We start from the raw sequence: 72,089 nt of genomic DNA, 5'->3' as shown, positions 1-72,089 counted from the left end.
GAAGAAGCTAAGTATGGGAGGATCCCGCCGCGACTGGAAGCAGCCGCAGAGAGCGACAATCAAGAGGAGCAACTCTGGGCCGTTCAGCAGGTCATCAAGGCGCTGGCCCGGCAAGGAACCAGCGAGCCGGCCACGGCGAGCGGCGACCCAGGCCGCGCGGCCGGTGCCCAGAGGACAACATAGGCCCCGTCCGGAACGCGCGCGCGCGAGCGCGCGTTCTACTGCAGGCCTCGAATAAACGTTTTACCAATCCAATTCAGTGACTGAACGTTTTAGACGCGACAACTAATTCCCTAGTTGGCTTCATTGCGACCAGATGGCGCTGTTCCTCAACTGAAAAATCCCGCATTTTCTTGAATGAAGCCAACTGACTGTGGTACCTTTTTACAAAACCTAAACATTGATACTGCCCGCCGGGGTGGTGCAGTGGTAAGACGCCCGACTACTGTGCCGGAGTTCCCGGGTTCGAACCCGACCACGGCAGCTGCGTTTCGATGTCAGCGCACGTTAAAGGTCCCCAGGTGATCGAAATTCTTTCTCTCCACTTTCACTCCCACCTTCCTCCCTTCCCTTACGGCGCAGTTCAGGTGTCCACAGAGCAAGTGTAACAGACACTGCGCCTTTCCCTTCCTGTGAACCAATTATTATTTGTATTATTATTATTATTATGTCAGTAAGTAGGAAAGCTTGGCTTACAGTGCGAAAGAATTTGAGAGCATGAAAATATTTAAAAGCAAGTGAAACATCGGGTAGGAAATATTACGATAGCCGACCAATACAGCTGAGTTGACAATATAGAACAGCAGTCAATAAGGATATATATATATATATATATATATATATATATATATACATATATATATATATATAGAAAAGTGTGTACTTCCTTGAAAGAAACATTTATTGGACTCGATGTTTCGGCCAGGCCAGCTTTTGGTCGAAACGTCGAGTCCAATTAATGTTTCCTTAAATGAAGCGTACTCTTCGCTCTATAGTTTTTTTAAGCGGCCGAGTACGTTAAATGTTCTCGCATGCTATGTATATATATATATGGTTGGTTGGTTTGTGGGGTTTAACGTCCCAAAGCAACTCAGGCTATATATATATATATATATATATATATATATATATATATATATATATATATATATATATATATATATAGACAGAGAGAGAGAGAGAGAGAGAGATATATGGTTTGCTTGTGACTAATGGGCCAGAGTTGAATTCCAACAGGATATCACACAACTTTCCCGATTATCTATTTTATTCCAACAGTTCCTGAAGGCACTATTGACCAGGGCTCAGGAAATTATCAGCACAGACATAGGATCGAAAGGGATATCCACAAGATAAAGAGCGCAAATGTTGTGCCCATTAATCTGAACTATAAATTAATGGCACTGCTTGAGCACATCGAAGTGATAGACTTGACATTTAAACTCAAAATAGGCAAACGCTTTAGGTCAGAGTAGGTGCTACGTTATGAAGCGCGCTAGTAAATGTTCCGTTTGCTGCTAGTCTGTTCCAAGCTCTCGCTAAGGTCAGCCTGTCATATATATTTACATGCTTTGGCTGCTTGACTTGTCAGAGATGAATGCGAATTTGGAAAGGCATTGAACTTGCATACAAGGAATCGGATTGCAGATTCTATATTTAAGGAAGAGAAAGCTGCAATTATCAAAGACGTTTGACCTTAAAAACTTCCTCCAAATAATAATTCAAATGCTCCGAAACTCTCGTTTTGCTGCTCCAAAGCTGCTTCATAGCTTCTCCAAAATGGCTATATTACTGCTCCTAAAGCTGCTTCAAAATGCTTGAGCCTGCTTCCACCCCTGTAACGTTAAAAAGCGTCTACCTTATGTTACGATTCGCCACCGCCATATGCGACAACCGACGGCCGCAACGTAGCATCAGGCAAAGCAGCGAGCGTTCCGGCCATTTCACGGCCGTCCGGCCGGCCGCCCAACGCTTCCCACCGCGGGCTTGTATCGGCACGTCGAAGTCACACGTGCCTGCGTGTGTGCGTGCGTGTGTGCGAACCCTGGCCAAGCCCGCGCTCGAAGGAGAGTGCGTCGCCCTCGCCCGTCTGTAGGAGGTGGAGGAGATTCTGTCGCGCCACCGACGAATGACTCGTCATCTCGTCTTGTTCGCACTTGCTGGCTCTCCCTTTCCCTCTGAACTGCCAAGCCTATAAAAAGCAGCGGCAGGCTGAGACAGGTAGATCACCGCCGCTTGCGGCGGGGGCTAGCTTGGCACAGAATTTTAACGCTGTAGCGTTAAGGAGCTCGTGTCGTCGGCGGCGTTGGCCGTGAGTGATAAATTCCGGCATGCACTTCATAAATAAATATGCACTTCATAAATAAAAAGCAACTTCCTAGATGGGCTGGGTGGGAATCGAACCAGGGTCTCCGGAGTGTGAGACGGAGACGCTACCACTCAGCCACGAGTTTTTTTTTTTCTTTATTTCCGAGGTATACATGAACTACAAATTGTCACACTTAATAAAACACTTCAGCTGCCCTTGAGCCCACGCGTGTGAGGTTAAAATTTCTTCAATTTTACTAGGTCATCCAGAACTTCTGCCCACTGTGGTGGGTCGCGGAGCGCGCAGATACATTCCCGTAGATAAACAGCACTTTCAACAAAATTTTCACGTACACTGCGAATGTTAATATCTTGATGCCTTACTTGCATCCGTGTTTTCCACAAGCTGTGGAGGCCCAGAAGCATTATTAAATCATAGGGTACGTCTTCGTTCTCCACCGGTAAAAATCGGATGCCATAAGGGTTTAGTGGTAGCTCTTTTTTAATTGTTCTTTGTAGCACGTCCCAATGAAATACTGCATCCCAGCAGTCTAAGAATATGTGTTCAATTGTCTCTGGCTTCTTGCAAAGCAGGCAGTTTGTCGTCCAAGGGACATAGATTCCTTTTTCGTCAAGCCAGGTTTTGACGGGTAGAGTGTTCGAGTGCAACTTAAAAAAGAACGTTTTGGCAGCCGGTCGAACTGGCATCCTCTTCACTCGTTTTAAAATATCCTGCCCTGGGCCTCCACGGTAGGGCTCACGATACAAAGGTGCCGGCAGCATTATTTCCGCTAGGTCCTTATACAGCTTTTTCTTGCCAACACTGTACAAATATTCGCGGGAAGAACGCACTTCTAACAACTTGTAAGAGAGAACTACCTCGCGCAAATAACCTGTGACAGCACCACGCATGTTTTCACTTGAGGAGACAAGAAATCCGGGTAACAGCCTTTGCAGCCGCACTTGCATGACTGTTCTTAAAAAGGTGTCATTTTGGTCGCGAAGAAAAAAAAACGCGATACCACTTGGCGCAGAAACAAATGAATCAAACCAACTCCTCCGCTTTTTAAAGAAAAAAATAAATTCGTTCGCCTCGTCTTTTCCCAGGTCGAAGTCCAAAGAAAAACCGCAAACACACGATGAATTTTTTGAATGGCAGTTCGTGACGCACATAGAACATTCATTACATACCATATCTTTGAAATCAAAAAAACATTGCAGATGAACGCGCGTGAAAAGATTGACAGTTGCCTTCCCTGCCATGCTTCCGCTTTCTCTCGCACTCTATTTGTTTCTTCCTTCCAATGTAAGCTAGGATCGCGATAACATTGTAGGGGCACACCCAGATACTGCATTGGCACGGAAGACCATTGCAATCGGGAGAAAGAAGCCGGTTCAGCATCCCATAAGCCGTGCCAAAATCCGGAGCTTTTTTCCTAGTTAACCCGACATCCAGTCTGGTCACAAAACTTTTCAACAACGTTAACCAATTCACAAATGCTCTGTCTGTTTTCACAAAATACTGCAATGTCGTCCGCGTATGCAAGTAGCTTCACATGCGCCGATTGAAGCTTGAAACCCGAGATGCATTCATTATTGAGAATGGCCAAGCATTATGGCTCGAGATAGGCTGAAAAAAGCAGAGGAGAGAGTGGGCATCCTTGCCTCACCGAAGAACGCACTGCGAGACTGTCAGTGAGATCGCCATTCACTATAATACGCGTCGAGCAGTTTGCGTACTCCATTCTCACTCCCTCCACGATTACCGAGCCCAGGTTACCATGCTCTAGAATGGAGAAAAGGATGTCGTGTGATACGCGATCGAACGCTTTTTCCAAATCCAGCTGAATCATGGCAACCTGACTTCCAAGCGTGTCTACACATTCCAGTACGGTTCGTGCCACATGTATATTTGTGGCGATGCTGCGACCTCTTATGCCGCACGTTTGGTGCGGTCCGACTAATTTGGTTATTACACTCTACAATCTCTTCGCTAAAACCTTCATAAAGATTTTGTAATCAAACTGCTGATCCGGAGAAACGCCTGTTGGTGAAGTCCTATAGGCCAATAAGCCCACTCAGCCACGAGTTTTTTTTCTTTATTGCCTGTTACTCTCGATGCTTGAAAGCGGTACAAAAGCGCTTCTAGTGAATGCGGTGTTGCCTTAGAAACGTGCCGTAGAACGTTATACTGCGGTGTATATCGGTAATTATGAGCATGTTACTTACAGAAGTCGCAGTTACACGAGTAGCGAAGTACGTTTCCGCTACATTTCTTCTGCGCTCTGCGCTCATGCAGACACATCTTGCGGCAAACACAGAAGAACCCCTCCTCGCAATGTGCGGCGCTGCCCCGACACGTGGCTGCCACTTGCCCCTGACGTTTCGCCGTGCACCCTCACGGGTTGTAGAACCAAGCGTCTTTCCTTTCTTTAGATCACTATCTTCGCTCACCCGCTTCTCCCCTTCGGGCCGCGCGGGTACCGGTGCGAGGATGCCCCAATACCCTTGCGTTTAATAAGTTTTCTCCACGAGGTGCAATAACGCTATCGCGTTCCACTCTTGAAGGCGAAGCTTAAGCGTCCTCCAAATTTTTTATCTGTTGTAGGCCGTCACTGCACCCGCCACCGCTTCGGTGGTGGACGACGGCTGTTGTTGCAGCACGCGTCTTTCTCTCCTTCTTCCTTTTCTTTCTTCTCTGTTTTCTCTTCTGTCTGCACAAGGCAGCGGAGGTGCCCCGCCGGGGTGGTGCAGTGGTAAGACGCCCGACTACTGTGGCGGAGTTCCCGGGTTCGAACCCGACCTCGGCGGCTGCGTTTCGATGGAGGCGAAACGAAGTGGCGTCCGTGTGCTCTGCGATGTCAACGCACGTTAAAGATCCCCGTTGACGAAGCCGTTTTGTTATGTGGGCCAAGTCAGCCCAATAAAGAGATATATAGTAGCACGCACCGGTCCGTCGGTGCCAATGTATATGTGTGCAGTGATGATAAAAGACGAGAATCTACAATGGCGACATTCACTAGGCGTTAAAATCACAAATGTTGAAAGAAACATTCAAAAGGGAATGATTTGGTCGATGGTTCCAACATACAGCTAAAACAAATGTAGTGAAGACCGAACCAGGGCAACCTGGGAAAGATACTAATTATGGAATAGGACCTAACATTGAATAGCCTCAAGTATGAACAAATGCAAGCTCTATTTCGACTTCCACCCCATCCCCCTAAAGGAAAATTAAAATGAAATATGGGACAGATGTGTGAAAAGGAAATGGAGACTCAACGACATTACTTGAAGAGAAAAACAGCTCACTTACAAGTGATTGATTTCGGCATGAAATATGTGCAGCTATTGCTATGTGGGGCTAGAGCCAGAGTAATTATTGCCCAGGATGGCAGCTAAGGTATTTAAATTAGCTGCAGTTCGCCCAGTTGTTACTACATGTTTCTTCCTCAGGGCTCGCTTAGTGCTGCTGCTTTATGAAAGCATTGATGTGTGCAATAGAATATATTCTTTTAATCCTAGAGTTCCTGAAACCAAATCCCAGCATATTGTGTTATGTACTTAAAACAGAAGGTGGCTGTGACATTAACACAACTAAAAAAATGACCATGTAGTGTGTCATATACCAGGTGTCATAGCTTTCAGAAAATCGATGTGCCCTAAGTCCAGTGAATCAATCCAGCCGCGGTCTCCTGAGAGTTGCTTGGCCAAGACTGGCGTTTCATTATTTAAACTTATAATGATTAAGGCTATATAGTTAACATTTAAACGATTGGCTTCAAGAACAATTAGTATCAATAAGCAAGTAGTAAACTGTCTTCCAAAGCAGCTCATAGAAATGTTTGCACCAAGGTACCTTCTATTTAATGCATATTTTTTTTCATGACATTAAATGGCAACAAGCCCAATAAAGGATGCGTCTGCATGACAGCAATTTCACTTCAATATCCCAAAACATGTCTCAGAGAACAAAATCAGCTTCTGTCAAAAGTGCTCTCCATGGTGTGGCTCTACATAATGTGGGTGAGAGATATGTGTGAGCAGCTAGTCACATGGTAGGTCTATTTGGAAGGCAGTGAATAAATATATGGAAATCGTACCGTGATGCAAACATTGTGGGTAGCTGTTTTTCAACACTATCTGCAACTTTGGAACTGATGCTTTGCTTTTGGGGCCAATAAATAAAGAAGTCGCTAATTAGTTTTTGCTAACTGCAGAGAAACCACGGCAAATGAAAAGCCACTGGAGACTAGGGCAATCAACTCTGAATAGTTCTTTGTTGGTTTCACTAGCTTAGACCACTCTACCTAATTTAAAGCTTGATTAAATTTAGCAGGGATACTTGGTATGCATGATTTGCTGGCATAAAGACGGGTAAGCTTTCCTCTTGGGGTCAGCTTGAAGTGAAACAGTCATGATGCAGCTGTGGAAGCTAAATGAGATGCCCCCCCCCCCCGAAGCCGTATAGAAAGTAAAATATTCCACTGGTCATTTTTCAAATCAAGCTATAAAGACCTTGGAAGCAGAACACTATTATTGAAGCTATAATATTGTAAGCTAAATATAAAAATGATTATATATGAATATTGCTCACAGAACCGTTGTACGCAAAGCATGAGTAAGGTTAAAGCATTTACTTTGTTTGCCACTTATGGCTCAACAACAAAGCGCATGGTATTGTTTGACAAATAAAAGGTAAAAAAGGAAATTGTTGCTATTCTTTTTTGGTTAAAAGGAAGCCCCTTTGCTCCCCTAGAACCAAGCCCTGGGGCTGCCACCACCGTGATATGCAAAAGATTGATTACTCCGCACAAATAACAAGTTCTGCATGTCATGTACCATGTCATGCTCTGCCAGGTCATATTTACTTGAGGTGTAGATTTAAGGTTGCTATGCAAGAAAAACAGATGTCCACTTTGGTCACATTGAACATTGGAAACACATACAACAACATGTAACAATGTTCTCCTGAACAAACTAGCAGAAATTCTGCAGCCTTTTCATCTACGACAGAACCTTTGCTTCCGGCATCTGCTTGCACTCTAGAGAGGCCTCAAAAATTGGCTTCAACATTACTATTTCGAATTTCGTTCAATATTCCTCTTCAGTGATGTGAAGAATGTATATTGCATTTGTCATTGCTGTTGCATAGATTCAAGCTATCTCTAGAAATCTACTGCACAGCATACATTGTGCCCAATATGAAAAGAAGTGCCATCTTTGATTGCCAATGTAACACATTCTTTGTACAGGTCGGTAATGCATTGAGACTATACATTGTGCTCAATATGAAATGAAGTGCCATCCTTAACTGCCAATGTATATTATTATATTCTTTATGCAGGTTGCGCATTGAGGCTAAATAGATAGAGTCAGTATAAATGACGTCTGTGTCATATGCAATGCTCAAATAGTCGTGTAGTCTCTTATCAGATGCTTTGTATTGGAAGGGGGTGCATGCTTTTGAAGCCATGATGAGAATAAGCAGCACTTTGAGGGCAATGTATATGAGGTGGGTAACTACAGTGTTCATTACAAGTACACATATGCATGCTTCCTGTACTTTGTCCTGTCGCACTTTGCGTAAATTCTAAAAAGCTTGATCCGAGTGCACTGTAAGGATAGCTTGTGGAAAACGAAAAGAGGAAACTGCATGAAGAAACAAGAAGAACAAGAATTGCTACCTAGTACAATGGCATTTATTCTTTCCTACTGTCCTTGTCCTTTAGCAGTGTTTTTCAAGCTCCACAAAACCCATTTTAATGTTAAAAGTTTTAAGAGCAAGTAGCCGACATATTTTCCACTCATCAAATTTTTGTTCCATGAAACACAGTGTTGTAATTATCTTACACAATTTCCAGATAGAAATGTCCTTCTTGAGTCCCACAGTTTAAAAACACGCAGCCTGGCTGTTTGTGCCATTACTATGAAAAAATAAATAGGTTAACATATACAGCAATGTTTCGTTAATATGGACCCTGTTAATAGTATGGACACGTACGACTCATATTACGAAATCATTTTCTGCAGATGAGCCTTGCAATGCCTTTACACTTCATTGACATGGAAGTTTGGTACGTGGGCAATAAACAAGAGCCTATTGTAGCCCTGTGACCCATGTATTCTTCATTAATACGAACGGCAATGCATGCAAGTAAAATCGGCGCTGTGGTAGCGACGTTTATATTGTAGAGTGTGAGGTCTTTCAAGGCTCTTTCGTTTCAGTAGGAAAGTAAAACAGAATGAATCACATCAGCTGTTACTCTGTGAAACTGTCATCATACCGCTTCACTGTGGACAATATTTTTGTGAACCCAGGAACTATGAGGCACACTGAATCCTTCCAATCACACAGTCTGGCTCCCGAATCACTACTTACCTAGGCACAGTTCGCTTGCCTCGGGATCACCATGGCGTGGTTTTTGTTGTGCTCGGGGTCTCGTCAGCTACAAAATGAGTAGCGCTTCAGTAGAGTCCTTGAGTGCTTACGTGGCCACCACCGTAAATTTGAATTCGCCTTTGTTCGCACGGTTCGTAGCTGCCGCCGCATCGTCTGTCCACTTTTCTGATGTTTCTAGTATGCCTTCGCTGATTTATCTAGATGTTTCTACGCCTAATTTAAATTTATCACTGACGAATGAACGTGCATTTAAGAGAGACGACCGATGAGCACGATTGCTACTATTGACGAAGCCGTTTTGCTTTATTGTTTTGTGGGCGCGTCAGGCCAATAAAGAGCTATTAGTTGCAAAAGTAGCACGCACCGGTCCCTTTGACGCCAAGGTATATGTGTGCAGTGAGGATAAAATACGGAAATCTGCAATGGCAACATTCACCAGGCGTTAAAATCATGAATGCTGAAAGAAACATTCATTAAGGAATGATATGACGGTTCGGGCATGTATACAATACAAAAAAGGCTACAAAAAATCTAGTGTAGCCTGAATTAGCGCAACCCGGGAAAGATAACAATTATGGAAGAGGATCTACTAATGATTAGCCTCAAACAAATGCAAGCTCTCTTTTGCCTTCCATCACATTCCCCTAAAGAAAAATTAAAATGAAATATGGGACAGACGTGTGAAAAGGAAATGGAGACTAAAGGCGTTATCTGAAGAGAACAACAGCTCACTCACAGATCAGTGCTGTAACATGCAAGCTAAAGCATGAGGATTTCAGCATGAAACATGTATAGCTAATGGCAATTGCTATGTATAGAATGAAAGGGTAATTAGTGCCCAGGACGGCGATTATTTACATTAGCTGCAGTTTGCCATGTTGTTACTACATGTTTGTTCCACAGGGTTCTCTTTGTGCTGCTTTATGAAAGCATTGATGACGGGCGAATGGAATTTATTTTCATTTGAGAAATGTTTGTGCACTAAAACACATTATTTTAATCCTACAGTTCCTGAAATCAGTACTTAGCATATGTGTGATGTACTAAAAACAGAAGGTGGCTATGACATTAAAACAACTAAGAAAAAGACCATGCAGTGTGTTATATATCATGTGTCCTAGCTTTCAAAAAATCGATGTGCCTAGGCTAGTGACTTAATCCAGGTGCGGGCGGTTGAGAGTTGCCTCGCCTAGGCTGGTGCTTCATTATTATGATTAAGGCTATGCAGTTAACATTTAAATGATTGGCTTCAAGAAAAGTTATTATCAATAAGCAAGTAGTAAACTGTCTTCCAATAAAGCTGACAGAAATGTTTGCACCAAGGTGCGTTCTATTTTGCTTTTTTTTTTCTGTCTTGAGCGGCAACAAACTCAATAAATAAAGTGTCTGTATGACAGCAATTCCTCTTCAATTTCCCGAAACGTGGCTCAGACAACAAAATCGGCTTGTGTCAGAAGTGCTCTCCATGGTGTGGCTTTCCATGATGTGGGTGAGAGATATGTGTGAGCAGCTAGTCATGCGGTATCTCGATTTGGAAGCCAGCTATGGAAATCATACCATGAAGCAATTATTGCGGGTACTGTTTTTCAGCACTATCTACAACTTTAGAACTGATGCTTTGCTCCTGGGGTCAATAAATAAGTCACTAATTAGGGTTTACTACCTGCAGAAAAACCAATTTCAAATGGAAAGCAACTGGAGTCTAGGGCAATCAACTCTGAATAGTTCTCGGTTGGTTTCACTAGCCTACACTACTCTAACTAATGTAAGGTTTGATTAAATTTAGCCGGGATACTTGGTATGCATGGTTTGCTGGCATCTCTTAGGGTCAGCTTTAAGTGAAACGGTCGTGACGCAGCTGTGTCTTAACTGATATGGTGGAAGCTGTCTTGTAGTATCTTGTAGAGGGGATTTTGTATTGGAAGGGGGTGCATGCTTCTGGGATGATGATGAGAATAAGCAGCACTTTGAGGCCCATGGTTTGATTTGATTTGTGGAGTATGACGTGCTAAAAAAAATCGGGCTATGAGAGAGGCCGTAGAGGAGGACTTCGGAAATTTAGACCACCTGGGGTTCTTTAACGTCCACTGATATCGCACAGCACACGGGTGCCTTGCTTTTCGCTTACATACAAAAGCGGCCACCAAGGCCGGGATTCGATCCCGCATCCTTGGGAACCGCAGTCGAGCGCCGTAACCTCTGCGCTACCTCAGCGGGGACTTTGAGGTCAATGTATATGTGATGGCTAACTATAATGTGCATTACAAGTACACATACACACTGATTCCTGTACTTTCTCCTGTCGTGACTTTGAGTAAATTCTAAAGGGCTTGATCCCAGTGCACTGTAGGGATAGCTTATGGGGAAAGAAAAGAGGAAGCTACATGAAGAAACAAGGAGAACAAAAATTGCTACATAGTACAATTGCATTTATTCTTTCCTACTGTCCTTGTCCTTTAGCAGTTTTTTGCCAGCTCCACAAGACCCATTTTAATGTGTTGTGTAAACGTTTTAAGCGCAAGTTAGGTCGACATATTTGCCACTGAACAAATTTTTGTTCCATGAAACAGTGTTGTAACTATCGTGCACACTTTCCAAAGAGAAATGTCCTTCTTGAGTCCCATAGTTCAAAAACACACCGCCTGCCTGTTTGTGTCATTACCGTAACTAAAAAAGAAATAAGGTCACATATACAGCTGCACCTCGTTAAAATGTATTTTTGTGACGTATGTATTTTTCATTAGTAAGCACAGCAATGCTTGCCAACGAAACTGCCACTGTGGTACCGAGGTTTATATTATAGTGTGTGAGGGCTTTTAAGGCTCCTTGTATTTGCGTAGGAATGTAAAACAGACTGAATCGCATGGCTGTTACTCTGTGAAACTGCCATCATGCCGTTCATTGCACTGTGTACAATATTTTTGTAAATTCATGAATTGTGAAGCGCACCGAGACCTTCAGCTTACACATTCTGCTTCCCAAATCACTTTTTCTTATTCTAAATAGTTAGCAGTAAGTCACCATTGCAAGGCTTAGCAGCTCATTTGCTAGTCATTGCACAAAATGAATTAAGCTACCCGCTTAGATTGTAATCATTCTGTTATAACCTTATCCTGCAAAGCTAAGGTAACACTCTACATAGATGCAAAGCAGAGTATTGAATCTGTGAATACAAAGAGCAAATCAAATGCAAGCAGAAAAGGAATGAATTGAGATTAAGCTACATGTGACCTCAGTGTCAACAAGTCACGTGTTACATCCATGCCTCAGAGCTTTCATGGTGGATCAACATCAGCATAATTATAGAACCAATACCCATGTGATAATGCTTAATACACGATGAACGAATAGGATAATTAATCTTTGCAAATGTGATATGAGACCATGCAGAGTGGTGGCTATACAGCAAATATAAACTGATATGTGAGAAAACCCAGTTGATCACTTTGCAAGGTGCAAAAAATTTAGGCGAGCAGCAAATGTAACAAGGACTAAAAAAATCTGTAATGCATCCTACATTGTTGTAAGGTTCGCACACGTACGCCATCGATATCACTCAGTAGGCAAGTAATCATGGGCGTCACAGCAAAATGAAAGCAGCAAATAGGCACGGACATGCGCATCGACGACATCTCATTTTGATAGCGTTGTAAATATCTCAACTGGTACACCTTAGCAAACAAATGCCGCTGAATAGCTACTCAATACCAATGAAACTGAGTTGACATGCAGTCTGGCGAGAGTAGAGCTGTCAAAGCGACAAGTATGGGATGTAATGTATGCAACTCCATAACAGCATCATGTCAGTATAAAGCCTATATACATCATTTGTCTAAGCAGTTGTCCAATGAACCTAACTCACCCAAGTAGTGCAGGAAGAAAGAACATTGTAATCACAATAATTTCTTCAATTGTTTTCTTTCTTTTTAACCAAATATGTTTTCATGCTCAACATGTCTTAGGTACATCAAAGTGTCCATATCATGAGGCACAGTTGCATATGGTGTGTCTTTTGTCATAAGCATAACCTCCCGCCATACTGTACTTTTTTTTTTGGCATCGCGTCTAAATGTTTTTTTTAAGACCTGATGTGGTAATAAAGTGTTTAGCCCATCACATACAGAAGTGTTCAGTCGACCGATTCATCGCACAGATACTTATTGCAGACATAGGTGCACATATCTAGCAGGAAATAAAAATAAACAGGGAGGTACTCTCAAAGTGATAGCTGCCGTGAAAGTACACGATACTCTCACAGTTCACACAGTGCCGTCGAGCACCCATATCAGCACAAAGCGCAAACCGCGGAATAGTGGCATATTAGTAGCCCGAAAGCACTGCAGCTAACGTCGTCGAAGGGCTCTGCGCTCGCACGGGAAGGGCTCGGCAAGCGCAGCATATACACGGACCGCGATCAACACAGGTGACCGACACATCGCGGAAACAACGTCGTGTGCTCGTTTCTGTTGCTGTCACTGCGACCAGCGGAACGGGTGCCAGACTAGCTGTCACCAAGTTAATTTCAGCATTAGGAAAACACAGTGTGTGGAACTTTGCAAACATGGACAGTCCTATTCCTTGCTAGGAGGCAGTCTCTCAAGTCAAACAATTTCAAACACATGCACGGGCACTTTTCGATGAGCTGAGGAGCCGATTCGTGCGCATGAAAATTACCGTGAACTACTGTTGCTGGCCGCCGGCCGTGAAGATCCTCGCGGCTAGCGATAATCACGAACACATCGTGACACCGTTGCGACGTACACTTCGCCGGTTGAAAGATCACTGTCTTCAGCTCAGCGCAGATAACAGTGGCGCATATGATCCGACTTGAGGGGAAATCACAGTTGATAGGAACACAAGTATTAGCATTGCGCGCTAAGTATATTGGTTTTTGCGGCACAGCAACAACTACCATCTACGCTTCACTCCTCGCTTCGCTTCGCACCGCTGGCGGCCATGTAGGCCTGGCGAGATCGAGGAGGAGAAGCCGGAGACGTCGCCTACAGCACAACCAATAGCTGCAATCCGGTCGCCTTGCTGATCAGCACCTGCGGGCAAAAAGTTGAGATTGAGCCAACTTTTCTGCAGACGAAGTATGCGGATTTGCGCTATAAGAGACTTTTAGTATAGCGTACACAGACACACGCAGAGGAATAGCGCACGCCTAAAATAACGTGACGCGCACTGCGCATGCGCTATTCGATATCCGAGGCCGAGCTCTTTCGTACGATCGGCCAGCGTACGCCGAAACTCGAGTTTATCGTGCCCGGCCCTCACGTACGATGGGAGATTAGCGTTGACAAGATGGCGGAATCCAGGCCGCCTGCTTCAGAGTGCATTTGTCTTCGTTACCGCGTTTTTGGGCGCGATGCCGCCTATAAATGGCACACGGGGTCTTCGCTTTGCCTTGTGTAGAACTGAGCACAAATAATTAGCGAATATGTACCTCTGTTTGTATTTTACACGGCGACAACGCAGTCCCTAAGCCTCAGGAGTAGCGTTGTTTTGTTGGCATGGCAACGTCATGAAGTGGATCGCCTTGGCTTGACTGCCTTCACGCATGTATCCGCAAACAGTGGTTGATTTTTTCAGTCATCGCTCTTGCAGCCCTTGTCGTCGCGTCGTCGCTTGTGTGAGATGGCAGCTTCCGCGAGTGCAACAAAGCGAAAGCCTGCTCATCGTCCGCGGTTTGTAGCTGCAGACGATTTAGCACTACTTCGTGAGGTAAATGCTGAAAACCCTTTCCGAGACCCTTCTCGATGGCCACTGATTGATAGGAATGTTCATTTTGTCACATGCAAATTGTTTAGTGTTCGGCCGTTGCGGGAGCGACTTGATCTGCTCCTAGCCCAGTTCATAGCAAATGACGGGATGTGCCTCCGGAAGTGAGTACTCAGTTTTGGTGATGTAAAGCTTATATTGTACCTCAGAATTTACTTGCAGTGTTCTGGAAACTACCATCAGCCACCTCCGGCTCTCTTCTAAGGCGCCTATTTATATATTGATTCATCGTCTCCTTCAACGCTTCCGTCATGGCACAGCTCAGATTCCCACCATGCGTGAGTGTCTGCTGTGCCTTCTCTTTCCTCATAACCATTCGTGCATGCGTGCATGCGCAAGAAATCAGATAACAAGAGAACATCGATGGCACTTGCGTATTCATAACGCCGATTGCTCGGGTACATTGTTTTGCAATTGTTTTATATAGCTGTTGTTCCTTCTAGGTATGGTACAGAAGAATAGTACGAGGAAAAGGAAAAACTCCTGCAAGAGATCTCTGACCTTGCGAGGGAGTTTGGACACAAAATCAAGCCCCGCAAAATGCAGCTTAGTGCTGCCCAGAAAACTTTCGCAAACGAGGTACGGGACTCCGCCTGCGCTGCAAGTGCTGCAGCATCACCTTTGTACGATTACAATGGTGTGTAAACGAGAACATCACTTCTTTTTTAATCACGTGCTAATTACCGTCATCAAAATGTTGTTCATGATGCACGCACAGGCTATTTCTGTTGTATTGACTCCGCCACAGTGGCTTAGTGGTTGGGGCGTTCGATTTCGGAGCCAGGGAGCCCAGGCTCGATACCAGCCCGAGGCGGCCGCATTTCAAAGAAGGCGAAACACAAGGCACCTGTGTGCCGTGCGATCTCAGAGCACGCAACGTTTTTTTTAAGAGCCCCATTTGGTCGAAGTTAACCGGAGCGTTCCAACAGGCATCCAAAGCGCTTTGGGATGTTCGACCCTACAAATCAAACCATATATATTATATTGTGCTTTAGACATTAGATCCGAACATAGTAATTTGTATAAGGCCAAGCAAGTTTCCAAACAGCACTCTATGCATGGCAGGTGAACATTTGCATTAGTGATTGTGGATTAAGTGAATAAAGAAAATTACATCTGCAGAGTAGAAATGAGTCGTTACGTATGCTGCACTTTTCACTAGGCAGTACCGCTGTGTTTCTTACAATCACCCAGTACTTGGCGGTATTGCAGAACTTCATGACAAAAAATAATGGTCAGGCTGCATTTGAGATCAAGTGTATTTTATTGAGAACAACGTCTGTAGGCTAAAACAGATGATGTGCACATGCTGCTTTGTGCAGGCTCACCATCAGCTCCTGACGCCAGTTGCAGTGCACTGGAATCTGCATCATCCATCCTTGAACAGATGTATCGCAGCACAGAAGCGGAGGAGGAAGGAATGGTGCATAAAAGCCCAACACCACCACAACAAATACCAAGCACAGGTGCAGTGTGCATCAGCAAACCCTCACAACAGCAGATGCAGACAGATGCACAAGATGAGCCTGCTGCCACAATTGAAAGCAGGCGGAGTAAGTGTAATACTCAATACAGCTGCGTAATTCTAGGTTTGAGTAGTCGATATACTGTACTCACTCCTACCTATGCTGCTCTGCAAACATGAAAATCTAGCTTGCTCGTTCACACCTGCCCTATTTTAATTCTGCAGTAAAACAATGCTGCACATTAATTGCATTGTTTTAATTGTGCATTTGCAGGAAATAGAAAGCCAAGGTCCGGGGCTGAAGAGGACCAGGAATTTGTAGAAAAAAGATGGAGTCATGAACGGGCATTGAAAGACAGGGAGATAGAAGTTGAAAAAGAGCGTTTCACGCTTGAAAAAATGCGCCTCGAGCAAAAGCAGAAACGCTGGGCGAAGCGATAAGAAATGAAGGCAAAAAAATTGGAGCAAATGTATAAGCTGCGTGAGCTTGAACTAGAGGCTCGTGCCAACGAGCTCAGAGAGAGGCAGCAGCAAAACGAGCTCAACAATGCAACTCAGCAGACACTGGTGAATGTATTAAGTGCCATTGCACAGAAACTAAGCAAGTATGACAATGAAGGGCCATTAAAATTATACACTGTGAGAACAGTCTGGTTTAATTTGCCTCTGTCATGACTCGCCGATCCCAGCAGAATGAAAGTGTGCTGTTTACAGCTTGGCATTGGTGAAAAAACACAAGGCAGCAGTAGCCGAAAGACAGTTTAGTACGGAACCAAACATTCAGCCCAGTTTTTTTTATACAACATACCCCCTAAGGGCCCTCAGTTCGAGGGTATTACATGGGGGGGATACAGGCATGCAATCAAAAGTAAACAAACCACAATTACAAAAAAAACTAAACAAAACAGATAAAAGGATATGAATATTAGCAAAAATACAAAACACAAAATTAAACATTGAAGCTTAAAGGGGAAAAACGTGAACACAGCAGCAGACAGTAACATTGATGTAAGTTATACAATGTCTCACAAACAGAGGCATAGAAAAAGGCGTGGAAATAAAACGAGAAACAACAATAACAGAAATACAAGATCGAAATCTAATGCACTGTTAACAATGAACCCTTTTCGTTAGCCTCCATGTTTCTGCCCTAAAATACAACTGTTATATACTTTCCTTTTAAAGGATATTCTGTGCACAGTGCTCAATTTCACATATCTTTAAGAACAACAAAATGTTATTACACATTACGAAAAAATGAAAATATATAAGGATTTGAACTTCTGATGTACTCCTACATGAAAAGAAATGCACCTAAATTGAATGAAATGTTGCACGTGGAACTAAAAGGTCTGTGATCAGGCTGCATTGCTGCTCAGTTGCATCGTATACAGCTTCGTCGGGTGTAGATAATCAAACAGGCAAGGTGGCTCCAGGCAGAAGTACTTTGATACCTGATTACCATACATGCAAGCATGGCAGTTAGAAGAACTGCTACCCTGTACATTCTCGGTACAGCCTGCAATAGCAGCTTTTGATTTTTTTTGAAATCTAGAAACGCAAACTGCATAATGATTCTGCCAAAACCCCATTCTACAGCCTGCCTGACTGTGCTCATAGCAACATTGAAATTCTGCTGAGCATTTGTGAGGTGTGCACCCTCATATGGCTTCATGAGCAGGGGCCGGAAAGGATAAGCAGGGTCCTCTTATATTACTGCATCATTACCTGGGACCAGCTGCTCCAATTTTTGGTACAGGTTGTTCTGTCGCAACATTCCTGAAACAAAAATGTAAAAAATTGAAAAGCTGTCCTTTGTCGAAAGGCAACATGGCCAGCACAGAATGCTCTATGCAATACATCAGGTACAATTCTCACTGAACACAACATTTGTCTGCAAGAAAGGTACCATGCTGCACAAGGGAAGCCAATATTTGAAATGTCTTAATAGCCAATCGAAAATTTTGACAATTCAAGAGAATGGTATGATTTAGATTCAAACGTGTTTGTGGTGAATCGAATATTCTCTGAGCTTCTTAACTTGCCAATAATTGGCACAGAATACAAATAAGTCAGGTGTAATTTTCTTTGACGACACTTCTAAAAGCAGCTTACGTTCGCACTAGTAGAAAAAATTCTATCATTTAGACGCCTATTCCATTGTCTGAATCAGAATTTGATTTGGCTGTGAAAAGGTACTATTTCCACATCCTTTCTGCAGCCATATCCACTCGAATATTTTTGCTCTTTGAATGGAAGAAAAATCAATTGAGCATACAAGAACATCAATGGCCTCATCAAACCCTATGATATGAGCTTTGATAGTCCTTTTCATGCTTTCCTCATACTTACAGTGCAGTGAAATGCAGCACTAGGAAACATGAATACCCTTAACATTGTACTCACCAGCATCATGTCTACTGCCTGAATATGGCCCATCAAGTTCACAGATGAGCCCGTTAGGGTACATCAGTGCCTGGTACTTAAGCGCATGTACCCTCTTGTGGCCGGAAAAGTAGAGCCGCTGGTTCTCGGATGGCCGGCAAATAGGTCGTGCCGTCCCATCTATGAAAGCCCAGCAGTTCTGCAGTGGGGCTCCTTTAAGATGAACTGCCTGAAAGCAAGTAAATACAGAGTGCTTAAAAGTGTCTGCATACGTTCAGGTTCATGTCAGCATTTAGATAACATAAACCAACAGCGTGCCTGGGTTCTATCTCAAAGATCGGATGCTGAATCATTGCATTTTATTGAATTATTTATATACTTACGATGCCCATGTCCCTCAAATCAGCCGGGGTCAGGCACTATAGTCCTGTTGGTGACACTTGATATGACAGAATAGTGCCGTCCGAAGAAATATTGAAGGTCGCAAAGTCGGTTCGGATACGCCAGCCGTCGCAAACACATGCACAAAGCTTCGTGCCCTGGCACTCGCACTTCTTTTGCGCTGATCACGTATTCACGCAGTTCTAACCCCTTCACAAGCACGGGAAAGTCTGCCTTTTCGAAACGAATATGACTTCGAAATGCGTGATTTGTGAGGGTGTCGACGTTCAGCAGTCTGTACCGCGAAGCATATAGTCGACGCCGTGGCTCTCGTTCGCGCATCATCAGCGCTTCGATGTCGTTCCAGCACAAATATGCTTGGCAGTACGGGGATGAAAGGAGGCCGGTACGCACCATGACGGCAGTACAAGATAAAACATTCAACGCGGCAATACCAACGTTGGGCAGTACAACTACTGTGCGTACAACCAAACTGCTGCAGCAAAGAAACTGGCTAAAATCCTGGTGTGACTTGGCTAGTTTTGGCTTCCGAGTAAAAAAAAAGCCTGAATGTGTTTTTTAATATTAAATCTAGAAGTCGCCACCGTAGTTAGCGTTCGCGCTTTCGTACGGCTAACTAAAACCGCTGATGCAACACACGGAGTAAAGTCCCATAATTTTCTGGTGTTTATCGTACGAAAGCGTCCGTACGCTATATTAAAAGTCTCTATTGTATGCCCCTCCGTTTATGGTTTATGCCCCTCCGGCCCGGTCGTCTCGGTGCGTCCACATACGTGCGGAGCGGGTCTAAAAAGCAACCGCAAAGCGGCATTAAGCCTTCCAAGTGAGTCGGTCGTACGACCACACACTTTTTACGTTTTTTCTAATTTTTATCATAGCTATCTGAAATTTACACCATTCTCTAGATATTTACTTTCCGCAAAACCCTGTATAGTTTTTATTTGAATCCCATCGTTAAATATTAATTTACAGCTTAAAAACAAAAAAAGCCACCAAATTTTCTTTAAAATCTTCCAACCTTTTCCTAACCCGCCACTTCCGTACAGCTAACTCCCAGGACTTAAACAAACACACCGACATAAGCGCTAAGGTCCTCCTCCAACGCTTCCGCGAGCCCAACGCTGACAAACAAGCGCAACACACTCAAATACACCATTAATTGAAACACTCATTAAGAGAAACAAATTTAAATAACTACCTTTCAATTGGCACCACCCGTTAACTAATACCACCAATAGATTCCCCTCCTAATCCTCATTCCAACGACACCCTCACAACCTTGTCACCTAAGTAATAAACAAGATATTGTCACGCTAATGACGACGATGAGGGATGGTGATGGTGAGGCAGAAGAAGAAGACGAAGCGTTGGTGCCTGGGGCTAGTAGGCTTCACCTTATCCCACTGCCATATCACTGTAAATAAACACCCCTTTGCTATTTCATCGTAACAACTTGGTGGAAGGTGCTCCGTTCGATCCCCAAGTACGGCGCAGCAAGAACCACTGGAGTTTCGACGTAGTCGCCGCCTTACTGGACTGCCACCGCTTCCAAACATCATGGACCACAGCGATTCTAACCGCGCCGGCCGCGACGCTGCAAGCCAGGCTGGTGACAGGCCTGCCCCCTCCAGCTCTATTCCCTGCCAGCCTTACCGGGAACCACGACCTTTTGCAGGAGAGGAAGGTGAGGACGTTGAGAAGTGGCTACTTCATTATGAACGAGTTAGTCGGTACAACCGGTGGGACCCTATCACCATGCTCACAAATGTCGTCTTCTTTCTAACTCACACGGCGATGACATGGTTCGAGAATAACGAGGACAATTTGACAACTTGGGAACGGTTTGCCACCGAGATCAAACAGCGTTTTGGTGACTCTGTACCGAGCAAAAAACGGGCTGAGCAGACCCTTGCCCAAAGAGCTCAGTTGCCGGATGAAACTTGTACCACTTATACAGAAGAGATCCTCCGATTGTGCAGATGTGTCAATTCCAACATGCCCGAAGAAGATAGAGTCGGCCACATTTTGAAGGGTATCGCGGCTGACGTATACAACTTTTTAATCGCCAAAGACAGCCTTGAAACCGTCTCCGATGTCATTAAACACATCCGCGCTTTTCAAGCTCTGAGAACGCGTCGTATTGTGCCAAAATTTGGGCGGCTGGCCAACGTGCCTACCGTGGCCAGCCTTGATGACCACGCCCAACTAGATCTTCCGTCGACGATCCGGCAAATCGTGCGGGAAGAACTCCTGCGGCTCAACCCACTTCCCCTGCACGAATCTGCTGAGGTCTCTGTCCAGAGGGTATCTAGACGGCCGGCTCCACCACCACAAGCGATTACCGTTCAGCCTTTCCCACAAGCTCCTGAAGTTGCAGCTTCCATTGACTATCCTCCTATGCATTTCGCCAACCGGAATGCGTCGGTGCCTGACGCCCCAAGGTATGACGTCGCCTCAAGTGCCCATAGATCTTCCATTCGATCTACCAGGATTCCTGAGCAGTATGAGCATTCAGACAGACCTACGACGCACCCAGCTGTTCCCTGCTCTTATTCGCAACAGCATTTTCTACCTTCTCCGCCGATATGCTACCGCTGCGGCGTCGAAGGTCACATCGCCAGATACTGCCGCAGTAGGTTCCCACCTCGCTATAACCGTCCGGCGCTTCCAACAGTACCCAACAATCGGCAATACAATCCCGTTTTTCAACAATCAAATACTCAGCGTGGGTATTACCGCAACATCCATAACCAGAATATCCGCGACCACTCCCCTGCATCTGATAGAAGTGTTACTCCACCACCCGCCTTCCGTGCGCGTCGTTCTCCATCACCACGACGGCGCCCCATGTCGCCTCAGCATCATCAGCAGGAAAACTAACCAGCGCGACCAATGGGGGTGAGGCCGCTGGAAATGTGCTGTGTGCCAACATCCCTCCAACTATAATGCTCAAAAACAAAATTCGTGTGTTTATTGATGGTGTGTATACATTAGCTTTGGTGGATACGGGTGCGACTGTGTCTGTGATGAGTAATCAGTTTAGGCGCTTGTTGGGACGCAAAGTGATGTTTGAATATGACCGTGCTTCAACGTTTTGTGGTGTGAGTGGAGAGGCGTTGCGGCCACTGGGTGTGTGTAGTGCGCAAGTGTCTGTGGGTGGTGCAATTTTTCAAGCCGAATTCGTAGTCTTACCCCACTCTACGCATGACATCATTTTAGGAATGGACTTCTTGAAGTTTTGTGGCGCTACCGTGGACTGCCGAAGTCAAGAGGTTCATTTTGATGGCTCGCATCTGCCGACACTTTTTGAAAGTGGCCGTGATGAAGAAACAGTTTTTAGTATTACCGAAGACACAGTAGTTCCACCCTTGTCTGCCATGTTCGTCCCCGTGTCCGTTCCACTTCTTGAGAAGGTTTCATTCCAGGCCATGGTGCACCCAGTTCACTCAGCATGCCTGAAGAAAAATGTAATTATCCCTCACTGTATGATATCCGTGCATCATGGTAGTGCCTCGTTATGGACCATCAACCCATCGTCCGAGCCCGCAGTTTTACCAACGGGATTGAAGCTTGCCTCTTGTAGACCCGATGCGCCCCACGTCGTTGCTTTGGTCACAGATGCTACGAGTGCCATCGTACCTTTGCCTGCTGATGAAACTTCAATCTCCCGCATGATCAGCGCCGATCTCAGCTCACCTCAACGCCGTACTCTTGTGGATATTCTTCTACCTTTTTCGCCTATGTTTGACTTTTCTGAAACAGATGGACCAACCTCTCGCCCTGCACATCGGACCCATCATAGCATCGACACTGGTTCGGCTCGTCCCATTCGTCAAAAGCCATATCGCGTGTCCCCATCTGAGCGCAAAGTCATTCATGAGCAAGTGGAGGACATGCTACAGAAAAAGGTGATACAGGAGTCATCTAGCCCCTGGGCTGCCCCTGTTATTCTTGTACGCAAGAAAGACGGTTCGTGGCGATTCTGCGTCGATTATCGGCGTTTAAATTCTGTTACGAAAAAGGACGTCTATCCTCTTCCTCGCATAGACGATGCCCTCGACTGCCTCTCTGGTGCGTCCTATTTTTCTTGTCTTGATCTCAGATCTGGCTACTGGCAAATTCCAATGGACCCTGCAGATAAGAAAAAAACAGCCTTCGTAACGCCAGATGGCCTTTATGAGTTTAATGTTATGCCATTCGGGCTGTGTAATGCGCCAGCTACATTCGAACGCTTTATGGACACAGTTTTGCGCGGCTTAAAATGGGACATTTGTCTTTGCTATCTGGACGATGTCGTGATATTTGGGAAATCCTTCCAAGAACACAATGACCGTCTAGTACGTGTCTTGAATTGCCTGCACAACGCCGCCCTAATTCTGAACTCCAAAAAGTGCCGCTTTGGAGAGCGCCAAGCGCTGGTGCTAGGACACCTTGTCAATGGTGATGGTGTAATGCCGGATCCCCAGAAAACTGCCGCTGTTGAGTCTTTTAAACCCCCGCAGACAGTGAAGGAGTTGCGCAGTTTTCTAGGGTTGTGCTCGTATTTTAGACGCTTTATACATCGCTTTGCTGACGTTGCTTACCCATTGACGTGCCTTCTCCACAAAAACTCTACTTTTAACTGGACACCAGACTGCGACGCGTCATTCCGTCAACTGAAGTTCCTTTTAATATCGAAACCCATCTTACGTCACTTCGATCCTACTGCAATGACAGAAGTACACACGGACGCTAGTGGAATCGGTCTTGGTGCAGTCCTTGTCCAACGGCACAATGAACGAGAGCATGTTATCGCGTACGCAAGTCGTACCCTGAGCAAGCCGGAGCGAAACTACACAGTCACCGAACAGGAATGCCTAGCTGTAGTTTTCGCTGTGCAGCGTTTCCGTTCATATTTGTACGGACGTTCGTTTACTATCGTAACTGACCATCATTCACTCTGTTGGTTGCGGAACCTTCGAGACCCATGTGGTCGCCTCGCACGCTGGGCCCTCCGGTTACAGGAATATGACTTTGCCGTGGTTTACAAAAGCGGGAGGCGTCATGCAGACGCAGATTGTCTTTCTAGGATGCCAATGGCCACGACTGGACCTGAAAGCGACGATTTCGACAATTATATATCGACCCTCGAGCCAGCGTTCCCCGACACGAATGTTTTCAAAACGGAACAGCAAAATGATACCAGTCTGCAGCCTCTCTTTGCCCAAGCCAACGTACCTACAAGCCGTTTTTGTGTGCATGATGGCCTCCTATGGAAAAAGAGTTATTCGCCTGTCGGCCAGCGATACCTACTCGTAGTTCCCAAGACGTTGTGCGCGGACGTATTGCGTGTTATGCATGATAATCCAACTTCTGGGCATTTGGGATCGGTTAGAACACTCCACCGTGCTCAAGAAAGATTTTACTGGCTCAGAATGCGCTCGACGGTTGAACAATACGTTGCCAGTTGCAAGCAATGTCAACGCCACAAACGTCCAACTGCAACTCCGTCTGGCTTGCTGCACCCTGTGAAGACCCCGACAGCACCGTTTGATCAAGTAGGCATTGACCTCGTAGGTCCGTTTCCGAAGTCCGTGGATGGAAATCGCTGGATTGTAATCTGCGTGGACTATCTCACACGTTACTGTGAAACCGCCGCTCTTCCATCTGCTACGGCGCATCAGGTGTCGCTTTTCTTGCTGCACTCAGTCATCTTACGACACGGGCCGCCACGAATTGTCATCACTGACCGGGGCCGACAATTCACTGCTGATGTTGTTGAAGAGCTCATGCGTTTATGCGCCGTAACTTTCCGACACTCGACGCCATACCATCCCCAGACAAATGGCTTGACTGAGCGCGTCAACAGAACGCTTATCAACATGCTAGCCATGTATGTGGACGCAGGGCATAAGAACTGGGACACCATACTGCCCTTCATCACGTATGCGTTTAATACCGCCACGCATGAGACGACTGGATACAGTCCATTTTTTCTGCTTTACGCCAGACCGCCACGCTACTCTCTGGATACTATCCTGCCCTTCACAAGCCGTGAAGACCCCTGCCTGGCTGCGACCCTCTGTCTCGCCGAAGAAGCTCGGAGAATCGCCCGATTACGGTCTGGTGCTTCACAAGAACGTTCCAAAGTGCGATACGATTCCAGTCACCGGCGGGTCACGTACTCTGTAGGTGATTTAGTCTGGCTATGGCGTCCAATTCGGCGCCGTGGCCTACATCAAAAACTCTTGGCCCATTATGACGGCCCATATGTGGTTATCAAACGCCTTAGTGATTTAACTTATGGGATAGCCCGCCTGACAGCATCGGGTCGCCGGTCTGCCAAAACCGAACTGTGTCATGTTGCCCGCTTGAAGCCGTGTCAGCCTCGCACGACTCACGAACACGCCCAGAGGGCTTCGTCTGAGTAGGGGGGAAATGTCACGCTAATGACGACGACGAGGGATGGTGATGGTGAGGCAGAAGAAGAAGACGAAGCGTTGGTGCCTGGGGCTAGTAGGCTTCACCTTATCCCACTGCCATATCACTGTAAATAAACACCCCTTTGCTATTTCATCGTAACAATATTAACGGAAAACCTCAAATTCCTTTGTCTTGTTCCCCTCGTGCTTACATACCTTTTAAACTAATGGTTATACAGTGTCCATAACCACATATCCTTAAAGTGAAACTCTTTCTGAACAAAACAACACTAAACGCGCACACATCCCCCCATACATTCCAAATCTACACTATTTTTTCCAGAATTTTCAAATTCGGCTTTAGCCACAGACCTCCACGTGTGTAGCAATCTTCCAAAGCAACACTTACTCAGCATTCCTAACCCGATAAAAGTACTCTCCGTCCCGAAAAAAACAACACTTAATTCGCACAAATCCCCCACGCAATCCAAAACTGCACTATTTTAACCTAAATCTTCAATTTCGGATTTAGCCCCAAACCAACACCTTCGAGCCTCCACTCCCACGAGCTTAGTGGAATCATCCCTAACTCTCTCAAACCACAAGAATTGCCCTCCTCTCTTCATCCCGACCTGAACAACACCCAGAAACAACACATTCCGTTCACTTAAACTTCATTTCCAACATTTCACTCAAAATCCTAAAATTGGACTTAGTCATTTTCAATACCCCGACCGGCCTGACCTCCGCAATCATTTAACTTCCCCACACCTGACCTTTTTCGTTACACCCCAACCATCTCACCCTTCTTACTTCTAATATCACCAATTAAGTCTACAAAGTATCGCCTGATTAGCTATAAAAAAGGGAAAGAGGGGTAGCGGAGGAAAATTTTGGCTATTTCTTTTTCTTTTTACAGTACAACCTACTCTCCTAATCTAAACTGCGCAACGTATTCTAGCCTTTGTACCACGATCTATTACTCTTGTATTCAGTGAATTCTCATTGTTTGTGTCTTTTGACACTGTTTTTATTTTTGAGTGTCGGAGTGTCATGCCATTTTATTAGGACCCAAATATAGGTATCTACCAAAACTGCATGCACTTTACCAATTCCAATTTATCACTGAGGGAAACACACAATAATAACAGAAATGCAGAGGTACACGTCCCATTATACAGTTCTCACAAAGAAAAAGGGCTCCAAAGCAAAAAATCCCCCTCGGAGATGGCTAGTACACCGGCAGGCACCGGCAGCCAGGCACTGTGTAAACAAAACCCTAACCAAGGAAACAACCTTCTGAGCACCTCCGATAGCTCATCGAGCTCAGAACAGAATTCGGACCAGTCCGAGGATGAGGAGGAGACGCCCAGCAGTCCTCCCACCCGGGACAATATCCCAGCACAGGCACCAGGCCCAGAGGAGGGGACGACTACAACAGAAGGAAAAGAGAAACCGGCCGCCATCCTCCAGAGGAACGACCTCGAATTTATGCAGGCCATCGCAGCAGGCCGGGGTCACGGCCTTTCCACAGCACTGGCAAACAAACTCCTTGAGGCTTTTAATAACGTAAAGACTGCCCTCATTTCGGCTGCACTCAAGCACGCAGAGCTCACGGGCTCCCTGAGGGCCCTCAGGGAGATTAAGGCTCCTCCCCCGCGCACAGGCCTTCAGGCCATGGAGATCCCAAAGCTCCAACAAAAGGAACCCCCCCTCCAGACTAACGCCATAGTCATACAGGCGAAATCATCGAATGGCACAAAGCCAACAGCTATTTCCACGTTCCTCCAAAAACCTATGATCCAAATGTGGAGATGCGGGTCAACGGGGACGGTGTGGTGGTCAGCTCCACCAGCGAGGATGAGATAAAGAGGCTCTAGAGTGCTCTTGAGAACAACCCGAGAGCTCACGAGCTATCAACACACCAACCAGCCCTAAGGGGGCTGATGTTTAAGATAGTCGGCCTCCCCAAGGACTTCATTTCAAGAGTTTTTGCGCTACGATATACACACATACACAAGAAAGCAGGAACCACGTACACAGGACAAGCGCGCACTGACAACTAAGGTTTATTGATAACAGGGGTATACATTTAAAACATTCCAAACGCACTCTCTGATACAAGAAATCTCGCAAACTTTATTTCATCATTAGCATTACTGATGGCGTGCTTACGCAATTCTCTTCTCCAGCTTCCCATATCTGAAACGCTTCTTTTATTTCTCTTTCTTTTCTGTCTTTTGAACGGCCTAAGATTGTGGTTCCTTCAAAGTCTGGCTTGCATTTGTGTATTGCGCACTGGGGTGCGAGGTTTCCACGGTTATTGATTTTACCTAGATCATTACAGTGTTTCTTTAACCTCGTGTTCAAACACCTGCCTGTCTGATCTATGTACCTCATTCCGCATGATAAGGGAATGCTATACACAATGCCTGTATCACACTCAACAAATCCTTTTTTGTGCGCAATTCCGCATGTGTTGACTCTATCTTCCTGATCATTAGTCATTTTATGGCACAGGCTTATTAACGTTTTCGGAGCGGTGAACACGAGCTGGATATCATACCTACAAGCAACTTTATTTAAAGCATGGGATACAATATGTACTACGTACGGAATGGCGGCCACATTACTAACTTGCCCTAAATTATTTTTCCGCATCCTTTTGTTGTCACTCAAAATTTGTAGGTGTTTTTCTGCAACAGATGAGCACGAGGTTAAAGGAACACTGTAATGATATAGGTAAAATCAATAACCCTGGAAATCTCGCACCCCATTGCGCAAAACACAAATGCAAGTCAGACTTTGAAGGAACCACAATCTTAGGCCGTTCAAAAGACAGAAAAGAAAGAGAAATAAAAGAAGCGTTTCAGATATGGGAAGCTGCAGAAGACAAGTGCGTAAGCACGCCATCAGACATGCTTATTAATCATGAGATACAGTTAATAAAGGAGCGTAGGTGCGTAGGGATGCGACACTGCCTGTTCAGTGAGTTTGCGGGATTTCTTGTATCAGAGAGTGCGTGTGGAATGTTTTAAATGTAACCCTGTTATCAATAAACCTTAGTTGTCAGTGCGCGCTTGTCCTGTGTACATGGTTCCTGCTCTCTTGTGTATCTGTGTATATCGTAGCGCGAAAATTCTTAAAATGGCAAACCAACTAGCCCCCATTGCTGCTTTCCTCCCCACGGAGATGGAGAGGGAGGAAATCATCCCAGAACTGAAAAGGCACAACCGGTTGTGCCTGAAAAGGCGGAGGAAGTCAATCCTAATGGAAGGAGGGTTGTCATCCTGGCCACCAGCATGAACACATACCACCGCCTGAAGGAGACAGCTGGTTCGGGTGGGATGGACCTCCTTCCCTATAGACATAAACCATAACACCCCACTTTGCACGCAGTGCGCCACCTACGGACACGTAGCAAAGCACTGCCGCAACAGAGACCGGGCATGCATCATATGTGCGCAGCGCCACCATGAAGACGACTGCCGCAGCGACACAGCCAGGTGCAGAGAGTGCGCGGTCTCTGTTTGCCACTTTGCTGAGCACCCCCCCCCCCAGGCAGCACACCAACATCGCACCAACCCTGGCCCAACGTCGACAAAAATTGGTACCAACATTGGCGTAACACTGGATTTTTGAGAAATTACTACATTTTTATATATTGGTCCGGCTTATATGCCCACATTGCACCGGTCTTGGCACTGCCAACATAGGCAATCAGCAGGCCGTGCCCCTAGTGTCAGTACTGCAATGCCACTAGTATTCATTGGCACATGTGACATTGGCAGTAAACCGGCCGAGCCGCTAGTATCACATATTGGTATTTATTGGCATGCAACAAGTATTCATTGGCACACGTGGCATTGGCACTGCCGCTGTTAAGCCACCTTTAGCCATGCAGTTATTTCATTCTTGTCCTTACTGCTGCCATTTGCTTAACTGTCACTCTGACAATTGTGGTTTTCTTATGCAGTCATTTCCCAATACCACCTTGCATGTCATCTCCCTAAGGAGCCATTAAAACCATGCAATTAAATGAGGCAAGCAAAATATTTTCCGAAAACATTTTATTGAGAGCTCATATACATGTACATGCCACAAGGACATCAGAGGGCCAAAATGCAGTGCAGCAGGCATTGGGTACAGGGTTAATATGGGAGAGGCTAGTAGGTGTAATTGGAAACAGGGCACTAAGCAGCACATGATCAGGTAGTGCAGGTAGAGGTGATGGGGTGCAGTGTGCATTGGTCATGATGGAAGGGGCTGGACATGTTGAGCAGGGTTGATGCACTATAGCTTTGTAGTGCGAGAGGAGTTGCAGAAATAGGAGGCTGAGCATGGGTGCATTCCAGGGCAGTGTCCACCATGGATGGAAAATGGCAGTGGACTGTGTTCAGCATGATAGTTGGCATTGAAGGGTTAATGGATCAAGTGACGAGGTTGAGGGGGCGGGGGAAGCGCATGGCCCAGGTAGTAAGCTGGGCGCCCCGCAGGAAACAACCATTCAGGAACAGTTTGTTGAGGAGATTGGACCGTGGGTCTTACAAATGACATCTGCACAGAAGACAAGCATATATCACCATAAGATCTAAACTCACCTTCTCAACACTTATCCACACACATATTTGAAGTCTGGGTGCTCTATATGATTGAGTACAAAATACAGAACCCCGCTATAGTAAAACCTCTGATATAGTAAAGTGAAACTAAAGTCCGAGTTCATCTTCCATAGGCAACTGTACATTTTCCCCCTTTACAGTAAAGATGATTTTGGTAAAAATCGGGTAAAGTGCTTCTGGCCATGGCGACGACTCCCGCGCACTACCTAGAGTTGAAAGGCCAAGACTTTGTATTTGAAAACAGAACAATAACCCCGAGTGTTCGTTTAGGTGGCTTTACTACTAGCCGTAGTAGCAGTCAGAAGAAGCCTACTTTACAGAAGCCTTGGAGTCGTGAGGGAAAGCGCGCAGCGCGAAGAAGAAAAAAGTAAAGTTGTCTACAAACATAGCAAGGAGGCGGCATGTTCCATTCAGAAAGGAAAGGAGTAAAAGTGCAGCAAGAAATAGGGAAGGGAAAGAAATGGGTCAACATTCACTGCAATGTGCAGTACAAATCATGAGGCAGTGGTGGCAGAAAGTGGAGTTGCAGCGAAATAAGGTCTTACAGCACTTGAGTGCCATGCGAATTTATCATTTATTACCTTTTAAAAGACAGAAAGAGCAAAAAGGGACACCATGTTCATGCAAAGCTTTAGTTTTTGCATGAAATCGAACTTGGTTGCATTCGTAATCACGTCTTCATATTTCAGAGGTACTTCCACAAGATGTAGAGAAATTTTATAATGAAAAAATCACACAAAGATATAATAAAATCGAGATGGACGGTATTTAGGATTTTTTTTTATTAAGCAACAAGATGTGTTCAGTAAGTGCCTATTTAACTACTAGACAGCACTTTCAGGACCATGTCATCACAGACCACTGATACAGTAAAGACCATGATATAGTAAATATTTTCGCTGGCGTCAGTGGCTTTACTATAAAGGGGTTCTACTGTATATATTGAAGGCCTATTACCACACATTCTTCTTTTAGAGCACATTGCGACAGGTTTTTTAGCCTGCAATGGCATGCAGCATCTTATGACGTAGGGATAATAGACATATATGCAAAATAATATCCATTCGAGATACAAAAGACAGATATTTGGAAGGAAAAACCTGCTTCCGGCAAACCGATAACTTCAGGTGGATACTTAGTGTTCATATAGAATTACAGTTCCTGAAAATATGATGGTTCAGGCTCCAGAACTCAATTTTTAAAACACTCTTACATTCCTGCCTGCAATAGACAATATGAATTACTAAGCATACAAAACTGGATATTAAAGAACACATTAAAGAATACTTTTCTGCAGTACACCAGTTACAGGCAGGCATACATTACTGCGGCCAGAATAAAGAAATAATTGCCCTGACAGAATCAATCAAGCTATCTTCAATCAGCTAATTGAGGGAGATGTGTACATCGCAGATATTCTCAAGATAACCGTACCATTTCAAGTTCCAGCTTTTTAGTTTTCACAGCTTTATTGCTTGTTGCATTCTACTATAAACAATTGCTTTACTTGTAATGTACCATGGAATAGTTTTCATACAGTGCTCATTATAAATTAAAGACACCAGACCAACATGCACACAAACAAGAAAAGAAGAACGGGACAGAGCGCCATTCACGACTGATTTAGTGTGCAGAGTAAAGTAAATACATATCTCACTGCCGGCATATGCGCAAGGAACCCATTCAGCATCATGTAGTTTAAGATATGTTCAAGAAGCCCATGCCTCATACCACAACCTCTTTCTGTGAGAAAGCATTTCTTGAACATAGCTTAGCCTAAACTACATGATGCTGAATGTGATGTAGCTGAATGTGTTCCTTGCGCATGCGCCGGCAGTGAGATATATATGTACTTTGTTCAGCACAATAAATCAGTTGTGAGTGGAACTCTGTCCCGTTCTTTTCTTGTGTGCGTGCATTGTTTTGGCACCTTCAGTTAATAATAAATAAACACGAACAAGCCCAACAAGAAGTTCTAGTAATCATACTGTGCATGCTTGTTCAGCTAAAATTATTACAGGCAGCCTGCAATGAGCAATTGAGCAAGTACTAGAAATTTACTTTGCATAGGCAGGAAAATGTTATGCTAGATCTGAGTACAATGATATCGTACTTCCTTATCAGCTAGCAGCCTACCAGGTATATATTTTCCCTCATCACAGTTAATCATATGGCTATACCATCGGCAACCTTCCACGTGCAAGATTATAATCAGTTAGGCACCCTATTGAAAAAACCTATTTGCGGTTTTAATAGGTCCTGTATGAAATAATATGGGAGTATGCAGGAGCCGAAATCGGGCATAAAGGACCCATAAAGACGCATTCAGGACTAGTAGGAGGACGCGCAGGATATGCATATAGGTCCTGTTACTCCTTTTCAGACTCCTTTATCTCCTGTGTATCACATGTGGGATATATATTAGGAGTTATCGGAGTTGTGAATAGGTCCTGTGTACCATGATACAGGAGTTGGACGGGCTCCTTAATCAGGATTTGTTTATGGAAGTTTGAAAAGGCAAAGTTTGATATACGCATGCGGTGTCCCCGCTAAATTCAATCAAGAATTAAAAACAAGAAAGCCTTATTCAAATTTGAATGAAATGAACATGAAAGTTTGTTTTACATTTCGATTTCTGCATGCGCTGCTGTGAGCGCATGCGGTAATTACAATCAACAATCGCTGCACGTCTTCCGACCTTATGACGCACGTTCATATCTGTAACTGATGACGAGTCTGCAATACGGAAGTGCAGGGAATAAATTCGCCTTTCCACATGAACATAATTATGTTCCAGCATAACTCAAAACACACGTCGCCGCTTACCGAACCATTCATTGATAGCTGCATATCAACAGCGATGCTTATTTAAGGGTTTGCATATTCAAAGGGAGCGATGGGAAGTAAAATACCGCCGCCGCTGCTCCGCTGGCAGCATGGGAAGTTAAAAGGTCATATATATGACAAGCGGATCCGTACGAGATATCTGTGTAGTAGAAAGAAAAATGCGCTCTAACACGGCGAAAAAATAGCCAGTACGTAACATATTCGCATATTCTTAGGTGTACGTGCAAAACACTGATACATTTGAATGATAGATGATATTGCCTATGTGTATTGATAGAAAAGAAAAAGGTTCAGCGTGTTTACAGGGCAATCGTCGAAGGACGACCCCACAGAATAAAAAGTTGCAAAGAGCGAAACAGAAAATCGCAATAGAAAACGATGAATATAAGCATACAAGCCATCAGTCGCCGTGGTGTAGTGGTTAGCGTGCTGGGCTGGTATACGGGGTAATCCGTGGGATCATGGTTCGATTCCTGGTGCGGCACAATTTTTTTTTCATTTTTTTTTATTTACGTGCATTTTTTATTTACCTGAACGTCTTTTTAGCCTGCATCCTCATTTTCCCCACAACGAGGGGCGCTGACCACATTTGACAACGCACATAGCCTGCGACTCCTACTACTCCTACTACTCCTACCACTCCCTCAACTCCCACAACTCCCATGTCCAATAACCGCATATGAATAGGTCCTATATACAGATTTTTTTCAATAGGGCATACATGGGTGATTTTATGTCCAGGTACAAGGTGTGGTGCTCGGGCATCTGATTTCTTCAAGCCTATTCATAGTAGTTATTGGTATAGAGAATAGTAATCTGCCTGAATATCTGAGGCCAAATATTATTTTCATTGCTTAAGTACACCTTAATATACAATGCTTGATGTGCCTATGGGATCATAAAAAAACGATACATCTACATGACAGGGATTGTTTACTTTCACCCTATCACAAGTACCTTGAAAAACCAGTTTAATCCTGAGCTGAAAAGTTGTTTCGCACACATTTTATATTTCAGTATCTATAAAATGTTGATATTTTGTGAATATATTCCAAAATCAAAATTTCTTAACAGCCTCACAAATTATTTTTTTTTCAAAAATGGACAATATTTTGTACTCAAATTAAAAATAAGATTGTGTCTGGAGAAATAGTACTGTTTGCAGAACAAAACAGCGCATACGCAAAAAAGCACCAATATCACTCAAATTTAATGTGCAATACACGAACTGAGAGTTCACCCAAAATTACAAGTACAATAGCCCTGTTTACATGGACTCGACAGCTCCGGGTTGAATCAGCGTTGACTAAGCAAGGTCATAATTCTCGACTCGGCTATCTACATGAACTCGCTTTCTAGTGAGTTAGTATCGTAGCAGAGCGTAGCATCGAGATTCGAAGTTATTGTGCGAGTTCTTACTCGTATTTGATCCCATTGCCTTTTACTATCGAGAGCTTCGATTATTTTTTATCGTTGATGAGCGCTAAAAAGCGTTCATATCGAGTGACGCTCGTCGCCGCTCCAGAGGCTTTTTCATATCCCAGAGTTCCCCATAACTAGACTCCCCGACTGGACAGCGTCTACATGCCTTTAGATAAGCGGGTCAAGCGAATTAACCTACGCCCTGCAAGCGAGTTAACGAGATCCGATCCGCCGCCTATTTTACTCGACCCGACTGTGTATACATGAACCCCACAACTGATTTTTCACTCGACAGACGTACTCAACCCAATTCTGCCGAGTTCATGTATACAGGGGTGGAACGCACGTGTAACAAGTAACAATGCTGCTAAGATTCCAATCTGCTCTCTTCTGGCTCATCCAGTTTTCTAAAAAAATATCTTCTCTGACAAAGGAGGATATTTGGAGTTAAGCAGCTAAGCAACACAAGATCCATATGCTTGCTCTAACGCATGACTCCTCAGTGCACTTACAGTTGCAATTTGCATGGTCATGTGGCGGTTCACTAAACCGTTTGACTAGACATAACAATAAAAAAAAATCGGGGGATCATTTCTACTTTTATTAAGCATGCAAAAGCTTTTTTGTTGTTGACATAGCATTCAGAAACTGCGGGAGTTTGACAGTTTCATACGTCTTATTTCATTTGGCAGTTGCAAGGGGATGTAGAAAAAGAAATATGAGTAAGGAATATAAGGGGTGACAACATCCCGAAATGAAACTAATGGACCTATGATGCACACTGCATATCTTAAATGGCGTCACTGGCAACATCAAACACAGAAAATCGGCCTTGAATATGACAAATTTGAATCCCAGAAGGAGAGTTGGTTGTGGGCAGGTAGTTGGAAAAGGGCAGTCCCCCTGAGAGGTAGGCGGCAAGATCACTGCCACCCATTATGGGGAAAGCCCTGGCAAGCATGCAGGCAAAGGTGCACATATATAAGAGCAATAAATGCACAAGGAATGCACCCCTGAATGAGCAGCTGTACTAATAATTTCCTTTTGTCTTACAGCCCACCCCTCTTGCACTGTTAGCAAGTCTGCTTTGTTTTCCGAACACAGAAGCATATGCAAAACCAAACAGAATGTTCTCAAAAATTTACAAAATTTGAACGAGTATTGCATGATGATCTCCTTTCTGCAAATGTCTTGCTCTAGGGTTACATAATAAATTCATTGCAGCTGCGAATAAAGCGAGTTGGGAGCTAATGGCGAATCTCAATGGCTTGGGGAGAGAATTATTTATAATTGTCACTTTGAGCAAAGTAAGTAGCCTGTTTTATATCAAAGTAATATTACATCTACATGGCTGAAGCCAGTGTAGGCAACCAGAAATGTACAAGCAGTCAGTAACTGCATGTCTGTATGAACAAATACATACAGTGCAGGCAGCAATAATGAAGGGAGGGTGGAAGGCAAATAACCTGAGCAATACTGAATGGCTTTCTTCTCTGCAACCTCAATACAGGCTTCCTGAGATTTCTTGTAATGCAAGCATAATCAAGTATGCTAAATATTCCATCACTTAAAGCATCTGCACTCCCGTGGTACGCAAATGACAACTACTTCGTCAGTTCAACAAGGAAAGTCTGTCATTGTGCTATTACACCACGGGTCCACTCAATCATGCCTCCACATGAAATAGTCACATACTGTTGAAATAAAGCAACGAAGTAAAGCACCAGCTATTAAAGCACTGCCAGGGACATGAAGGATATTTTCAACATACTGTGGGCAAGACTTCTGAACAAGTAAGCCTTGAGCTAAAAGCCAGAAAAAGTCATATAGCATGCAATCATATAGCAAAAAGCCAGCAGAGCATTTAAAGCCTTTATATAATGCAAAACAAAGGCAACGTGTCATACCTACCGAGGCAACGTTTCCTTACACACAGCATTTTTCATGGCAAGGCTCCCACAGTTGTTGACAGGTTTTGCAGCACCAAAATTTTGACGATGTTGTCTGCCTCACATCAGGCAGCACCTCTTTGATGACAGATAATTGCTTGTGCAAACGCAGTGCGATGATACAAGTGGACCAGCTGGACTGCGGGCGTTATAGAGCAGTCCTAAATGCAAGGAAAGAAAGTCTCCATTAAATCGATGCCTCTAAATCCTGATAACAGCATACCACGGCTCTTCTCTGTTTAGTTAATCTATAATTTCAATTGAAAGTTGTCTCAAAAAATGGACTAATTGCAACTCTATTTTACACATGGTATAACATAGGCGTGCGAGGGCGGTGGGGCGATCAGTTAGCATAACGACCGGAAAATGCATACTGATGTTTCATGCAGTCTTGATGCTGAAGCAAAGAGTCATGGTGCGAAGAACAAAATTAAAAGCATGCACGGGCGCCTAACGTGTGCTACACAACCGACGCGACTAGAGGTGTGCACGGGCATAAATTTTGAGCCCGACCTGGGCCTCATGCTACAAATCCGAACCCGGCCCGAACTGAAATTGCCTGAGCCCACCCAGCGCTCACACTTAAGGCTCCGGCCCTGCTGGACATGCTATAACAGACCAGTTGCAAAACCTACCAGTCGGCTTCCCTGTGAGGCAGGAATTCGTGCACAGTGGCAACAGAACCTGATTCAGGGATAATAGGTGCAGGACATGCATCTACCACAGTCCACGCTGCTTGGGATGCAGTTCCCCACGCACAGGCCATTGTCAGAGAAAGGTTTGCGGGCATTCTTAACACTGGAATAAAGGAGGGAGCACTGTCACCCTAGGGGGGAAGAAAGAAAATTTGGAAAAGGGACACTAACCAGAGAGGGGAACAGTGGGCGACAATGCGCAAGCGAATAATACAGTGACGAATGGGCAAGAGGTGCGGAAATTACCCTACCCGTCAGGCGATGTGCTAGCACTGTGCCCGACTATTACCCCAAAGTCTATGCCGCCATTGTGCAGGAATGTCTGCCGCACCGGGAAGCTGACGTGTAGGTTTTGCAACTGATCTATTGCAACTGAAGCAACGATACAGAAAGAAAAAATTAGGCGATGTAAGGCCGCAGTGAAAAGCCACTCGCACGTGGAGTCGAGCTGACGGTCGAACCCCCCACGCGCCGAGGCCAAGGAGCGAGCGCTGTTTTTTTTTTCTCCTTTTCTCCCCTCTTCTTGGGCGCGGGCGCGCGCGAGGCTTGGTTTGTTTCGTCCCTTCGCCCCGAGGTGTCGCCAAGAAGCGAACCGCAGACGCGTCCTTATCAGCCGGGAACAACAGCGGCACGCTTCTGCGAACCACTTTACGGCCGGCTCGTCCAGCGATCTGCCGCCATAGAGCCAAGCATGGGTGCAGAGAGACGCTGTTAATGAAGCCTTTTGCACTGCCACAAGCGCTCACTAAATGCCCTGCAGAAGGCGACAATAGGCTCGACCCTTGGCCCTCCCAAGTAGGGAATCAGCCCAGCGGCCTCCCGGTGTGTCGCCAGACATCGGGTGCGAGCAACGGCGACTGTACACTGCTCTGGGACAGTGCCCCCCCCCCCTTTCCTCGAACGGGACGGCTGGGTGGCCTAGTCTCCAGATCCCCCGCGGCGTTTCTTTCACAAAGGCGTCAGCTGCAAGCTCGCGTCGCAAACACGCCGGGGAGAGGAAGGAAAGACAGGGGCCGTGTGAGACGATTTGGGAACCAGCGAGTGGATAGAGTGTGTGTGTTGAATGTTGTATTTTTATTTGGCGTAATTAAGGACCTGGGTCCAAGATTATTCCCAAACCACGGGGGTTGCGGCATGTTTTTTAATAATTTGATTGGCTGCTTTATTTTCGGGGCGGATCACCTAAGGTGATCGCCCTCGGGTCTTTGTTGATATTTGTGATCAAAAAGCGGTCCTCGGACCATGTTTGGCAGTCAAGATTGAGGCTCCGTGCTTAGCACGTATGTACAGTCCCTAGGCTTTAACCGAAATGCTCGGTAGAAAAGTAAGGGCTTGTAGAGTGACTTCTCTGTGTGAGAGTCTATTTTGTTTTAAGTTACACTTGTCTGCGTGACTCTTGTTACTGTAATTTACAGTTTGCCAATGTATACTATTTTCCTCATGTAAATATACATCCTCGTTGAACATCATTGGATCATCGTCTCCTACTTTCTCAACTTGCGGAACCTGTCGAGTTCTCCTCTACCTGCCGAAGACAGCATAATATTTCTGGCGCAGTACGACAGGATTCGGCACCCTACCACAAAGCAGCAAGCAACAAGGCCTCGGGCAGCAGCAGCGGCAGCCAAAGGACGACTGTGCAAGCCACCTGCCGAGGACGACCAGCCAAGGCGTGACTCCCGGGCTTGGTGCTACTACCCACAGCGACGCTGGTGACGAGTGAGTGGGATTTCTCGCGTCTGGTCGAGGTTGACTTGGCTTGTGCAAGGGAAAGTGAGGTACTAGGCAGTAAGGACGCCAGATATGATTGAAAGCAAGGCTTATGCATATCCCCTGACGGAGGAAGAGCGTCTGGTAATTCGGCAACTTGAATTGGATTTGGAGCGAAAAAAACGGGAAATTCTGAGAGAGGAAGAGAGATTGATGAGAGCGCTGATGCGTCAGCATGCCGGCGGCGGAAAAGCTAAAACTGCGTCCGAAGCAACGGAGCAGCGACAGTTAGACCTTGGCCCCGTGGCAGAAAACACTAGTGCAGTTGAGGGCTGCCCCTCCCGGTATTCGACGAATGCAGATAGCCTGGACGAGCGAAGCGTTTCTAGCTCAGGGCAGGGAGCGGCGGAAACTTCCAGTGCAGCCCCAAAGGCGCAGCTAGGAGAGCTTGCGTTAGGGGGCGAGACGAACTGCACGAGCAGTGCCGTGGCGCGATTGGAAATTCGCGAAAACACGGACGAGCCATTCGCAGCAACGGAGCAGCGACAGTTAGACGTTGGACCGGTGGCAGAAAGTACTAGTTCAGTTGAGAGCTGGCCCTCCCGGTATTCAACGAATGCAGATAGCCTGGACGAGCGAAGCGTTGCTAATTCAGGGCAGGGAGCGGAGGAAACTGATAATGCAGCCCCGCAGGCGCAGCTAAAGGAGCTATCGTTAGGGGGCGAGACGAACTGCACGAGCAGTGTCGTGGCGCGATTGGAAATTCGCGAAAAAACAGACGAGCCGTTAGCAGGATTGGAGCAGCGACAGTTAGACGTCCCCGTGGCAGAAAGCATTAGTTCAGTTGAGAGCTGCCCCTCCCGGCATTCGACGAATGCGGATAGCCAGGATGAACAAAAAGTTGCTAGTTCAGGGCAGGGAGCGGCGGAAACTGATAGTGCAGCCCCGCAGGCGCGGCTAGATGAGCTTGCGTTAGGGGGCGAGACGAACTGCACGAGCAGTGTCGTGGCGCACGTAGAAATTCGCGAAGAAACTGACGACCCCTTGGCAGTATCAGCTATGGCTAAGTCTGGTGAGTCCGTTCGCAAAGACCTCGACACGGAGCTAATCCAAATGAACGGAACCAGCAGAAGTTACTATCTGAAGAAGGCTTAGCATATCGCTCGGTGCGGGATAGCGAAGATCAGCCGTCTGAGCCCGACAGCAGCGGCGCGGATCCCGCGCACAGAAATTTCGCTTCCGAAGTGCGAGCTGATCAGCCGACGGAGCCGGAGTGCGCCCCGTGTGGGGATCTACGCGCAACAGGTGTCGAGGCTGAGCTTACGGTGAGGGCGCCCGCTCCATTTGATACAGAGGGCGCAGTAACGGATTCTGGCCAGTTTGATATCTCTGGTTAAGAGAGCGAAAACGCTAAACGACAGCACAGTAGTAGCAAGGAGTACGCAGGTGGGCCTCTCAAAATTTGTGTAGGCATGACAGCAGTACGCGGCCTCAGAAAGTCGAAGCCGCCGAAGGCAAGGCGCGACGACGTTTCTGTTTTGGGAAGCAGTCTCCCATCAACGGTCAGTGCAAGGATCTCTAGTGCTGGCGCCGCGAGAGGCGGCAACGATGTGCCGCAGGCGCTAAAGGCCACTGCTACACGACAACGCGGGCGCCGAGTTGCGCACGAGATCTATAGTGTTCCGGCGTATAGCAGCAGACGCGTGCCAAACTCACTTCGCCAGCGCAGGAAACTGCATGGGCTAGCCTCGTCATTAGAGCCCTCGTACAAATCTTGTGCAAAGTACCGGCACGAAGTAAAGACTTACTGTCCAATTTCGGATCTGGTTATTTGGCATAGCCATGCTAGCTTCACCAGGCGCGAAAGCGTGCACGTCACCCAACGGGTGGCGTGCACGGAACTGTTTGGCAACACCAAGCAGTGGTGTAAAGACAGTTGCATGACGGAGCGGGAACTGTGCAGTGGCGTGAGTGTTCCCGTCACGCGCCGTGTTATGTGATGTGTGACGCGTACTACAACTGTGCGCCACGGAGGAGTGCTTTTGTGCTGACACTGGGGCTAGGGCGAACTCTGTGTAGCCTACACGTGCTCTTGTAGTGCAATTTTTTTGTATGTCTTTACATGGGGGTGCCTCATGCAAAGCAAATATAGGGCACACTGCTGTACGCAATGCAAGATTTGGCATGCTGTCATGAAGAAATTTCGTGTTTTCAGTGTCGTTGAATTGTATTGGTTTTATTTCCCGACTTCGAGTGTACGGGTTTCCTCAGTGGGGGCAGATTTAGGGGCGCTGTAGCCTGGCGAAATGGTCGCCTGAAGAAGAGTGTGGCGGCCTGTGTTTTTCTTGTGTGTGTGTGTGTGTGTAAATGACCGGATTCCAAGCTCATTTACCCTCTTAGGAGGGACGTGTAAGGCCGCAGTGAAAAGCCACTCGCACGTGGAGTCGAGCTGGCGGTCGAACCCCCCACGCGCCGAGGCCAAGGAGCGAGCGCTGTTGTTTTTTTCTCCTTTTCTCCCCTCTTCTTGGGCGCGGGCGCGCGCGAGGCTTGGTTTGTTTCGTCCCTTCGCCCCGAGGCGTCGCCAAGAAGCGAACGGCAGACGCGTCCTTATCACCCGGGAACAACAGCGGCACGCTTCTGCGAACCACTTTACGGCCGGCTCGTCCAGCCATCTCCCGCCGTGGAGCCAAGCATGGGTGCAGAGAGACGCCGTTAATGAAGCCTTTTGCACTGCCACAAACGCTCACTAAATGCCCTGCAGAAGGCAACAATAGGCGCAACCCTTGGCCCTCCCAAGTAGGGAATCAGCCCAGCGGCCTCCCGCTGTGTCGCCAGACATCGGATGCGAGCAACGGCGACTGTACACTGCTCTGGGACAGTGCCCCCCCCCCTTTCCTCGAACGGGACGGCTGGGTGGCCTAGTCTCCAGATCCCACGCGGCATTTCTTTCACAAAGGCGTCAGCTGCAAGGTCGCGTCGCAAACACGCCGGGGAGAGGAAGGAAAGACAGGGGCCGTGTGAGAGGATTTGGGGACCAGCGAGTGGAGAGAGTGTGTTTTGAATGTTGTATTTTAGAGCGCAGCTCTTTGGCGTCCGTTCCTGGGTTTCGCGTCGGCGTCGGCCTCGTAACCAGCTCCGCCCCCCTTTCACCCCCCAGCGCTAGCAGCGACCGACTGATACCGCTGGATGCCGCTGACGCCGCTAGAGAGTCAAGATAACGTGACTGCATAGAACACCGTCGCCACCATGCAGAAAGAGGAAGGGAGGGTCCCCCCCCCTGTTCCTGTGTGGCGGATAGGGTGCTCTTCAGTTGCCGACGCGCCGGTTATTTCACATAGGCCCTGGCACGTCGACGAATATGTGACCACCTTCCCACGGCTAGACCTGGTTCTTGGCGCTGCGGAAGCGAGGGTATCATATTGTTTGCGTCGGCATCGGCGGCGTTGTCCCTGAGACCAACTCCGCAGCTGGGGTTGACTCACTATCGGCGTCAGCAGCATCAGTCAGTCGCTGCTATCTCTTCCCTCCTCCCTTTATCGCGTTGTCCGCTTGCTGCGCGCGCTCCGGCCCCCATTGTTTGCCGCTGGGTGTACACGCCGCCCCCCTTCCCCCCTCTTCCTGCGAGTCTCCGGTTGTCAAAGCGCCGGCTCGAACTTAATTCCTTTCTTCGCTCCTCCTCCAATGCAACCCCTGTGCGGTGGCAAGCAGAGAGCCAGATCGGTGGCGGCGGATCTGTATATGTGCACCGCCCGAGCCGAAATTGCCGCTGCCGTTCGCCACTGCGAAATTATCTGCCAGTTCTTTCTGAGCCATGAGCGAGACGACCGGTGGAAGTCCTCCGTCTGCTGCTGCTGCTGCTGCCGCTGCTGCCGCTGCCGCTGCCGCTGCCGCTGCCGCTGCTGCCGATGCCGCTGCCGCTGCCGCTGCTGCTGCTGCTGCTGCTGCTGCTGCTGCTGCTGCTGCTGCTGCTGCTGCTGCTGCTGCTGCTGCTGCTGCTGCTGCTGCTGCTGCTGCTGCTGCTGCTGCTGCTGCTGCTGCTGCTGCTGCTGCTGCTGCTGCTGCTGCTGCTGCTGCTGCTGCTGCTGCTGCTGCTGCTGCTGCTGCTGCTGCTGCTGCTGCTGCTGCTGCTGCTGCTGCTGCTGCTGCTGCTGCTGCTGCTGCTGCTGCTGCTGCTGCTGCTGCTGCTGCTGCTGCTGCTGCTGCTGCTGCTGCTGCTGCTGCTGCTGCTGCTGCTGCTGCTGCTGCTGCTGCTGCTGCTGCTGCTGCTGCTGCTGCTGCTGCTGCTGCTGCTGCTGCTGCTGCTGCTGCTGCTGCTGCTGCTGCTGCTGCTGCTGCTGCTGCTGCTGCTGCTGCTGCTGCTGCTGCTGCTGCTGCTGCTGCTGCTGCTGCTGCTGCTGCTGCTGCTGCTGCTGCTGCTGCTGCTGCTGCTGCTGCTGCTGCTGCTGCTGCTGCTGCTGCTGCTGCTGCTGCTGCTGCTGCTGCTGCTGCTGCTGCTGCTGCTGCTGCTGCTGCTGCTGCTGCTGCTGCTGCTGCTGCTGCTGCTGCTGCTGCTGCTGCTGCTGCTGCTGCTGCTGCTGCTGCTGCTGCTGCTGCTGCTGCTGCTGCTGCTGCTGCTGCTGCTGCTGCTGCTGCTGCTGCTGCTGCTGCTGCTGCTGCTGCTGCTGCTGCTGCTGCTGCTGCTGCTGCTGCTGCTGCTGCTGCTGCTGCTGCTGCTGCTGCTGCTGCTGCTGCTGCTGCTGCTGCTGCTGCTGCTGCTGCTGCTGCTGCTGCTGCTGCTGCTGCTGCTGCTGCTGCTGCTGCTGCTGCTGCTGCTGCTGCTGCTGCTGCTGCTGCTGCTGCTGCTGCTGCTGCTGCTGCTGCTGCTGCTGCTGCTGCTGCTGCTGCTGCTGCTGCTGCTGCTGCTGCTGCTGCTGCTGCTGCTGCTGCTGCTGCTGCTGCTGCTGCTGCTGCTGCTGCTGCTGCTGCTGCTGCTGCTGCTGCTGCTGCTGCTGCTGCTGCTGCTGCTGCTGCTGCTGCTGCTGCTGCTGCTGCTGCTGCTGCTGCTGCTGCTGCTGCTGCTGCTGCTGCTGCTGCTGCTGCTGCTGCTGCTGCTGCTGCTGCTGCTGCTGCTGCTGCTGCTGCTGCTGCTGCTGCTGCTGCTGCTGCTGCTGCTGCTGCTGCTGCTGCTGCTGCTGCTGCTGCTGCTGCTGCTGCTGCTGCTGCTGCTGCTGCTGCTGCTGCTGCTGCTGCTGCTGCTGCTGCTGCTGCTGCTGCTGCTGCTGCTGCTGCTGCTGCTGCTGCTGCTGCTGCTGCTGCTGCTGCTGCTGCTGCTGCTGCTGCTGCTGCTGCTGCTGCTGCTGCTGCTGCTGCTGCTGCTGCTGCTGCTGCTGCTGCTGCTGCTGCTGCTGCTGCTGCTGCTGCTGCTGCTGCTGCTGCTGCTGCTGCTGCTGCTGCTGCTGCTGCTGCTGCTGCTGCTGCTGCTGCTGCTGCTGCTGCTGCTGCTGCTGCTGCTGCTGCTGCTGCTGCTGCTGCTGCTGCTGCTGCTGCTGCTGCTGCTGCTGCTGCTGCTGCTGCTGCTGCTGCTGCTGCTGCTGCTGCTGCTGCTGCTCAACGAGCTGCCAGAGCAGAGGCCCAGCGCCGTCGCCGCCAGAATCCATAGCAGTAAGCGAGGCTGAAGCAGAAGCTCATCGCCGCCGTCGAGAAGACCCTGCCGTTCGCACCGCCGAAGCAGAAGCTCATCGCCGCCGCCGAGAAGGGAGTCTTTGTGAAAGGAATATGTGTGAAAAATAAAAAATATATTCTGTGATAGCGCATACATGTGTTGCTCGATTTCTTTGCCTCAATCTATCGAAAAGGGGAAACAGCTTATTTGGTGCGCTCAAATTTCGCATTAGGAAGTAACGTAATCGTCGGTAATTTTTTATTTGGCGTAATTAAGGACCTGGGTCCAAGATTATTCCCAACCCACGGGGGTTGTGGCATATTTTCAATAATTTGATTGGCTGCTTTATTTTCGGGTCTTTGTTGATGTTTGTCATCAAAACGCGGTCCTCGTACCATGTTTGGCAGTCAAGATTGAGGCTCCGTGCTTAGCACGTATGTACAGTCCCTAGGCTTTAACCGAAATGCTCGGTAGAAAAGTAAGGGCTTGTAGAGTGACTTCTCTGTGTGAGAGTCTATTTTGTTTTAAGTTACAGTTTTCTGTGTGACTCTTGTTACTGTGATTTACAGTTTGTCAGTGTATACTATTTTCCTCATGTAAATATACATCCTCGTTGAACATCATTGGATCATTGTCTCCTACTTTCTCAACTTGCGGAACCTGTCGAGTTCTCCTCTACCTGCCGAAGACAGCATAAAATTACTGGCGACAATCCCTGGCGATGCATCGCGTGACGACGCCAACGCCTGTCGCTGCTGCTGGTGCACATCGCACAGAGCGAAGGACCTCAGCGACAGAGACGCGTTTCCAGCCTTGCTTTGTTAGCGCCACCTCTTCGTTTGGTAAATGAGTACAGTTACGCTATATCCAGTTTCTTGCATTAAACAGCAACACTGATGAAATTTCTTGAAAAGCGTCGAGCCCCCCCCCCCCCCCCTAAAAAAAATGGTCCCAGCTCTGCGTCGTGCTGCTACACTGCGATGCAGACATGATTGAAAGCAGTGGCGTTTTCCTGCAACTTTCGAAAATTAGCAATATCTAGCCACACTAGCCCATTTTTGTTTTGCAATACTACCCTACCAAGCTTTTACTAAACCGTCTCGATGCGCTTAAATATGCACGGATCAGACGAAGTGAGCGTCTGCAGGATTTTCGCTCACACTGGTCTAGGGAAACAAACTTTGCATGAAAAAAAACAAAACAAAAAAAATGAAGGTGAGTACCCCAAAAGCCTTTTGCGATTTGCTGCCAGAATTTTGCGACTGCACGACAGGAGTGCGAAGTGCGCGAGGACGGCATTGAGCGGTGCGTCAGCACGGAGAGCAGGCGCTGGAAAACTGTGCGAACGAGCGTGTGCGAAACAAAGATGTGTTATTGTAATCCAGTTGTTAATATACCCATTGTACCTTTTCGTATTTTGTTTGTGTTTCCAGTCTTTTCTTTCACAATTTTTTTTCGTTCTATTGCGAACAAGTCAGTTTACATGTGGTTATCTTCTCTCCATACACAATCTTTGTAAAAAAAAAAAAAAGATACCTTCCCCGCGCACGCCTGTAACTCTTCCACCACGGAGGTAGTTATAGAATAAATAAGCTTTGATAACGAATTAAGCTTAATTGTAAAACAACGACTGCTTTATTTAGTTTTTGAACTCTACAGCTATTCCTTCTTGCCATATGCAGCGCAAGCATTGTATTGCAGTGAACGACGACGGAATCGCGAATTTGGAGGTGTGAATTAAAGCGGAGAAACGTTACAGACTTCTTTTTTTCGCACTTGTGAAAAAAAAAATAATCCAGAAATTCAAAAATTATGCTATCAATGCACTTGCGTGGCGTCGAATCAAATGTTCTGCTGAGCTGCCGTTCTTGTATACTGGCTGCTACACGAAGCTATTTTGATTTCCTATGAAATTCAGTGTGACAAAGCCTCACACGGATATCTTTCGCGTTTCAAGTTCTTGTGAAATGTGGAAGCCGGCCCGTCGCCTTGCCGCGGGTGACTCTAGCTGGCTCTGCGATCATTTTTACCACTGCAGTGATTTGAATATTCTCGACTTGTTTAGCAAATAACTGTCGCACTCGTTTGCCGAAGGAGTGCTTCAAGATAATCATAGAGCATTTACCAGTACCGTATGTGTGCGATATTCCATCAGTGAATAATGCGCCACGGTCATTGCAGTCGTACTTTTGATTGTACACGTATGCGATGGTCTAGTCTTGCAAAGCCTAAGACGTACGTTACGCTAGCTCTGCGTATGTCAAATAGGTATATGAAAGAAATAGAGCCTTAAAGTATAGCGGCTGACGCGTTGCGTCGTAAATTCCCGCCCGGGCGGCGGCCGTGGGCACCTTGAACCACACGTGGAGCGTCAGGGCCTGGGTCTTGGATTGCATCGCGCAGCGTGTAACGCGACAACCCCACCTGCAGAGCGCATCCACTCGGGCAAGTCGGCGCCGCTGTTGCTGGCGCCATGCCTCCAAGTTTTTCTTCCTTTGTTTGTGATGTTTTCAATGCACATAGCAAGCTACGAACAGGGCGTCTATATTTCGGCGCGAGTGAGTGCCATCAGTGGACTGGAACTGAAGTGTGCGGTGTGTCGTCAACAAGGGTGGACGCTTGAGAAAAAACAAATGTGCGAACGAGTGCGATGAAGAAACGTGAAACTGTAACCCAGTTATTTGTTTAAGCATAACCTTAATATTATTCATACTGAGATTGTACGTGCAGTGTTTTCTCTCCATGTTTTTTCTAATACTTCACTTCTTAGAGCGACAACGAAGCAGGAAGCGTCGATACGATTTGCCACATGTGGGAACGTCCGTGCATGTGCGGACCGACGTTTAATTTACCGCTCAATAACCCAGCTTTAATTTAGATCACCATTGTTAAATCGTTTAAGCAAAAGTATGTGCTGCGATGCTTCGTATTCGTATAGCTTAAACGGCCTAGTGTATTTTTAAAGTGCATTTCGATGGAAGCGCGCTCGCCATAGTCGATCTGAGTCACGTACGAGCCTTAATAGGCCGACGCTTATCGCTCATGTTTTGCATCGCACTGCATGCGTGTCCTGCGGTAATCGTCTGTTTGAAGCCACTGTTGTTAAAAATAATACACTCGGGGGCAAAGAAATTTGCTAAAACTTTTGGAATTCTCTTCTCCCAGAGCAGCAGGAATCGCCACGAGAGCAGCCATGGAATAACCTAGACCATTGCCGAATAGAATACAAAAAATAGCAACCATTGCCTGTGCACGATATATGACATGTCGTTTTGATTCTTTCTATTCTCCCGGTCGGCGTGGAGCTATTTATCGCTGCCGCCGCCCTGACGGACCAGCAAACGGTGGTGAACTTACTGATATTTGACGCCGTTGACCGATCGTCGGTCTCATCCAAATTCGTCACAGTATACATGCGGATTGATTACTGTGCCAGCTTAAGTCAATGAAGATCTAGTGTAAAAGAACATGGTGTAATCCCAAGCAACATCAATAACAGCTAGGTGGGATTAAAGCAAACACGACGGAAACCAGCGCCGCGGAACTATAAATATATAGACACGAGATTTCCGAGGTATTTAAAATTGGAAAGGTAACTTGAAAACGTCGATTATAACAGCACAGTTAACGACTCCAAGTATTAAATGATCCTGCCAACCGCAAAAGCACGCTAATGCGGTTTCCCACGGAATATTTCCAGCCACATGCTAATTTGCATCTAATATTGACCAGTAGGTGAAAATAGACAAGACAATGTTGACTAAAGTGTATGCCAAAGCATCTGGCGGGACATGGTAAGAGAACTGACAGTATTGTCCAGCATATGGCATATATTAGCCAACGTCAGTGGAGTAATGGCTAATGCTGTTCGATGTAGCCATCCTTATGAAAGGGCAATGCCAATACCGTTGATATGTAAGGTATGCCAGTGTATATCTGACATTGAAGGGCCATTGTAACAGAGCTCACGTTATTGTCCAGCATATGTCGAATATTGGCCGACATCAATGGACTGACGGCTAATGCTGTCCGTTATAGCCATCCTTCTCTCATGGCAGCGCCAACACCGGTGATACGCCGGATATCCAGGCCCATCATTGCCATCCTCGTATAATGGTACCACCGATATTATGAGAGCATCGGATATGACGGGCCAATGTGGTTATCATTATAAATAGGTACGGACAATAATAATTACCAATGAAATCCTCAGGGCCGGTGTTGGACGTGTTATAGAATGGCACTACCAATACCAGCCATAAGATGGCAGCGCTGGGCCTACATAGGGCTGATCTCTGCCAACTCACTGACAATATTGGCCCGGGCTCTTGTGCTGCCTGGGCCATGGGCAGCAGAACCTGCCCCACCCTCCGTCAACTTCACGCAAGGCAAGAAGCCCTCTGGCAGTAAGCCAAGAACAACCACCTCTAAGCTATGGCCAGTAACCTGTGCACCTCTCCGCAACCTAACACACACACACAACACTCCACCACAGGTATAGACCAAAACACACATTCTCGACACAAAGCACAACCTCTGAAACACTAGCCCATAAAACAACTGTTAAAATACTAGGCATAGCATTCGAATCCAAACTATCATTTCTACCACACCTAAACGACATACAACATAAGGTCTTCACAATCACTACAATTATTGCTAGATTCACAGGACATACATGGAGCATGAAACCATCACACCTTCGAGACATCTACATCCGCGCCACAGAAAGACTAATCGTTTATTCCGCCCCACTTTGGTACACACCTAGCTCAATAATTCTTAGAAAACTACAAACAATTCAAAGAATTCCACTCACCAAAATAAAAAAAAAGCATTCAGAACAGTACAAATTCGGCCCTCCCAATCCTATCAAACATGCACTCCATACACCTCACCATTGAACGGGAGAACACACTCTACAAAAATCTACATAACAAATCATACCAACACGAAGCCTCCTCATCTCTAACAACATAGCACACAAGACAGACATTCGGCTTACACATCCTGTAAAATTATACACAATTAACTACAGCGCACAAATCCAACGTCCGCCGACCTTTAAATATACTAGGACGGCTCACAGTCCGGATCCGGATCAGCAATAGCAAATCTAAATTTCAAACACCAACTAACGGAAACAAAACAATTCAAGCTACCGAATTAGATTCTACCTTTGAAGCCTAAACCAATGCCATCATACAGGCAATATGCTACGCAAACAATACCCATTGCAGAACAATAGCTATTCTCACAGGCAGCTAATCAATACTCAAACGTCTAAAAAACCCAACAAACATTAACCCACTCATCCACAATATCAAAACAACCTTCACACAAGCATCTCAAAACCACAATATCACAATACACTGTGTCAAACACACACCGGAATAATTGGCAACGCATTAGCAGACGAAGCAGCTAAAGAGGCAGCCAAACATGGCACACAAATCCACACCCCAATCAGAAAACAATATGTCAAAACCACTCCGTACACAGATGCACAAAGAATGGGCAACTCAGTGGCACATAACAGGCAGACACACAAGCACATACAACTGGATTAAAATGCCGCCCCCTGATACGCTCTCCTTCTCTTGGAATCCAATTTGTTACCCTAAGCGACCATCGGTTATCCTCTCTTCGCACTACATGTCCTGCTCATGTCCATTTCGCCTTCTTAATTTCCACGGTAACTTGAGTTATTTCCCTGACCCACTCTGCACGCTTCCTATCTCTTAATGTTACCCCTACTATTTTTCGTTCCATAGTCCTCAGGGTTGTCCTCAACTTAAGTAGAACTCTCTTGGTTAGCCTCGACGTTTCAGCCCCATAGGTGAGCACAGGTAAGATGCAACAGTTGTATACTTTCCTCTTGAGCGATATCGGTAAGCTGCTAGTCATAATCTGCGAGTGCTTGCCAAATGCGCTCCACCCCAATCTTATTCTTCTTGTTATTTCCTTTTCATGGTCCGGATCTGCGGTTACTACCTGTCCTAAGTAGACATAATCGCCTACTACTTCCAGTACTTCGCTACCTAATGTAAACTACTCTTCCTTCCCAAGGCTGTTGAACATTACCTTAGTCTTTTGCACATTGATTTTCAAGCCTACCTTTCTACTTTTCCTGGCTAGGTCATCAATAATTGTTTGCAGTTCATCCCCGAGTTGCTTAGCAAGGCAATGTTATCAGAAAATCGCAGATTACTGAGGTATTCTCCATCTACCCTTATCCCTAACTGCTCCCATTCCAAGTCTCTGAAATCTTCCTCTAAGCAAGCAGTGAATAGCACTGGGGAGATTCTGTCTTCTTGCCTAACACCTTTCTTTATGGGTATTGGGATACTTTCTTAATGCAGAATTATGGTTGCTGTGCAGCCACTATATATACCTTCCAGCACTTTCACGTACGGCTCGTCTACCCCCTATTCCCTCCTTCCGTCTTATTATCCTCAAACTCTCTCCCTTTCCCACCCTCTTCCTACATCTCCATCACCTTCAACGGGGGGCCCCTAGCAGCTGGCTTTCCCTCACCTCGCCTTGCCCTATTTCCTCCAACAAAACGAGTCTTCCCAGCAGCCCCGAGGCTCAGAACCACCAACCAATCAGGTAGAAAAAGGGAAGGAAGAGAACTCAAAGGGAGGGAAAGGGTAAACGAAGGGAGGGGGAAAATCACCTGGGAACAAAATTAAGGGGTGGGGGGCCTCTAATTTATTCTGCATTAAGAATTAACAGGTACTCAAGCCATCCACCGACCATCTCCCCAAGGAACAACATCCGGACACAATACAAGCCCAGTACCACCAGCCCCCTCTACACGGCAAAAGCTTGGCCTTTTCGACGGACCCTTCTCCGACCCTGAAAACCATCTCAACAAAATATTACCGGCAAAATACATGTAGAACGCGCCCCAACCACAGTGAAACCATCTAACGAAATAAATCCGCTATGAGCTGGCCCGTTCCCGTGACGGCGGCTTGGCTGGATAGTAGATGTTTTTCCTTTTTTTTTTAATGCAAATTCTTTATTGGGGAAATGCCTATTCATTTTTCTATTGGTTTAAGCCCGTTATACCTAAAGGCACGGGCAGAGGCATAATATATTATATATTTTTTTTGGTAGCCTCACCATATTATATGTGCTATATGTCTTCCAGTGTCACAGTTTTTTAATGTTGAATTCCAATGGCAGATACGGAGCAGGGTTTTTCTGCTCTGGCCAGGACAACGGGAGTGCGAGTTGTCTGTTCCAATGGTAGATCGGGATCTCGCGTCGATCCCGGATCGCTCCCTGGAGCGACAATATTTGCTCTGTCGGAATCGGTAGGTTTGGCCGGAAGCCAGCGTGATGTTGTACCCGCTTCCGTTTCATGTCACGACCGGCTGCGGCAGCTCCACTTCACACCGTCGCGGTGCTTCGCAAAGCGATGGACGACATGGACGCTGCGTCTCGCCGTGCGGCGCTAATTTTGCTCTATGGAAGTGACAGTGCCGATACAGACGATGCAAGTTCGGAGTTAAGCAGTGACGACTCATCCGAAACAGACAGTGAGTGTGAAGCTGCGGTGTATAGGAGGACATTCGACGCGTTGTTTCGCCTGCCCGTCAAGAGGCCTAAGGTGGCAGGCTTCGTCGAAGACGTTGTTCGGCAGTACTTGGACGACAAGGTATCGTACCAAGATACTTTGTTGGGCGAGTTGGTACTTATTCATTATTAGCACTTGTACTGTGGCTTTCTTGTATCTTGTCCTTTGTCTTCGTGTTCGCGCTGTTTATATTAATAAGGTATCCCAGGCAGCACAAGAGCCCGGGCCAATATTGTCAGTGAGTTGGCAGAGATCAGCCCTATGTAGGCCCAGCGCTGCCATCTTATGGCTGGTATTGGTTGTGCCATTCTATAACACATCCAACACTGGCCCTGAGGATTCCATTGGTAACCAATATTGTTCGTACCTATTTATATTGATAACAACATTGGCCCGTCATATCCGACGCCCTGACAATATCGGTGGTACCATTATACGAGGATGGCAATGATGGGCCTGGATATCCGGCGTATCACCGGTGTTGGCGCTGCCATGAGGTAAGGATGGCTATTACGGACGGCATTAGCCGTCAGTCCACTGATGTTGGCCAATATTCGACATATGCTGGACAATAATGTGAGCTCTGTTACAATGGCCCGCCAATGTCAGATATACACTGGCATACCTTACATATCAACAGTATTGGCATTGCCCTTTCATAAGGATGGCTATATCGAACAGCGTTAGCCATTACTCCACTGACGTTGGCTAATATATGGCATATGCTGGACAATACTGTCAATTCTGTTACCATGTCCCGCCAAATGCATTAGCACACACTTCAGTCAACATTGTCTTGTCTATTTCACCTACTGGTCAATATAATGTGCAAATTAGTATGTGGTGGAAATATTCCGTGGGAAACCGCATTAGCGTGCTTTTGCGGTTGGCAGGCTCGTTTAATACTTGGAGTCGTTAACTGTGCTGTTATAATCGATGTTTTCAAGTTACCTTTGCAATTTTAAATACTTCGGAAATCTTGTGTCTAAACAGTAATAGTTCCGCGGTGCTAGTTTCAGTCGCGTTTGCTTGAATCCCACCTAGCTGGTGTTGATGTTGCTTGGGATTACACCGTGTTCTTTTACACTAGATCTTCATTGACTTAAGCTGGCACTGTAATCAATCCAAATGTATACTGTGACGAATTTGAATGAGACCGACAATCGGTCAACGGCATCAAATATCAATAAGTTCACCACCGTTTGCTGGTCCGTCAGGGCGGCGGCGGCGATAAATAGCTCCACGCCGACCGGTAGATTAGAAAGAATCAAAACGGCATGTCATATATAGTGCGTAGGCAATGGTTGCTATTTTTTGTATTCTCTTCGGCAATGGTCTAGGTTCTTTCATAGCTGCTCCCGTGCCGATTCCTGCTGCTCTGGGTGAAGAGAATTCCAAAAGTTGTAGCAAATTTCTTTACCCACGAGTGTATTAGGTTTAACAACAGCGGCTTCAAACAGACGATTACCGCAGGACACGCATGCAGTGCGATGCAAAAAATGAGCGATAAGCATCGGCATATTAAGGCTCGTACGTGACTCAGATCGACTATGGCGAGCGCGCTTCCATCGAAATAAACTTTAAAAATACACTAGGCCGTTTAAGCTATACAAATACGAAGCATCGCAGCACATACTTTCTCTTAAACGATTTAACAATGGTGATCTAAATTAAAGCTGGGTTATTGAGCGGTAAATTAAACGTCGGTCCGCACATGCATGGACGTTCCCACATATGGCAAATCGTATCGACGCTTCCTGCTTCGTTGTCGCTCTAAGAAGGGAAGTATTAGAAAAAAAATGAAGAGAAAACACTGCACGTACAATCTCAGTATGAATAATATTAAGGTTATACTGAAACAAATAACTGGGTTACAGTTTCACTTTTCTTCATCGCACTCGTTCGCACATTTGTTTTTTCTCAAGCGTCCGCCCTTGTTGACGACACACCGCGCACTTCTGTTCCAGTCCACTGATGGCACTCACTCGCACCGAAATATGAACGCTCTGTTCGCTGCTTGCTAGGTGCATTGAAAACATCACAAACAAAGGAAGAAAAACATGGAGGCATGGCGCCAGCAACAGCGGCGCCGACTTGCCCGAGTGGATGCGATCTGCAGGTAGGGTTGTCGGGTCACACGCTGCGCGATGCAATCCAAGACGCAGGCCCTGACGCTCCACGTGTGGTTCAAGGTGCACACGGCCGCCGCCCGGGCAAGAATTTACGACGCAATGCGTCAGCCGCTATACTTTAAGGCTCTATTTCTTTCATATACCTATTTGATATACGTAGAGCTAGCGTAACCTACGTCTTAGGCTTTGCGAGAATAGACCATTCCACACGTGTATAATAAAAAATACGACTGCAATGACCATGGCGCATTAATCACTGATGGAATATCGCACACATACGGTACTGGTAAATGCTCTATGATTATCTTGAAACACTCATTCGGCAAACGAGAACGCCAGTTATTTGCTAAACAAGCCGCGAATATTCAAATCACTGCCGTGGCAAAAATGATCGCAGAGCCAGCTAGAGTCGCCCGGGGCACGGCGACGGACCGGCTTCCACATTTCACAAGAACTTGAAACGCGAAATATATCCGCGTGGGGCTTTGTCACACTGAATTTAATAGGAAATCAGAATAGCTTCGTGTAGCAGCCAGTATACAAGAACGGCAGCTCAGCAGAACAACATTTGATTGGACGCCATGCAAGTGCATTGATAGCATAATTATTGAATTTCTGGATTATTTTTTTTTTGCACAAGTGCGAAAAAAAGAAGACTGTAACGTTTCTCCGCTTTTATTCACACCCCCAATTTCGCGAATCCGTCGTCGGTCACTGCATTACAATGCTTTCCCTACAAATGGCAAGGAGGAATAACTGTAGAGTTCAAAAACTAAATAAAGCAGTCGTTGTTTTACAATTAAGCTTAATACGGTATCAAAGCTTATTATTCTCTAACTACCTTCATGGTAGAACAGTTACAGGCGTGCGCGGGGAAGGGAGTTTTTCTTTTTAACCAATATTGTGTATGGAGAGAAGATTACCCACATGTAAACTGACTTGTTCGCATTAGAACGAAAACAAAATGTGAAAGAAAAGACTGGAAACACAAATAAAATACGAAAATGTACAATGGGTCTATTAACAACTGGATTACAATTACAGATCTTTGTTTCGCACACGCTCGTTCGCATAGTTTTCCAGCGCCTGCTCTCCGTGCTGACGCACCGCTCAATCCCGTCCTGGCGCACTTCGCACTCCTGTCGTTCCCCGGATCGCACTCTCTCACCGCATGCGATGCGAGCAAGGTCCGAGGTTGCATGCGCGCGTTGAAATCCACGCAGGTGCGCCAAAGCGGTGGACGGGTCGACGCACCACTCAGGGTCCAAGGGGCGGACGGCCGCCGCCCAGGGGAAGGAATTGCGCAGTAATAAAAACACGAACGCTAACAGACTGGAGACTTCTTTCAGACATTTCCGGGCTCTCATAACAGGTTGCATAGAGAAATGTGCTTTTACCGCATTTTCTTGGCCAATAAAATATACGCAATAAACTAAACTGTGAGAAAGAAACAAGCCCCTAATGAATCGGGCCAACAAACGACTAATTGAGCAGATAGAATGATGCTGATGGAGCGGATATATGAGAACAAATGTAAGCATCGTATGCAACTAGCTTATAAAGAGGTGGCAAGTCGTGGTACTGAGATGCTTAGCTCAATAATTTTCAACAAACTTGCTTCAAATCCTCATTTCAGGGTGATTGAAATATTTCACTCGATTGAGCACTATTGTATGAAAGAATTTTCGTTGGTATGCTAAAAGTGAGCAAACTATTCGTAGTAGAACACAGCATTCACAAAATACAACTTGAACAGGTTTGGGTGTTAGAAACAAAACAGCTAGGCGTCTCTCCAGGGCGACGACGCGCTTCGCTGCAGGCACAGAGCCCTACATAGATGATCAGCCGCAGAGCGCATCTATGCTGCTGCTGCTGAAAAGGCGATTACTAAAAAGCTGGAAGGATGACGCGACAATCGCTTAGCCGGCATGACGGCGACAGTTGTATTTGTTTCAAAGAGGGCGCTCCGTTCTTTCGTCCATCCAACGGCCACTCGTTCGCTCGGCTCGACGTTCGGTGGCACCGCGCACGGAAAATGCTTCTTTCTTCAAGAAATATTCCATGTAAGTTTTCAAATTTTTTCATTCAGATTTCATAAAGCGTTTGTGTATATTGGAGCAAAATATTAGCCTCTTAGATTGAGCATTTTTTTAATTACAAGCGTTGTCTTACATTTCATTGTTGCTGCAGGCTGCGTAAGCCATGTGCTAGGGAGATTTGTCTTCTTTTAGCATATTTCTTACGTTGTTAACTTTTCAAAAGTGGTTCTCAAGTGTGCGCGACTTGATGCCGGTCATTTTGCAGCTTATTTCAAGTTAAACCGTTACTGTTTTGCAGAGTACTGATTTTCTAAAGTAATCAACTGCGTGGCATCGTAGCCCTAAAAGACAACTACGGATATTCACGGCGTTACAGTGGCTGGAACGGCGTATAGCCATTGCGTGGCTCGGCCGCTCGGGTTCCCTCTGGTGACTTCGGGCGGAGTCGGCGAAGTCCGGGCAAAAAACATATTTTCTCGTGTCTGGTGCAATAAAACGCTAACCGCATGAGTCGCGCGGCAGCACGATGTGCAGTGTGCTGAGGACCGCTAAAGCATTGCCGCTCGGCGTTGTCGCCCAGGTTCTGGGTTTTTAGAAAATCGCTCATGATGCTGGAACCAGCTCGCGAAGCAGCCAATCGCAAAAGGCTTCGGGGTAATCACCTTAGTTGTTTCATTTTTTTTTTTTGCATGCAAAGTTTGTTTCCCTAGTCCGGTATGAGCGAAAATCCTGCAGACGCTCATTTCGTCTGATCCGTGCATATATGAGCGCATCGAGATCGAGACGGTTTAGTAAAAGCTTGGTAGGGCAGTATTGCAAAACAAAAAAGGCTAGAGTGACTAGATATTGCTAATTTTCTAAAGTTGAAGAAAAACGCCACTGCTTAAAATCATGTCTGCATCGCAGTATAGTAGCACGCCGCTGCGCTGGGACCATTTTTTTTTTGGGGGGGGGAGGGGGGCTCGACGCTTTTCAAGAAATTTCATCAGTGTTGCTGTTTAGTGCAAGAAACTGGATACAGCGTAACTGTACTCATTTACCAAACGAGGAGGCGGCGCTAACAAAGCAAGGCTGAAAACGCGTCTCTGTCGCTCAGGTCCTTCGCTCTGTGCGATGTGCACCAGCGGCAGCGACAGGCGTTGGTGTCGTCGTCGCGCGATGCATCGCCAGGAATTGTCGCCTATTTTTTTCTTTCTGTATCGTTGCTTCAGTTGCAATAGATCAGTTGCAAAATCTACACCTCAGATTCCCGGTGCGGCAGACATTCCTGCACAATGGCGGCATAGACTTTGGGGTAATAGTTGGGTACAGTGCTAGTACATCGCCTGACGGGTAGGATAATTCCCGCACCTCTTGCCCATTCGTCACAGTATTATTCGCGTGCGCATTGTCGCCCCACTATTACCCTCTCCGGTTAGTGTCCCTTTTCTAAATTTTCTTTCTTCACCCCTAGGGTGACACCGAGCCCCCCTTTATTCCAGCGTTAAGAATGCCCAAAAACCTTTCTCTGACAATGGCCTGTGCGTGGGGAACTGCATCCCAAGCAGCGCGGACTGTGGTAGATGCATGTACTGCACCTATTATCCCTGAATCAGGTTCTGTCGCCACTGTGCACGAATTCCTGCCTCACCGGGAAGCCGACTTGTAGGTTTTGCAACTGGTCTGTTATAGCATCTCCAGCAGGGCCGGAGCCTTAAGTGTGAGCGCTGGGTGGGCTCAGGCAATTTCAGTTCCAGGCCAGGTTCGGGTTTGTAGCATGAGGCCCGGGTCGGTCTCAAAATTTATGCCCGTGCACACCTCTAGTCGCGTCGGTTGTGTAGCACACGTTTGGCGCCCGTGCCTGCTTTGAATTTTGTTCTTCGTACCATGACACTTTGCTGCAGCATCAAGACTGCATGAAACATCAGTATGCATTTTCCGGTCGTTATGCTAACTGATCGCCCCACCGCCCTGGCACAGCTATGTTGTACCATGTGTAACATAGAGTTGCAATTAGTCCGTTTTTTGAGACAGCTTTCAATTGAAATTATAGATTAACTAAACAGAGAAGAGCCGTGGTATGCTGTTATCATGATTTAGAGGCATCGATTTATTGGAGACTTTCTTTCCTTACATTTAGGGCTCTTTGCTCTATAACGCCCGCAGTCCAGCTGCTTTGTAACATCGCACTGCTTTTGCACAAGCAATCATCTGCCATCAAAGGGGTGCTGCTTGAATGTGAGGCAGACAACATCGTCAACATTTTGGTGCTGCAAACCTGTCAACAACTGTGCGAGCCTTGCCATGAAACATGCTGTGTGTAAGGAAACATTGCCTTTGTTTTGAATTATATAATGGCTTCAAATGCTCTGCTGGCGTTTTGCTATATGATTGCATGCTATATGACTTTTTCTGGCTTTTTAGCTCAAGGCTTACTTGTTCAGAAGTCTTGCCCACCAGTATGCAGAAAATAATATCCTTCATGTCCCTGGCAGTGCTTTAATAGCTGGTGCTATATTTCATTGCTTTATTTCAACAGTACGTCACTATTTCAATTTGAGGCATGATTGAGTGAACCTGTGGTGTAATAGCACAATAACAGACATAGCTTGTGAACTTACGAAGCAGTTGTCATTTGCGTAACACGGGAGTGCAGGTGCTTTAAGTGATGGAATATTTAGCATACTTGATTATGCTTGCAATTCAAGAATTTGCAGGAAGCCTGTATTGAGGTTGCAGAGAAGAAAGCCATTCAGTATTGCTCAGGCTATTTGCCTTCCACTCTCCCTTCATTACTGCTGCCTGCACTGTATGTATTTGTTCATACAGACATGCAGTTACTGACTGCTTGTACATTTCTGGTTGCCTGCACTGGCTTCAGCCATGTAGATGTAATATTACTTTGATCTACACCAGGCTATTTACTTTGCTCAAAGTGACAATTTTAAATAATTTTCTCCCCAAGCCATTGAGATTCGCCATTAGCTCCCAACTCGCTTTATTCGCAGCTGCAATGAATTTATTCTGTAACCCTAGAGCAAGACATTTGCAGGAAGATCATCATGCAATACTCGTTCAAATTTTGTAAATTTTAGAGAACATTCTGTTTGTTTTTGCATATGCTTCTGTGTTCGGAAAACAGAGCAGACTTGCTTACAGTGCAGGAGGGGTGGGCTGAAAGACAAAAGGAAATTATTAGTGCAGCTGCTCATTCAGGCGTGCATTCCTTGTGCATTTATTGCTCTTATATATGTGCACCTTTGCCTGCATGCTTGCAGGGCTTTCCCCATAATGGATGACAGTGATCTTGCCGCCTACCTCTCAGGGAGACTGCCCTTTTCTAACTACCTGCTCACAATCAACTCACCTCCTGGGCTTCAAATTTGTCATACTCAAGGACGCTTTTCTGTGTTTGATGTTACCAGTGACGCCATTTAAGATACGAAGTGTGCATCATTGGTTCATTAGTTTCATTTCGGGATGTTGTCACCCATTATATTCCTTACTCATATTTCTTTCTCTACATCCCCTTGCAACTGCCAAACGAAACAAGACGTATAAAACTGCCAAACTCCCGCAGTCTCTGAATGCTATGTCAACAACAAAAAAAGCTTTTGCATGTCTTAATAAAAGTAGAAATGATCCCCCGATATTTTTTTTTTATTGTCATATCTAGTCAGACGGTTTAGTGAACTGCCACATGACCAAGCAAATTGCAACTGTAAGTGCACTGAGGGGTCATGCGGTAGAGCAAGCATATGGATCTTGTGTTGCTTAGCTGCTTAACTCCAAATATCCTCCTTTGTCAGACAAGCTATTTTTTGTAAAACTGAATGAGCCAGAAGAAAGCAGATTGGATTCTTAGCAGCATTGTTACTTGTTACACGTGCGTTCCACCCCTGTACAAATGAACTCGGCATAATTGCGTCGAGTACGTCTGTCGACTGAAAAATCAGTTGTGGGGTTCATGTATACACAGTCTGGTCAAGTAAAATAGGCGGCGGAGCGGGTCGCGTTAACTCGATTTCAGGGGTTAGGTTAATTCGCTTGACCCGCTTATCTAAAGGCATGTAGACGCTGTCCAGTCAGGGAGTCTAGTTATGCATGTAGACGCTGTCCAGTCAGGGAGTATAGTTGTGGGGAACTCTGGGATATGAAAAAGCCTCTGGAGCGGCGACGAGCGTCACTCGAAATGAATGCTTTTTAGCGCTCATCAACGATAAAAAATAATCGAAGCTCTCGATAGTAAAATTCAATGGGATCAAATACGGGTAAGAACTTGCACAATAACTTCGAATCTCGATGCTACGCTCTGCTACGATACTTACTCACTAGAAAGCGAGTTCATGTAGACATCAGCAGTGTCGAGAATGATGACCTTGCTTACTCAACGCTGAGTCAACCCGGTGCTGTCGAGTCCATGTACACAAGGCTATTGTACTTGTAATTTTAGGTGAACTCTCAGTTCGTGTATTGCACATTAAATTTGAGCGATATTGGTGTTTTTTTGCGTATGTGCTGTTTTGTTCTGCAAACAATACTATTTCTCCAGACACAATCTTATTTTTAATTTAAGTACAAAATATTGTCCATTTTTGAAAAAAAAAATAATTTGTGAGGCTGTTAAGAAATTTTGATTTTAAAATATATTCGCAAAATATCAACATTTTATAGATACTGAAATATAAAATGTGTGCGAAACAACTTTTCAGCTCAGGAATAAATTGGTTTTTCAAGAAACTTGTGATAGGGTGAAAGTGAAAAATCACTGTCATGCTAGATGTATCGTTTTTTATGATATCCCATAGTCACATCATGCGTTGTATTTTAAGGTGTGCCTAAGCAATACAATCCCCTTCATGGATCACTGCCTTGTCGTGGCGGAGGGGCTTGCGAAACTCGATGAAGTCGTGAGCTCTGCTGTGTAGGGCCACCCAAGATAGACAGTTCACGGCAGAGAGTTCTGACAAAATGTGATTCACTGGAGAAGGTAATGGCAACCCACTCCAGTATTTCCTGCCAAGAAAACCCTATGGCCAGTCACAATACCATTAATGATATGGCGCCGGAAGATGAGCCCCCCAGGTTGGAAGGCGTCCCACATGTTACTGGGGATGAACAAAGGGCGATTCCTAGTAGCTCCAGGACGAATGAAGCGGCTGGGCTAAGGCCAAAAGGACGCTCAGTTGTGGATGTGTCGGGAAGCGACCGGAAAGTCCGATGTTGCAAGGAGATGTATCACATAGCAACATGGAATGTAAGATCTATGACGCAAGGTAAACTGGATATCGTCAAGCGAGAAATGGACAGATTGAACATTGATATCTTGGGTATCAGCGAGCTCAAGTGGACCGGAATGGGAGAATTTAACTCCGGCGACCATTATGTCTTTTATTGTGGGCACGAATCCAAGAGAAGGAATGGGGTCGCTCTCATAGTAAACAGAAGAATGGGCAAAGCAGTGCTAGGGTACAACCCCAAAAACGACCGAATGATTTCACTTCGGATCCTAGGTCACCCTTTCAACATAACAGTTATCCAAGTCTATGCACCGACCACTACTGCTGAAGAAGCTGACGTTGAGAGATTTTATGCGGACCTACAATGCCTTTTAGACCGCACCCCATCATCAGACGTCGTTTTTCTCATAGGAGATTGGAATGCCAAGGTAGGGAGTGAAGAAATATCCGGAATTACAGGCAAGTTCGGTCTTGGTGAGCCAAATGAAGCTGGGCAGAGGCTAGTAGAGTTTTGTCAAGAAAACAACCTGACCATAGCGAATACTCATTTTCAACAGCACAAGAGGCGCCTGTACACATGGACTTCACCGGACGGTCTGTACAGGAATCAGATCGATTATATTATTTGCCGGCAGAGATGGAGAAGCGCTATACAAGCAGTAAAAACAAGGCCTGGGGCCGATTGTGGCACCGATCATCAGCTTCTTGTTGCCAAGATTAAGCTTCGATTGAGGAAAACGCAGGAAACTAGAAGGCCTTTCAGGTATAATCTGGATCAAGTTCCATTAGAATATGCTGTGGAAGTGAGGAATCGATTTCAAGAATTAGATCTAGAAGACAAAGAGCCCGAAGAGATGTGGTCTGATGTTCGTGATATAATACAAGAAGTTGCTACTAAGGTAGTTCCAAAGCAAAAGAAATGCAAGAAAGCAAACTGGTTATCTGAAGAGGCTTTGCAAATAGCTGAGGAAAGGAGGATGGCAAAAGTTATGGGGGGAAAAGAAAGATACAAGGTTCTCAATGCGGATTTTAGAAAATAGCAAGGAGAGATAAGAATGCCTTCTTGAACATACAGTGCCAAGCAGTTGAGGACAACAGCCAATTAAGGAACACAAGAGCTCTGTATAAGACAATCAAAGATATCAAAGGAAACTTCTGTGCTAAGATGGGCGTGATAAAGGACAAACGAGGCAAGGACCTCACTGAAGCCGCAGAGATAAAGAAGAGGTGGCAGGAATACACAGAAGAACTGTACAAGAAGGACTCGAATGTGCAAACCCAACATAAGACGGTTGTGATAACTGATCTTGAGCCGGGCATCCTGAAGAGTGAGGTTGAATGGGCCTTAGCCAGCCTTGCTAAGAACAAAGCTAGCGGAATTGATAGCATTCCAGCTGAGTTGCTTCAAAACCTCAACCATGACGCTGTTAAAATTCTGCATACATTATGTCAGAAGATTTGGACAACCCTGCAGTGGCCACAGGATTGGAGGAGGTCAGTTTACATCCCCATTCCAAAGAAAGGCAGTGCCAAGGATTGTTCCAACTACCGCACGATCGCGCTTATTTCGCATGCTAGCAAGGTGATGTTGAAAATCCTCCAAGGTAGGCTGCAGCAGTATGTGGATCGGGAGCTTCCGGACGTGCAAGCTGGGTTTCGCAAGGGCAGAGGAACTAGAGACCAAGTTGCCAACCTTCGCTGGATCATGGAAAAAGCAAGAGAGTTCCAGAAACCCATCTACTTCTGCTTTATTGATTATGCGAAAGCGTTTGACTGCGTAGATCACAGCAGATTGTGGCAAGCTCTCCAAGAGATGGGAGTTCCAATTCACCTCATCTGTCTCCTCAGGAACCTGTATGAAGGGCAAGAGGCCACAGTCAGAACTGGGCATGGTCTTACTGATTGGCTTCCGATTGAGAAAGGAGTGAGGCAAGGCTGCATACTGTCGCCCTGCCTATTTAACCTATATGCAGAGTGCATTATGAGGAAGGCCGGTCTGGACGAGTCTTCAGCTGGAGTGAAGATTGCTGGAAAACGTATCAACAACCTTAGATATGCGGATGATACCATTTTAATTGCAGAAAGTGAAGCGGAACTCAAGAGACTTCTGATGCGCGTACAAGAAGAGAGTGAGAAGTTTGGGCTTAAACTGAACATTAAAAAGACAAAGATCATGGCGTCTTGCCCTATCAAGTCCTGGAGCATCAAGGGACAAGAAGTGGAAGCAGTGACAGATTTTCTCTTCTTGGGCTCCAAGATTACCTCGGAAGGAGACTGCAGCCATGAAATTAGGAGACGCCTGCTTCTGGGAAAGAGAGCAATGGTTAGCCTTGACCGCCTAGTAAAGAGCAGAGACATTAGTCTGCCAACCAAGATCCGTATAACTCGTGCTATTGTCTTTCCAGTTGTGATGTATGGATGCGAGAGTTGGACTGTTAAAAAATGCTGACCGCCGAAGAATTGACGCGTTTGAATTGTGGTGCTGGCGAAGACTCTTGAGAGTTCCTTGGACTGCCAGAAGATCAAATCAGTCAATATTGTCGACCATAAACCCTGACTGCTCATTGGAGGGTCAAATTCTAAAGTTAAAGCTCAGCTACTTTGGTCATCTGATGAGAAGAGAGGAGTCGCTGGAGAAAGATTTGATGTTGGGAAAGGTTGAGGGTTGCCGGAGAAGGGGTAGGCAGCGAACGCGATGGTTAGATGGCATCCTCGAGGCACTGCAGATGAAGTTATGTGATGTTAGGAAGATAGTGAGAGACCGGAAAGCGTGGCGTGACATGGTCAATAGGGTCACGAAGAGTCGGACACGACTGAACGACTGAACTGAACTGAAGCAATGAAATAATATTTGGCCTCAGATATTCAGGCAGTTTACTATTCTCTATACCAACAACTACTATGAATTGGTTTGAAGAAATCAGATGCCCGAGCACCACACCTGGTACCTGAATATAAAATCACCCATGTATGCCTAACTGAATATAATCTTGCACGTTTAAGGTTGCCGATGGTATGGCCATATGATTAGCTGTGATGAGGGAAAATACATACCTGGTAGGCTGCTAGCTGATAAGGAAGTACGATATCATTGTACTCAGATCTAGCATAACATTTTCCTGCCTATGCACAGTAAATTTCTAGTACTTGCTCAATTGCTCATTGCAGGCTGACTGTAATAATTTTAGCTGAACAAGCATGCACTGTATGATTACTAGAACTTCTTGTTGGGCTTGTTCGTGTTTATTTATTATAAACTGAAGGCGCCAAAACAATGCACGCACACAAGAAAAGAACGGGACAGAGTTCCACTCACAACTGATTTATTGTGCAGAACAAAGTACATATATATCTCACTGCCGGCACATGCGCAAGGAACACATTCAGCATCTTGTAGTTTAAGATAAGCTATGTTCAAGAAATGATTTCTCAGAGAAAGAGGCTATGGTATGAGGCATGGGCTTCTTGAACATATCTTATCTTAAACTACATGACGCTGAATGGGTTCCTTGCGCATATGCCGGCAGTGAGATATATATGTACTTTATTCTGCACAATAAATCAGTTGTGAATGCCGCTCTGTCCCGTTCTTCTTTTCTTATTTGTGTACATGTTGTTCTGGTGTCTTTAATTTATAATGAGCACTGTATGAAAACTATTCCTTGGTACATTACAAGTAAGGCAATTGTTTATAGTAGAATGCAGCAAGCAATAAAGCTGTGAAAAACTAAAAAGCTGGAACTTGAAATGATACAGTTATCTTGAGAATATTATATGCGTGCGCAGCCTAGAGAATATCTGCGATGTACACAGTTAGCTGATTGAAGATAACTGGATTGATTCTGTCAGGGCAATTATTTCTTCATTCTGGCCGCAGTAATGTATGCGTGCCTGTAACTGGTGTACTCCAGAAAAATATTCTTTAATGTGTTCTTTAATATCCAGTTTTGCATGCTTAGTAATCCATATTCTTTATTACAGGAATGTTTAAGAAGTTTTTAAAAATAGAACGTTCGGAGCCTGAACCGTCATATTTTCAGGAACTGTAATTCTATATGAACACAAAGCATCCACCTGAAGTGATCGGTTTGCCGGAAGCAGATTTTTTCTTCCAAATATCTTTTCTTTTGTATCTGGAATGGATATTATTTTGCATATATGTTTATTATCCCTACGTCATAAGATGCTGCATGCCCTTGCAGGCCCAGAAACCTGTCGCAAAGTGCTCTAAAAGATGAATGTGTGGCAATAGGCGTTCAATATATACAGTAGAACCCCTTTATAGTAAAGCCACTGAGGCCAGCGAAAATATTTACTATATTATGGTCTTTACTGTATCAGTGGCCTGTGATGACATGGTCCTGAAAGTGCTGTCTAGTAGGTAAATAGGCACTTACTGAACACGTCTTGTTGCTTAATGAAAAAAAAACCTAAATACCTTCCATCTCGCTTTTATCATCTCTTTGTGTGATTTTTTCATTATAAAATTTCTCTACATCTTGTGGAAGTGCCTCTGAAGCATCAAGACGTGATTACGAATGCAACCAAGTTCGATTTCATGTGAAAACTAAAGCCTTGCATGAACATGGTGTCTCTTTTTGCTCTTTCTGTCTTTTAAAAGGCAATAAATGATAAATTCGCATGGCACTCAAGTGCTGTAAGACCTTACTCGCTGCACCTCCACTTTCTGTCACCACTGCCTCATGATTTGTACTGCAGATTGCAGTGAATGTTGTCCCATTTCTTTCCCTTTCCTATTTCGTGCTGCACTTTTACTCCTTTACTTTCTGAATGGAACACGCCGCCTCCTTGCTATGTTTGCAGACAGCTTTACTTTTTTTTTTTCTTCTTCGCGCTGCGCGCTTTTCCTCACGGCTCCAAGGCTTCTGTAATGTAGGCTTCTTCTGACTGCTGCTACGGCTAGTAGTAAAGCCGCCTAAACGAACACTCGGGGTTATTGTTCTGTTTTCAAATACAAAAAGTCTTGGCCTCGCGACTCTAGGTAGTGCGCGGTAGTTGTCGCCATGGCCAGAACCACTTTAACCGTTTTTTTACCAAAAAATCTTCACTATAAAGGGGGAAAATGTACAGTTGCCTATGGAAGATGAACTGGGACTTCAGTTTCACTTTACTATATCAGGTTTTACTATAGCGGGGTTCTGTATTTTGTGCTCAATCGTATAGAGCACCCAGACTTCAAATATGTGTTAGAATAAGTGTTGAGAAGGTGAGTTTAGATCTTATGGTGATATATGCTTGTCTCCTGTGCAGATGCCATTTGTAACACCCACGGGCCAATCTCCTCAACAAACTGTTCCTGAATGGTTGTTTCCTGCGGGGTGCCCAGCTTACTACCTGGGCCATGCGCTTCCCCCGCCCTCTCAACCTCATCACTTGATCAATTGACCCTTCACTGCCAACTATCATGCTCAACACAGTCCACTGCCATTTTCCATCCATGGTGGACACTGCGCTGGAATGCACCCATGCTCAGCCTGCTATTCCAGCAACACCTCTTCCATCATGAGCAATGCACACTGCACCCCATCACCTCTACCTGCACTACCTGGTCTTGTGCTGTTTAGTGCCCTGTTTCCAATTACACCTACTAGCCTCTCCCATATTAGCCCCTTCCATCATGAGCAATGCACACTGCACCCCATCACCTCTACCTGCACTACCTGGTCTTGTGCTGTTTAGTGCCCTGTTTCCAATTACACCTACTAGCCTCTCCCATATTAGCCCTGTGCCGAATGCCTCCCGCACTGCATTTTGGCCCTCTGATGTCCTTGTGGCATGTACATGTATATGAGCTCTCAATAAAACGTTTTCGGAAAATATTTTGCGTGCCTCATTTAATTGCATGGTTTTTATGGCTAGGGAGATGACATGCAAGGTGGTATTGGGAAATGACTGCATAAGAAAGCCACAATTGTCAGAGTGACAGTTAAGCAAATGGCAGCAGTAAGGACAAGGGTGAAATAACTGCATGGCTAAAGGTGGCTTAACAGTGGCAGGGCCAGTGCCACGTGTGCTGATGAATACTTGTAGCGTGCCAATAAATACCAATATGTGATACTAACGGCACGGCCGGTTTATTGCCAATGCAAAATGTGCCAATGAATACTAGTGGCATGCCAATACCTGACACTAGGGGCACGGCCAGCTGATAGCCTATGTTGGCAGTGCCAAGACAGGTGCAATGTTGGCATATAAGCCAGACCAATATATAAAATTGTAGTAATTTCTCAAAAAACCAGTGTTACGCCAATGTTGGTACCAATTTTTGTCGATGTTGGGCCGGGGTTGGTGCGATGTTGGTGTGCTGCCTGGGATCGTACGGCTCCAGTTGGGCTCGTGTGCCAGAAGCAGGGCATTTGTGGGAAATCACATGTTCTCCAGCTTCGCAGGCACCATTTTCGACGGTCGCGAGCTGTGGCGCAGCAACTGATCGCAAGGTTTGCTGCTTCACCTGCGTGCCCGTGCCTCCGAAGTCTGCAGAAACTCACCTGCTGGCTTTCTTCTGGTGAGCTGAGACTTTTTTTATGCATTTTGCTGGCTGTGCACGATCATCGTGACGCTTAATATTTGTTTTTATTGACTCGTCGCTGAAGCATCCGTTCAGCGGACTTGATAAATTAGCGATACGCTGGCTGCATCCCGTCTGGAATGTTCCTTGTGCTGTTCGGAGGCAGGGATCTAACGTTCCAAGGTACGAGTGTAATCATTATGGGATATAAGCTGCAGCCAAACCGCGATGTACCTGAAAAGCTTGGGTTGATCAACTGCTTGTGCCTGCCGTCCCATTTGCATATTCCTGAAGAATGCCGCTTGGCATTTATTTATCGGACTACTTTTCGTTCGTCTTGTTTTTACTGGTCTGCGGCATAATATCGAGTACATTCAATCAGTGTATAAAGTTTGTTGAGAGGTTTATCATTCTTTTAATGTACGCAATGGTGTTTTTAGAAGCAAAATGATGCCTCGTGCTTTACTAATTGGGAAATTAAACTTCAATGTTTTTAGAATTGCAAAACAGTGCTGAAAGATAAAAACAAAACTCTATTGGGCTATACTAAGCAGCATAAAAAGACAATAACTGAAATATAAGCTGACATTTATTTTTTTTCTGCAGAATATTGTCTTGTTCTATTTGTAGGTATGAGGCCAACAAAACAAGTATAAGGGAAGTTGCAAGCCGTTTTGATCTATCAGCTAGCTCAGTGCACAAAAACCTGATCAGGATGGCCGACTTTATCCTCACTATGGGTCCATCTGGGGTGACGTTTCCTTCTGACATGAAGAAGCTATCTTGTGAAATTGAGAAGATTGGTATTCAGAATTTGTATAAAACTGTGCAGCTCAGTTATGTACAGGGGAGTCAAAAGTTCCTAGGCCTCAGGTTTTGCTTCTGGTCAGCATATTATGGCACGTGAGATCCCAATAAAGCTATAAATAATCTCAGAGGTTAGAATAATGCTTCTTCTACCCTCCACATGTATTTTGAGATTTGGGGTCGTCGTAGCTGCCTGACTATACTGCTCAGAAGCAGACCTTGTGGCCTGGGAACTTTTCACCCCCCCTCCCCTGTACGTTTCTACTACGCAGCATTTGTGCTTGTATCTGACTTCAACATTATTTCCCTTCCCACAAGGTGTCTGGAATGCCGAGAGTGGCTGGATGCCTAGATGGTTCATGTTAAAATACAGTGCCACAAAACAAGGTGGAATCCACCTATTGCGACAGGCACCAATATCTGTCATTATTCCTTCAAGCAGTCTGTGACTGCAAAAGACGTTTTGTCGACACGTGCATTGGATGGTAGAGCAAAATTAATGATTCTCGAATATTTAATCTGTCGTCGCTTTTAAGGAACCTCTCCGTAGTATGCAAGGAAGACACCTACCACCTGCTTGGAAATGCAGCCTATCTCCTCAGGCCATATATTCGGACACCATTCAGGGATAATCGGGCATTACCGAAAGCCCACAGCGATTTCAACAGGAAATTGTCAGCCACAAGTATGCTGATAGAAAACAGTTCTAGCAGCCTAAGAAAAGCTTCAGACAGCTGATCTACCTTGAACTGCGGTCTGTGGAGTGGTGGGAGAAATTTATTCTTGCCTGCTGCCGGACGATGCTGCGACAATAAAAGACGTCCAGTGGCAGCACGTATGTACCGATAACTCGGACGGGACTTAGTGAGGAAGAAGCACTGCTGCGTAGACTAAGTGACCTAAAGAGGCAGTGCTAGAAGCAGTAGTAAACTAATGATGTTTTCAAACTGCCTTGTGTGTGAAATAATGATATTCAGTTAAACGTTAAACGATTCTTTGTTGTCACATACAGTGTGTTTTTAAGGCGAAATCCTTTAATGGCTCAGGGGCAGGTAGGTCACCGCCGCTTGCGGCGGGGGCTAGCCTGCCACTGAATTTTTATCTGTTGTAGGCCGTCATTGCACCCGCCACCGCTTCGGTGGTGGACGGTGGCTGCTGTTGCGGCGCGCATCTTTCTTTCCCTCTTCCTTTTCTTCTCTATTTTCTCTTCTGTCTGATCGGACGAGAACCGGCGTATTCAGCATGGTATGGCCGATGGCCGTGCTGTGCGATGTCAGCGCACGATAAAGATCCCCAGGTGGTCGAAATGACTTCGTAGCCCTCCACAACGGCTCCGCTTTCTCTCTTTCTACTTTCACTCCCACCTTCCTCCCTTCCCTTACGGCGCGGTTGCGGTGTCCACAGAAAACAAGTGAGACATTTACCGCGCTTTCCCCTTCTTATAAATAAATCACTGCTTCTCTTCTGTCTGCACGAGGCAGCGGAGGTGATGCCCGGCCACTGTGCCGGAGTACCCGGGTTCGAACCCGACCTCGGCGGCTGCGTTTTGATGGAGGCGAAACGAAGAGGCGTCCGTGTGCTGTGCGATGCGAGCGCACGTTAAAGATCCCTAGGGGGTCGAAATTACACCGTAGCCCTCCACTACGGCTCCTCCTTCTCTCTTTCCACTTTCACTCCCTCCGTCCCTTCCCTTACGGCGCGGTTGAAGTGTCCACAGAAAACAAGTGAGACAGTTACCGCGCCTTTCCCTTCCTATAAATCAATCAATCAGGCAGCGGGGGTGGCTCAGCGACAGAGCCAGTAGCAGGCCCGTGCATTTTCTTTTCCTTCTTCCTACAGCCACAACAACAACATACTGTCGTGGACAAAGTGTGTCTCACTTTTGCGGCGGCTGTCGCGTGGCGTTCCTTGGCGCACGTTCAAGTGTGGGATCGCAGATGGCAGGAACGCTAGACAAGATGAGACTTCTGGAGGAAAGGCGCAGTATCTGCCTCACTTTCTCTGATAAGTGTGCGTTTGGATGGTACGCCATCGCTCCTGTCGCGTGGCATTCCTTGGCGCGCTCAAGTGTAGGTTTGGAGATCGCAGGAACGCTAGACAAGATTAGACCTCAGGCTTTCGCCTTTCACTACTTTAGTCGCTAAAGACCCTCGCTAAAGACCCTCGAAAGCAATACTACTTTCACTTTTCAGCCCTTCGCGTAGCGAGACGGTAGCTACCATTGACCTTTAGCGTAACCTTTGGCGCGCCGCCAAGCACAGCTGCGCAAAAACAGGGGCCCGAATTCGCGCCGTCAACTCGCGAGGCGGTAGCTGCCAACCGCGGCCAAACTCCCGCTCCTGGGGACGTGAAAGAAGCGCCTGAGCTGATACGTGTCCGCTTAGAGCTCTGTGTTTTTATCTTGTTTCGTCTATTTCCTGTCATTTTGTGTGGGTAGGACAGTTCCCTCCGTCAGAACGAATGCCGAAGACGCCACTGTGGAGCCAATTTCTGCTCGGTGGGCCCTTTCTCAAATAAGAAAGTCCAACCGGATCCCTCAGGCGCAGGCTAGGCCTAGCTCGGCGTTGCTGAGCGAGGCTGGACTACGCGCCTGCATGGATTCTGCTCCGCCGACGACAGCGGTGCGGATTTCGGCTGTGTTACAACCTGACGCAGCATCCACGTCCATGCAATCATCAACGCCTACATGCCCCAAGTCTGCTTCGTCTTCGGATGGAACGAATTCGGCTTGTCCCATGGATTGCTCCGCCGCCTCTGTGCCTGTAACTCTCCCTCAAGGAACTGTGCCCGTCGCACCGGTTCAGTCTTTTCTTCCAAGGCCAGCTACAGCGTGTCAGCCCCTGACACTACCACAGATGCCGCCCATGAGCCGAGCCTCGCTTCAACTTGCTGCTAACTCGTTCCGCGTCATCATCAAGCCTACATTGCGCTTTGATACAACGACTATCCCTCCCCGGTGTGTCCAAGCTACTATTGACCAATTTCTAGGTTCTACTAACTACTGTGGATTTGTCGTCCACTGCTCATCGAACACCGTTACGGTGAGCTTGCCATCATTGGTGGACGCCCAAAAAATGTGTGCAGTTACTCAAATTCCCCTGGCCGCGAATGAGCATGTCCCACAAATATATTTTGCCTCTGGCCCTGATACCCTCCGCTGCGTCGTTTACCATGTCAACAGCAGAAGTTCGGAGGAGGTGCGAGCAAACATTCGCTGTTCAACGCACGCAGTGTTGCAAGCACGGCCTCTGGGGCGCCGGGGTTCATACCTGCTCACTCTACAAGGCCCGTTGACTGCCTGAGTACTTAACCTATTATGGTGCGATTATCAAACCACAGCCCTTCCGACCTCGTCGTATACTTTGTTATCACTGCCATAGAGACGGGCACATGCAAAATACCTGCCCTACTTCGGCAGCTGTGGCCGACATGAATGAACCAAGAGCGCTTTGTGCCCTATGCAAATCGGCGGACCACGACATGCGCACTGGCCGTCGCGCAAGCCGCCTCGAAAAGCAGATCTATTCCTACAAGTAATCGCTTATCTGCTGTTACATGTGACGAAACCGACTTCCCTGCACTTTCTTTACTTGACCCACCTGCTCATCATACATCTTCTTAGCAGCGTTCATACGCACAAGCGACTCACCCTCGTGGATCAAATGGTACACCAAAACGGCCAGTGCACCATTCACATGTCGATGCCGCAGATGAAGACGCTGTTTTAGACAATGCCATTGCAGAG

At 46.4% G+C, this 72,089-nt stretch overlaps 1 pseudogene; it reads left to right on the top strand.

Annotated features, from left to right (window-relative positions):
- The first annotated feature begins 26,371 nt into the window (after window positions 1–26,371).
- LOC146200778 (uncharacterized) lies at window positions 26,372–69,261 on the top strand (annotated as a pseudogene).
- The last annotated feature ends 2,828 nt before the right edge of the window (window positions 69,262–72,089 follow it).

Source organism: Amblyomma maculatum, chromosome 2 (assembly GCF_055883805.1).
Source record: "Amblyomma maculatum isolate TAMU_Amacu chromosome 2, ASM5588380v1, whole genome shotgun sequence".
In the NCBI taxonomy this organism is placed as follows: domain Eukaryota; kingdom Metazoa; phylum Arthropoda; class Arachnida; order Ixodida; family Ixodidae; genus Amblyomma; species Amblyomma maculatum.
This window is presented reverse-complemented; position numbering and strand designations above follow the sequence as displayed.